This window comes from Dasypus novemcinctus, chromosome 18 (genome assembly GCF_030445035.2).
Source record: "Dasypus novemcinctus isolate mDasNov1 chromosome 18, mDasNov1.1.hap2, whole genome shotgun sequence".
Classification (NCBI taxonomy): Eukaryota; Metazoa; Chordata; class Mammalia; order Cingulata; family Dasypodidae; genus Dasypus; species Dasypus novemcinctus.
The window spans coordinates 71,891,345-71,963,016 of NC_080690.1; the positions used below are offsets into that span (position 1 = coordinate 71,891,345).

A 71,672-nucleotide genomic window follows, 5' to 3' on the forward strand; every position below is an offset into this window, starting at 1 on the left:
TCTGTATCATGGGCCCTTGAATCGAGAGTCCGGACTAGGAGTCTTGAGTCTGGTGTTTGGAATCTGGGACTTGAGATTTGAAATCTGCACACTTCCGTGCCTGGGGCCTGGAGTACGAATGAGAGATTCTGGATTTTGAGTTTTGAGGTCTGGATTCTAGAATCCGGGTCTCAGTCCCGAGGTTTCACAGGTAGATTGTGGAGCATGAACTCTGGAGCTTCAAATCTGCATTGTGCCTTGAGGATACTCGACTAGGAGACTCGGGCATGGCTTCCATGATTCCGGCACTGAGAAGCTTGATTCTAGGGCATGAAGTTAGAGACTGGGAGCCTGATCCTGCTGTCTTGAGTTTGGGATCTGAATTCCGCATTCCAGAGGCTGGAGATCCTCGCTAAGATGATCTAAGTCTTTGGGAATGTGTGTCTCAGAACCACAGAGGGCCCTGAGCAATTGTCTGGAGTCCACCCTGGCTTGGTGAATGAGTGAGGAGGCCCAGTGAGTGGCACGGGCTGACCTCAGGTCAGGGTGAAGGCCAGGGCCTGTTAGAAGTGTGGGCCCTCCCTGTGCCTGGAAAGCTGTTGTCGCCTCTAGGGCAGGGGCTGTTCAGGATATTGGTGGCCAATGCCTCGGGGACTCTGGTTCTCAATTTCCCCACTTCTGAAAGCCCCCAGATGTCATCCGGGCATTCCAGAAGCACAGTTATTCTAGAACTGTGGACTCTCAGTCATTTTAGAACTCTAGGGGCCTCCACTTTTCTAGAATACCAGACCTTCAGATTCTGGAATTCCGGGCCCTGTGACATTCTAGAAGGGGAGGTCCTCTGGTGTCTGAGGACCCGACTTTCAAACCACCAAGAGCCGCAGCTCTTCAGCCATTCTAGAACCGTGCGTGGCTCTTCAGGCCTTCTGGCGCCCCCTAGACCTCCACACCTTCTGGACGCCCAGGCAGGAAGATACTGTAGAGCTCCTTTGGCCCTCGACTCCCCACAAATTCTTGCCCAACGTCTTTGCACATCCCGCCTCTGCCCACTTCCTGACCACAGCTTCGGTGGACCAGCCTGATTACGGGGTGTTGACCACAGGCCACGCCCCTCCTAAGTGCCCTTCTCTTTGCATCACCTCCTCTAGCTTCCTGACGTCTAGCCTCCTGAGGTGGTTATTAGCGCTTCCTCCTTCACATGGGGGACACTGAGGCCCAGAGAGGGAGCATGGCAGGGGAGGGGGACAGGAGCCGGGCCGTTTGCTCCCACCCTGGAGCCAGGTCCGCCTGGTGGCTGGGGGTGGTGAGCTGAGGGAGGGGAGTCCCGCGGCACGAGGCTCCCTCGGCACCCACCGGCCTGTGCCAAGTGCTTCCGGGCATGCGCTCTTCCCACTCACCTCTGAGGCGCGCGCCCTTCGCGCCCCAGGACCCAGATGGGGTTCCCGAGGCAGCCAGCTGCACCCCCACCACGCAGGGGCCTCAGAGCGCCCCCGCCCGGCTCCAGCGCCCGGCTCCCTGAGGGACCCCTCCGTGGGCGCCCCCACGACCACCGCAGCCTTTTGCCCACCCCTCCTCCTCCTGGCACCCCCTTCCCAGCGGGGCTCCACGCTGCCCCGGCCACCCACACTCCCCTGGGAGAGGCTCTCACCAAACCCGGCCTTTCTCTCCTGGACCCCCGAGGGTCAACCCGGCCGGGCATCCTCCTGCCGCCGCCGGCCCAGGCCGCCTCCCCGGGGGTCCCCTGGCCCGTCCCAGAGCGCGGCCCGTCGATTCCTCTCCTTCCCCCAGCCCCCACCGCCGACCGCTCACGTGACCAGACCGGGGCGCCATCCCTCCTGCCCCTGCCCCTCTGCCCTGCGCTCCCTCCGCCACCCCAAGGCTCTGCGCCTGACCCAGGTTTCCTCCTCGGTTGCCTTCACCATTGCTCCGGCCTCTGCCCAAGGCCGGGCCTCTCCCCTCCAACTTACCCCCAAGGCACAGGAGGCGCAGCCCCCGGGGGGGGGGGGGCAGGAGACTTTTAGAGGCCAGGAAATGTTTGCATTTCTTTTAAAATCAGAAGGAAAAAAACAACACCACTTGTAGGGTCAAAGAAAATCTTCTAATGTTTTGCTGGCATCACAAAAACGGCAGCATCCCAATGACATAGAACACAAGGTTCATACACATATTGGAAGTTCATATCTTATTATGAAGGAGGGGGTCACAGAGCAAAAGTGCCTGGGGCCCTGCACTTCTGAACGGGGTTTCCCCAGCCTGTCGCATGGTGGCTCTGGAGGGTTCTCTGCACCCAGAACCGCCCCTGTCCCAGCTCTGCTCCCAGCCCTCCCTGGCTCCCCAGCGCCCCTGGACAAAGCCCCAACCCCTCAGCCTGGCCCTGGAGGCCGCACGTGATCCCCCTACTGGCTCAGGCCTCACCTTGAACCTCTGTCCCCAGGTGCACACTCATCGCTGGCACCTAAAAGGGGGGGGGGGGGTCTCTGAGTCCCGCTGTGCCTTGGCGAGAGGCTGGTTGTCAGGTGCTCGTCCTTGAAGGGGTCTTGGGGTGGCCGGGGGTGGGCATCACTGGGCTTGGACGAAACCATATACCTGGAGCCAGCATGCAAATCGTAAAAGTGGGCTGGGGCTGGAAAGACGAGTTAGCACAGCACATGATTCAGACATGGACCCTGGAGCCAGACAGCCTCTGCCACACACGACTGTGCCTCCTTGGGCAAGTCACCGCGCCTCTCTGTGCCTCTGTTTTCTGGTGAGTAAAATGGGAGTAATCATTGCTTCTGCCTCATAAGAGTGCTTTGAGGTTTCTGTGATGATAAAGCACTTAAATCAGTACCTGCCACATTGTGCTGTGTGACTGTGGGCCACTGTTGTCAGCCCTGTTCCTGGCAAACAGGCTGGGGCTGTGGGCCGAGGGGGCTTTCTCAGGCATGCCGCAGAAAAGCTGGGACCGAAAGAATTCTACCAGCGTCTCTGGACCAATCAGGTAGATCTCCCAGCTTTTCCGGAATCTCTGAAACCCTTTATTATTGTCATTTTAAATCTAGACCACCGTTTTACAGATGGGGAAACAGAGGAGGCTCGGGGAGAGGAAATGGATTATGGGAGGCCGGAGAGTGAGAGTGTGAGGTCAGGCAGGGAGGAGGCCGCACACAGAGCTTGGCTTTTCTCAGAGACTTTATTTCTTGGGCACGGTAGGAGGAGCAAGGAGGAGGGAAGGAGGCTGAAAAACCTGCTTTTTCTCTTTTTGTTGTCCTGGGAGGCTCCTGCCACTAGGTGGCGCGAAGGCGGATTTGCTCCTGAGTCTGAGGGAGGAGGGGCTGGGGGCTCGGCTTCCTGGGTCCAGGGAGGAGGGGCCGGGGGCTCTGTCGGTGGCTCTTCATCTCATATCTCTACTGCTCTCTGTCCCTGGGGGAGGGAGGGCTTTGGGCAGGAACAGTAGGATTTCGGAGCGCCTGGACTGGGCGCCAGAGGCCGGGCCCCGAGGCGGGAAGCACCTGTTGGGGCTCCTTCGTCCGCTTGTACCCATTTGGAGAACAGGTGGGTGTAGCCGTTGGGGAGCTGGAATCCTCCAAAGCCTGTGAGGTCCTTCAGGGCCCCTACACGCCGTCGGTCGTCCGGGGTCACCCTCGTAGACAGAGTGAGAGAGACAAGCAGAGGGAGGAAAACAGCTGCGAGCTTGACTCTCCCATCTCCTCCCGTCTTATTCTCATTTCCCTAACCGGTCTTCACAGAATCCTTTCTCCACTTCTTCACCCTGTCTTCTCGGCTGAGGAAGAGGAAACCAAGGCTCCTTTGGCTTTCCCGGGTTTTTGGCTATTCTGGGGGTTGAACGACTAAGGCTGGGCTCTTGGTTTGTGTCAAGGCCATGGACCTCAGAGGATGGCGACTGCTATGGCAACCACATCCCATCTCCAATCCTCATCCAACCCCATCTCCTACTCCATCCCACCCACCGCCCCATCTCTTCCTCACCCTTATCCTCATTCCCCAAGCCAGTCTCCACAGCCAGCCCTTCTCACAGTCCTGTCTCCCTGACTTCACAGCTAAGGAAAGGGAGATTCTGAGAAGAAAAGCCATTCGCCCTGGGTCAGCCGCTGTTCCAGGCGTCAGGCTGGGATCTGGGCGGTCGCCTCTTCTATCTTCTTTGCCGTCCCCTTGTCCAGGCTCAGGCCATCCCCTGAACGTGAGCCTCTATGGTGGTCTGCCAGGCCTGAACCAGGAGCAGAGCCTCGGGGATCCCAGAGGGAGGGCTGGGCAGAGAGAGGCAGGGGCAGGCTGGGATCCGTGGGCCACAGGGGATGGGGAGATGAGGATGGCACCTGGGAGTCTGGTCACATGACACGGTGGACAGCACGGCTGTCCCTGCATTGGGGAACTTGAGAGAAGGAGAAGGGCAGGGGAAGAGAGGAATCTGCTAAGCCACAGGGACTGAGAGGGACCAGGGGATTCGGGGAAGGTGTCCAAAGCAGGAGGGTGTGGGAATTGCATGCAGCTCAGGGCCAGATGAGAACACGGAGCAAAGGTAATGTTTGAGCCAACTAGAGAACTACTGGTTTTGGAGAGAAGCACCCTCAAGCCTGAGCAGATCCAACCTCACCAATTGAAGCAGCTGTCCCGGCTGAACCCTAGCCAACCAGCCCTCCAAATCACGAGCAAGTGAAATGGTTATTGTTTTAAGCCACGTTTCGGGGTGGCTTGTTACACAGAAATGATAACTGAAAGCTTCATTGCTAAGAATTTCCACACATTCCTTCATTAACCAGTAACACTTAGTAATGTATTTTAATTGACGAGACATAAGAGATTTTCAAAAAGCTCTTCTTATAGACACAACCCCAGGTATCGGTTCTTTTGAGGGCTAAAGAGACCCACGGGTTCTATGGTCATGGCAGATGGGGTTCACTGCCATGTCAGCTGGCCCTTCTTTGGAGCTGGTGTTTCTGCGTGATGGAGCTGGACTCAGATGGGATCTCTTCACAAGCCTTTCACGCTACTTTACTGGAATTGTAGTTGGTGCTGGGGTTTAAGATATATCTAGGGCATTTGAATCTCTGGACTGACAATATGATAGCCAGGCCCTGAGCCTCAACAGACTTCAGCTCCTACTCTCTGATTTATTGGACTCACCTCACTCAGCTAACATGGAGTTGAAGAATGTCAACCACCACACCATGGAGCCTAGAGTGCCTACAACTGAAAGCAGGAGGATTGCATCCAGTATCCACGTGGAATCTAAGCCCCCTCTTGACATAGATGTGGAATGGACACAACCAAGCCAAGGTCCACAGGAAGGAGGAATACAGTAAGGATTAGAGTGGACTTAATGATATTCTATTCATGAAGTGTTGTGGTTAATAATTGAGAAAATGTGGTATTGGTGTGGAAAAAGTGGCCATGGTGGCTGCTGGGTGTGGGGAATGGGAGGAAGAGATGAGATGTGGAGGCATTTTCGGGACTTGGAGTTGTCCTGGGTGGTGCTCCAGGGACAATTGCCGGACATTGTATGTCCTCCCATGGCCCACTGGATGGAACGTGGGAGAGTGTGGGCTATGGTGTGGACCACTGACCATGGGGTGCAGCGATGCCCAGAGATGTACTCACCAGATGCAATGGATGTGTCATGATGATGGGGGAGAGTGTTACTGTGGGGGGAGTGGTGGGGTGGGGGCAGTGGGGGTGAATGGGGGCCTCATATTTTTTGAATGTAATACTTTAAAAAAAATGAATAAATTGAGTAGAATTTGGAAAAAAATAAAAAATAAAAAGAATAAAGAAAATATTTGTATTCTGATGTAGAAAAGATACCCAAAATAAAGTGTTTTAAAGAAGGTAGAACAGAGAAAATGTGGCATTGGTGTGGGATAAGTGGCCATGGTGGCTGCTGGGTGCGGGGAATGGGAGGAAGAGATGAGATGTGGAGGCATTTTTGGGACTTGGAGTTGTCCTGGGTGGTGCTGCAGGGACAATTACCGAACATTGTAGATCCTCCCAAGGCCCACTGGATGGAACGTGGGAGAGTGTGGGCTATGGTGTGGACCACAGGCGATGGGGTGCAGCGATGCCCAGAGATGTACTCACCAAATGCAGTGGATGTGTCATGATGATGGGGGAGAGTGTTACTGTGGGGGGAGTGGTGGGGTGGGGGCGGTGGGGGTGAATGGGGACCTCATATTTTTTGAATGTAATATTAAAAAAAATGAATAAATAAAATAAAATTAAAAAAAAAACTCCTCTTTTGTTACTGATGTTTAGTTTTATGGCATTTTGGTGAAAGAACACAGTTTATACAGTGTTGGTTCTTGGGAATTTATTGAGGTTTTCTTTGTAGACTAGTGTATCATTTATTTTTGAGCCCATATTATTAGGTGCATGTATCTTCATTATATATATAATATTTTGTTTTACCAGGAAGAGTCCTTGGTACTTGAGATATAACAGGGAATAATATGTAATGTCATACTTTGACCATTAGTTTGGTTTTCACTGTGAAATCTTTTATCTACTGTTAGAACAAATAAGCCAAATTCTTTCTATTTCACATTTGCCTGTTGCCTTTTCCTTTCAATGTATTTTATTTTGGACCTTAGATGCACAGATGTGGATAAATCAAATCTTTGTTCATGACATATTCTCATCACTTTTCAATTATGATCAGCTCTTATTTATTTTTTAGATTTTTAGTGTAAATTTTTGCAGAGTAACATCTATGCAGTAAGGGGCACAAAGCAGAAGTATAAATTGATAACATTTCACAAAGTAAACACATTTGTGTAAGTAGCACCCAGATAAAAACACAGAGTATTATAAGAACCCCAGAAGTCCCCAATCCTTCCCCAAGAATAACTATTATTCTGACTTCTAACTTCTAACGCTATAAATTAGTTTTGCCTTTAAAAAATTTATACAATTGTTGTCATAGAGTATGTGCTCATTTATGACCGGTGGTTTCTTTCAGACATTGAATTTGTGAGGTGCGTCCAGTTTGTGGCATGGCGTTGAATGTTTCGTTGTCAAATAGTATGTCACTATATGGACATACCACTATTTTACAAAGCTCCTTCTGCAGATGCACATTTAGGTGGTTTCCAGTTTTTGGCTATTATGAATATGCTGCTCTGGGCTTTGTTGAACAGGCACTCAGTGAACATACACATTTCTGCTGTATGTTGTTTTACCTTCAGGACTCCCACGGCAAATGCCTCACAATGCGTTGGCTTAATAACAGCCATTTAGGGTCTTGCAGATCTGAGGCTAGAGAAGTCCAGAAGTGAGGTGCCGGCAAGGCGATGCTTTCGCCCTGGAGTCGGTGGCCTTCCGGGGTGGCCGCCGGCCATCCTGGGGCCCCCTGGCTTTTCCACTCGCGGCGAGGTCCCCTCGTGTCTCTTCTGCACCCCGCGGACCTCCGGCTTCTAGCTTCCCCTCTCTCGGACCCTCACTCGGCTCCTGTAGGGCTGCAGTGAGCCCCGAGCCCAGGCATTTGGGCCACACCTTCCCTGAAGCAGCACCTTGAAGAGATCCTACTTCCGGGGTGCGGACCACGTGCGGCTGGGCTCCACCCAGCACCCCCTCCCGCCCGTGTCCCCCTTGGCGTGGAGTTGAAGGGTTTGGCCTTAACATGCCCTGCGCTTCAAGGTCCCCGATTTCCTGGGGCGCAGGGGGCACGGGCGTTCGGGCCGGGAGCGTGCGGGGAGCGGACGCGCCGCGGCGCACACTTTCCCGCGCTTATTCTGAGGCTGAGGTGGGCGGAGGAGGGGCAGGGGGCGGGCCGCCGCCTTCTCGGTGCCTGCCGCCCGCACGGCCGCGGCCGCCAGGGGGCGCTGGGCGACCGTCCGTTGGAGAAGCGGCTCCCCGGGGCGCGGACTCCCGGCGCCAGAGCGGGAAGGGCGTGGGCGGGCGCGCGGGTGCAGGGCTGGGACTCCTCGGTTAGGCCGTAACGGGAGTTGGCCCCACGGCCTTTGGCGTGTGAGCAGTGAGCTGGCGGCCTGCGGCCCGGAACGGCCGCCCGCTGGGACTCCCGAGGACCCGAGGTCCTGCAGGGACCCTCCGCAGACGAGCGGGCCCCTGGGGTCCCTGTGGGAGAGAAAAACGCCGAGGGCGAGAGGGTGGGAAAGGCTCGCAGAGAAAAACACGCAGAAAGCCGGGGGGGGGGGGGGGGGGAGGAAGATAAAGCGAGGGAGGGGCAGCTCTCCCCCCAGACGCCAGCTTCCCCTCCCCGTGACTGCCTCCCCCCACGCCTCAGGGCTCTCATGTCCTGAGCCTGGAACACCGCGGCCCAGCCAGTCCATCTCCTCACGGTCGTGACCGAGGGTGTCCGCCCGTCCCCTCGTCCCTGGCTTCCTTGGGGGTTGAGTTTCTGTGGCTCTGTGTGTCCCCAAGTGTCAGTTTCTCTGTTTGGGTCTCTGTATTTTGCTTGCCAGTTGTCTCTACTTTTCTGCCTCCCTCCAGCTCCCCTTGTCGATCTGGCATCTCCTCAGGCCTCCCTCTGAATTGGGGCCCGCGCCCCCGCCCACCCACCAAGCCGAGACCGAGCCGGCGTGAGAGCCGCTCGAGGAGCCAGAGCCACGCCCACGGAGGACCGCCCACGGGGCTGAGGCCACGCCCAAACGAACGAGGCCCCGCCCAGGGCCGGCCCCGCCCACAGAGGCCCCGCCCATGGAGCTGAGGCCACGCCCAAACGAACGAGGCCCCGCCCAGGGCCAGCCCCGCCCACCGACTCGAGGCCCCGCCCAGGGCCAGCCCCGCCCACCGAGCTGAGGCCCCGCCTCGCCCACTGAGCTGGGACCACGCCCAGGCCCCAGCCCCGCCCACCGAGGCCCCGCCCACCGAGCCGAGGCCACGCCCCTGCAGGGCCAGCGCTCCCCGGGCGGTGATCCGTCTTGAGCACGCACTGCGGGTGCTCCAGAGTGTCCCCGCAACGAGGTCGCCTTGGAAGCTCGCTGCCTGGCAGGGCTGGGTGCGGGCCGCACTCGTCCCCGTTTAAGAAGAGGCCACTGCTGGGTTTGGCCAGCGCTCCTGGCCGGGTGGTGGAGCAGGCCCCGGGACTCAGGGGCAGACGGACGCGTGGGCGCGCGTGTGCGGGTGCGCGGGCAGCTGGGTCCAGGCTGGGCCCAGGAACGCGCTCTGGATAGAGGAACCAGCTTTTGTGGCCGCGGTAGGGGTTTGAGGGCCGGTCGCACGGCTGAGCCCGGGGCTCTCCAGGGGACCTGCTCCCCGCTGCACTTCTGTCCCCAACCCACCCAGGGGCAGGGACAGACGCCCGCAGAGGTGTCAGCAGAGGCAGTGACACCCCCTGCACATGCACCTGCACACACAGAACCGTGACACAACGACAGGCCTCGGGAGCCAGGCCCAGGGCGCCCAGCTGTGGGCTCCACGGTGGCCCCGGGGCCTGGAGGGGGTTCGGGGGCCTTTCCTTCTCCGGTAAGTCCCCTACCCTGGGGCCTGGGATCACAGCCCCCATGCTCAGCGGTGAGACGGCGAGAGGCAGCCGGGAGGAGGGGAAGGCAAGGGACAGACAGTGCCGGTGTCCTGGGACAGCGGAGAAAGGGGCGGAGGCACGGAGACGAGGGTCGGAGAGACCGAGCGAGGTGGAGGAAGTGTTCGGAGACTCGAACCGAGAAAGAAGCCGAGGCGCCAGGAGGCGCAGAGGCAGGTGGGGATGTGGCAGGCTCGGGGCGATGGAGATCCAGGGCCAGATGGGGGCCCTCTGGACTCCACCTGGCCTGAGCCCCTGTCTGCTTCACCCTCGAGGGACCCCGCGGGGATTTAGGCATCACCACCCGAGCTGCCCTAACCCCGAGGCCAGGGGACACGTCCCGGGGTGAAGTGCTGCGACCTCCAGCCAGATGCGCTCGGGTCCCCATCGGGGCACCTGGAGAGGGCTCAGGGCAGGGGCCTGGGAAGAGGCCGTGCCCAGACCCTCAGCGCCCGCCCCTGCGCTGGTAGCCTCTTCTGCCTCTCTGGAGGTGCCTCTGAGTTTCTCCTCTGTCTACTCTGTTGAGACCTTTGGTATTGCTGTGGAAATTTAATTAGAAACAAAATCTCTTGCCAACCCAGAGAGCCACACCCCAAAACTCGAAGAGAAGGAAAACCGTTTGATTACTGAAGACGCGTTAAACCAAGATGCGATGCTTATCACAGGTAATCTGCTAGAGAGATGACAAAGAAAAGAAGCGTGACCTGCCCTTTCACATAGCCGGGCAGGTACAAGCCATTACACACCTGCAGTTAAGATAAGCGATAACTGGTCTGCAAGGAAGAAGACTCGGCAGCCCCATTTCTCACATGTAGTTCGTCCTCAGTTCACCTGGTTACTGGGATCTCCACCTATATTTGCTAAATTGCCTTTCTTTAAAGGAAAAATCAATTTCTTATGTCTCTATGTTAGGAGGTATGGCTATAACAAAGTGAGTTTCCTTCAAAGATATGGGCACTATCTTTGATGATTACGTTTCAAGGAAATGCCTCCCAGGTCCTTAAGGAAAACATTCCTGGGTTGTAAAAACTGGCAAGAAGCATTTTAGCCTTTAAAAGATTTACACACATCTCCAAGGGGGCAGGGAATGAATTCACAACGGCAAGTTTTCTAAAGGAAATCTAAGACGAGGGAGGGGCGTCTCTTCCTTTTTGCACCAGGGAAAATTAATTTTTTCTTATTTTTGATTTTTGTTTGCCCTTGCAGTCCCTGGGTTGCTCTTCCTAACTTCGGTTTCCTCCTGCTCTCTCTTTGTTCTTGCATCTTGTCTTTCTTTGTTTCTGTATCTTATGATTGTAGTCTCCTCTCTCTCTCTCTCTCTCTCTCATCTCTTTCATCATCTGTCTCTTGTTTGTCTCCATTACTTTAATTTTTTGGACCTGAGATGCAGTCCATTGGGTTAATCCTTGTCTTAGTTTGCCAGGGCTGCTGTGACAAATACCACACAATGGGTTTGCTTTAACAACAGAAATTTATCGTCCACGATTGGGGGGCTAGAGGCCGAACGTCAAGCTCTCGGTAGCCGTGCTGTAGAGTGCTGGTGCTGGCTCGCCACAGTCCCTCGGGTTCCATGGCGCACATCTCTGCCTCCGTCGCCTGGCAGTCTGCCTCATTATCTGGCTTCTACTGACCTCTGGCTTCTTCTCCCTGAATTTCCTTTGCTGATAATGCCACCAGTCGTCTGGAGGAAGGGCCACCCTGATTCAATCTGGACTCATCTTAAAAGGACTTCGAAGACCCTATTCACAAATGAGTCCATACCTGAACTAATAACAGCCTCTTCACAGGTCCTGTTTGCAAATGAGCTCACACCCGCAGGACTGGGGCTTAGGGAATCCCCACAAGCCTCCTTCTCGGTTCACACCACATTATCTTCAGTGGTCCACTCAAAGTCTTCTCTTTTCTCTTTCATTCCTTCCTTCATTCATTCATTCACTTGTTCCCTTTTATCTCATTTCTTCACTCCCATTTCCCTCCCCTTCCCACAGATAACCCTTTTAATCAATTAACGCACTTAAAAAAACCTTGAATATGTTTTTTCAAGATTGTGTGTATATGTATTTTAATATATATTTATTAGAGAAGTTGTGAGCTTAGAAAACAATTGTGCATAATGTGCAGAATTCCCATACACCACCCTTCCACCAACACTTTACATTGTTGTGGAATATTTGTTACGGATTATAAAAGAAAGTCATCGGACTATTGCCACCAACTATAGTCCATAGGTACAACTGGTATAGTATTTCCATATTATATATATATTTTGAGGTACCGGGGTAGGGGATTAAACCCGGGGCCTCACACTTGGGAAGCAGGTCCTCAACCAGTGGAGATATATCCACTCCCACGCTCCCTATTTTTAACATCATGTATTAGTATTGTATATTTATTATAGTTCATGAGAAAACACTCTCTTATTTGTGCTGGTAACCACAGTCCATCTTCCACCACATGGTTTACTGTGTTATGCAATCCCATGCCTTGTACAATCTATCCAGTGCGTACACTCAGTGGCTCTCACTTTCATCACAATTGTGCAGTCATTGCCCCAGTAAGACATGTAGTAAACCTTTGAATGATTTCCTTAGTCAAAAAGAAAAAATCTTCAACCCCCATCATTGACCCTTAGCGTTGGCATTTTACCTTCTCTGACAGTGATGCAAGAATATTACAATATTCCTGTTAACTATAGGCCTGTAGCAGTTTGATAAAGTTAGGAATTCCAAAAATAGATATTGGATTATGTTTGTAATCTGGTCTGTACCTGGGTGTGATTAAGTTATGATTAGGGCTTTGATTGGGCCACGTCATTAGGGCGTTGAGTCCCTACATCTTGCTAAAAGGCACGGCAAAGGACAGAGTTGGGGTTTTTTGGTGTTGGAGTTTTGATGTTGGAATTTGATGCTGGAGCCCTGGGAAGTCAGCTCAAGAGAAGCAAGTGCCAGGAAGAGAGGAACCTGAGCCCAGGAAGAAGCAAGCCCTGGAAAGGGAGGAACCCAGGAAGCCTGAGCCCTCGCAGACGTCGGCAGCCATCTTGCTCCAACACGTGGAAATAGACTTTGTTGAGGGAAGTTACATGCTTTATGGCCTGGCATCTATAGGCTCCTATCCCAAATAAATGCCCTTTATAATAGCCAGCAGATTTCTGGTATTTTGTATCAGCACCCCTTTGGCTGACTAATACAAGGCCATAAGTATTTTTCCCATGCATAACCGATTTCTTACCACCTTGTAATAGGGACATACATTTGTTCTAGCTTATAGAAGGACATTCTTGTGTTTGTTCTTTAACCACAATCCTCATCCACCTCCAGGTTTGCTCTGTTATCAGCCCCTAGATTATTCTCTAGCTTCTTTCAAATGACATTTACATCCCCAGACCACCCCTTTCAGCCACACTCCCATTTATAAACCAGCTGTGTTAGTTATATTCATTATAACGTGTTACTGTGAACTCCATCCATTTCCACACTTTTACAGTCAAGCTAATTGAAGATTCTACATACATTGAGCATCGTACTCCTTCTCAGCCCTCCTTCTAGCTCCTAATAACCTACGCTCTAGGTTTTAACTCCATGTGTTTATTCTTCATATTTAGTTCCTATCAGTGAGACCACACAATATTTGTTCTTTTGTGTCTGGCTTATTTCACCCAGCATAATGTCCTCAAGGTTTATCCATGTTATCGTATGTGTCCCAATTTAATTTCTTCATACAGCAGCATAGTACTCCATCCTACGTATACAACACATTTTGTTTATCCATTCATCAGTTGATGGACACTTGGGTTATTTCCATCTTCTGGCAACTGTGAATAATGTCACTACGAACATTGGTGTGCAGATGTCCGTTCATGCTTTAGTTTTCAGTTCTTCTGGATATATTCCTAGAAGAGGAATTGCTAGATCATATGGCAGTTCTATAGTTAGCTTCCTAATGAACCCCAAAGTGTCCACAGAGGTGCACCATTCTACATTCCCACCAACAGTGAAAGAGTGTTCATATTTCTCTACATCCTCTCCAGCCCTTGTTTTTATTATTATTTTTAAGTAACGGCCATTCTATGAGGTGTGAGATGATATCTCATTGTAGTTTTCATTTGCATTTCCCTAGTAGCTTGTGATAGTAAATGTTTTCTCATGTGCTTTTTTGCCCATCTGTATTTCGTCTCTGGAGAAGTGTCTACCCAAATCTTTTGCCCATTTTGTGTGCATATTTTTTTAAGTTCCATACAGGGTGTGCACTACATGTTTTATTCTTATTTTTTTTCTCAGCAGCTTGTTTTTAAGAAGTCTACTTGTTGGTATGTGTATACCAGCTGATCTTTGCCATGCAGCTACCACTTTTTAAAAAAAGATTTATTTTATTTATTTATTTCTCCCCACCCCCGTGTTGTTTTTCACTTGTTGTGTCTGTTCATCTTCCTTGTTTCTTTAGGAGGCACTGGGAGTTGAATGTGGAACCTCTGATGTGGGAGGGAGATGCCTAATCACTTGAGCTACCTCCACTCCCTGTTTTTTTGTTGTCTCTCATGTTTTTTGTTCCCCTCCTTGTGTTTCTTGTTGCATCTTCTTGTTGCGTCAGCTTGCCATGCCTGCCCATCGCATCAGCTGCTGTCTTCCTTAGGAGGCACTGGGGTCCGAACCAGCAACCTCCCATGTGGTAGGTGGGAGCTCAGTCGCCTGAGCCACATCTGTTTCCCAGCCCCCACTTTTCAATGTCCAGTGCCCTGTGAGGGTTTTCCATCATGATTCAAACTTCCTCATGCCACAAATAATATGGCTGTGGATGTCCACAGGCACATTCCTCAGGAATTTGTGTGGGAATAGCCCTGGAATGTTTACCCAGGAGCAAATTTTCTGAGGCATTAGGCATTCGTAAGTTTAGTCCGACCACTTCTTCAGAATGCCTGTGCTAGTCTTTGTTCCCATCATTAGATCACGTGCAGAATCAACGCGTTCATAGTTCCTACATACCCACAGATCCACGCCACTTAGCATAATCCAGCTTTGTAACTTTTCCCAGTCTGATGGGCATATATCATCTCCAATTGTGGTTTTAATTTGCATTATTCTGACTAGAAATGATTTCATGCATCATCTCTTACCCATGTTAGCTTTTTGACTTTTTAAAAAAGATTTATTTTATTTATTTCGCCCCCCCCCCCCATTTCCCCCATTGTCTGTTCTCTGTGTATTCTTCTGTGTCTGCTTATATTCTCATTAGGTGGCTCCGGGAACTGATCCTGGGACCTTCTGGAGTGGGAGGGAAGCGATTACTCTCTTGTGCTACCTCATCTCCCTGTTCTGCTCTGTCTTCTTATTTTCTCTCCTCTGTCTCTCTCTCTCTTTTTATTTTTAACACATTTTTTTAATATTAAAGTTAAAGATCACACAGAACATTACATTAAAAAACATAAGAGGTTCCCATATAACCCACTCCTCACCTCCTGGCCCCCATCGTTTTTGTAAATTGTTTTTTTTGAAGATGCATACATCACAAAAAAAGTTACATTAAAAAAACATAAGAGGTTTCTGTATACCCCTCACCCCCCACCCCACTCCTCCCACACCAACAACCTCCCCCATCATTGTGGCACACTCATTGCACTCAGTGAACATATTTTGGAGCACTGCTGTACCACATGGATTATAGTTTACATTGTAGTTCACACTCTCCCCCAGTTCATTCAGTGGGTTATGGCAGGATACATAATGTCCAGCATCTGACCTTGCAATATCATTTAGGACAACTCCAAGTCCCAAAAATGCCCCCACATCACATCTCTTCTTCCCTCTCCCTGCCCTCAGCAACTACTGTGGCCATTTTCTCCAGATCAATGTTACAATTTCTTCTATTACTAGTCACAATAGTTTTATAGTAGAATATCAGTAAGTCCACCCTAATCCATATTTTATTCCTCCATCCTGTGTACCCTGGGATGATGACATCCACTCCACCTCTATATCAAGAGGAAGCTGAGATTCTACATGAATAATGAATGCAATTCTTCTACTTGCAGTTGTAGGCACTCTTGGTTCCCTGGTGTGGTGGTTGTTAGCTGAGTAAGTCCAACTGGGTAAGTCCAACTCCTCTGTGTCTCTTGTCGCATCATCTTGCTGCACCAGCTCTCTGTGTCAGCTGGCACTCCTGCGCAGGGCAGCTTTCCTGCGTGGGGAGCATTCCCACATGGGGCCACGTTCCTGCATGGGCTGAAACTCCATGTGGGCCAGCTCGCCCTCACCAGGAGGCCCTGGGCATCGGACCCTGAACCTCCTACATGGTAGATGGAAGCCCAATTAGTTGAGCCACATCCATTTCCCCACCCGTGTTGGTTTATTTCATTTGTTTGCTTGTTTGTTTTTTTGTTTTGTTTTTAGGAGGCACCAGGACAGAACCCGTGACCTCCCATTGGGAAGCAGGTGCTCTACTGCTTGAGCCACTCCCCCAAAATTCTAACTTTTGATAGTGATAGGACCTTGTTTTATATAACAATGTGTTCCAAGACTCTTTGTGTAAGTTGAAAATCATGCATATTAGTGGACCCGATTATTTAATTATTTCTTATACGAATATACCAGTCATACATTTTAAATAAATAAGACAAATAATCTAGTAGCAATAAGTAACCAAAATTAATCACAGAAATAATTAAAATTTTAAAAATTCTTTCTCTCCCCCCAGCATCCTGCCCTGCCCTAAGGTCTCTCTGCCCCCTCCCCTAGAGGAAAAAAGTGTGAAGGCCAGTGGGAGGCTGGAAAGGCACCTGACTTGGGCAACCTAACGGGCAGCCTGGAGACCCTGGGTCAGCGTTCTGCTCCGTTCCCCCACCCAGCCCCTGCTCCTCACCCAGCCACTGTCATGCTGACCTGCTCTGAATAGGGATTGCATAATAATGAGCCTCATTCCTTAATAAGTATTTCTTATAGGAACAACCTATCCCACATTTTAAATCAATAAGCACTCTAGTAACAACAGGCAAACAAAACTAGTCATAGAAATACTTTAAATTTTTAAAATCCTCCCTATGCCTTTATTTTTTTCGACGGGTAATCGTGTATACCTGAATTTGCACATGCTGAGTTTGCATAAAACAAGGTCTTGCTGTAATGGACTACATCATAATTTTGCTGTATGATCTGTGATTTCGGAGGTGTGTTAGGAAGGCTTGCCTTTGTCCCAGATTACACGGATAGTTGCCCACATGCTCTTTCCTGCCTCTGTAGTCCTCTCTGTTTGTCTCTTTGTTCCTGTCTGCCATCTCATCTAATAAGTTCTATTAATTTCTTGCTAATTTGACAAAAAGAGTGGCATAAATTCATAATATACCTCCTAACAAGGACAGAAGCAATAAATTAGTGTCACCAGATCATCAGCTATGTCTGAGAATGAGCAGAATTTCAGGGTCTGGCCTTTCCTCACCCTTGTCAGGGTCCCCAAGGCCACCCTCAGCTCAAGGTCAATGACTTGCTAGAAGGACTCACAGAAGTCAGAAGAGCTGTTAGTCATGGTTATGGTTAGTTGCAATGAGAGGACGCAGTTTAAAATCTGCAAAGCAAAGGCATGTAGGGAAGGGTCCAGGAGAGACCAGACCCAGGGCTCCAGTTGTCCTCTCCCAGTGGAACTTGACGGCCAGTGATTAATCCTTTAAAGTGTGACAGATATGCAGAGTATTGCCAACCAGGGAAGTTCACCTGAACCTTGGAGTCCAGGTCTCTATTGGTCAGCCCATGTGGCTGACCTCACCCACTCAGGCTCAGGCCCCACCAGAGGCCATGCTGACACCAGGTGGTCCAAGACCCCCATAAATCCCCTTGTTCACATGACCATGTGGAGGGACCCTAAGCCCAGTTATACATGGACCCTCTAACCAAGCAGCCTGGTCCAAGGCCTTAGAGCTGACCCCCAGGAACAGGCCCAGGCCCAAACCTCTTCCTGGGACATTCAAGATTTGACCTGCTGAGTCAACCCTTTCCTGCAGACCACAAACCCTGGGGTCCTTCATCAGCCTTCCCTGCTAGTGCCAGCACATGGGGAAGTGGGGAAGAGAAGGAGGGCTGTCAATCTGCAGAGAGGTGGAGATGGGGGTGGAAAATCAGCGCTAGAGATGGTTGGTGGAAGAGCTAGAGGCAGGGAGCCAGAGGTGGAAATACAGAGAAAAGAGACAGAGTGGAGACAGGGGAGGAGATAACAGTGGGAGACCTCACGGGTCACCTTTATTGGACACATCTTTGTGCCAGGCAGGGGAGGGGATCAGGCTTACTGGGCCCTGCATCTTCTTTGGTAAGAAAAGTCTTACTATCCTACTTAGGTATGATTCTGATTATACTAATGAGAAAAGAAATGACAACAAATTACAAGTCTAAATCAGGAATATCACAATCCTCACAAAATTCTCAAAATGCAGAGAATTCGTTGTGGGTGGGTCAGAGCACCAAAGTCTAGATTCAGAGTCTGTGCCTGGGGATTGGAATGTGAGCTCTGGAGTCCGGGATCTGTTGTTTGGAGTTTGAAGTCTGGAGTCTGAAATCAGGACACAGAGCTGTTAGAGTGGTCTTGCTTCTCTGGAGGGTTGGGGTCAAGTCCTGGTCCTGGAGCCCAGAGCTTGGGCCTGGAAGCTATTCTAGAGTGGTGGTTCTCAAAGTATGGCTTGTCGAGGCCTGGAGGGGTTCCTGCAACCCTGTCAGAGGGTCTTTGAGGTCAACATTAGTCTTATAATAGTACTGAGACAAGTACCTTTTGCTTCCATTCTCTCATAAATGTACAGTGAAATTTTTCCAGTGGTTACAAGGTGTGTGACATCACAGCAGATTAAATACAGAGGCAGATATGGGAATCCAGCTGATTCTCTCAATTCGGACATCTAAGAAGACTTGTGAAAATATAAAACACTGTCATTCTTCTCTCTAGATTGTTTGTCTTAGAAAGGATGAGAGTTGTTTTTCATTAAAATATGTTATTTATGTTACATATGTTTACTAGTGCTATTTCTAAATGAATTAACAAATAAATATATTTCTCAGTTTCAAGTACTAAGGTGGTAAATGTTGATAGATATAACCTACATAAAATGTCTTCGAGGTCCTCAAACTTTTTTAAGAGGGTAGAGGGGTCATGAGACTAAAATGTTTGAGAACCTTTGTTCTAGAGGTTTGCTTGAAGGGTAGATCGTGAACCTAGACTTTGGATTCTGCAGTCCGGAATCTGGAATTTTGAGCTGGAACCTGAGGCTTGGCTTTTGCAGTTTGGGGCTGGGTTCTACAATCCAGGTATGACATGCCAGGGCTGTGGTTGGGAGCTTGAGGTCGATCCTGCATTCTGGCAATCGGCCTTGAGAGGTTTGGAATCTGCAGTCTGTGGCCTGGACTCTATAATCTCCAGCTGAACATCTCCAGCCTGGGTCCAGCTTTCTACAGCTGAGTGTCCATGATCAGAGGCTGACATCTGCAATCTAAGGTAGACATTGGGGTCTAGGAGCTTGGATCTAGGTCTGGAACTGTGGGCTCTGGAATTTGGGACCCGAAGCCTGAAGTCTAGATTATGGAACACAGATGATGGAGATTGGGTCTGTATTTTGGAATTCACATACTGAATTCAGGAATTTGGTTAGCTAAAGTCTGTTTAATATTTTTCATCTACATACAAATTGAAATTGGCCTGTAGTTTTCTTATACTGCCATTATGCAGCATCAAGTCTTCAAAAATAAGTTGGGCATCTTGCCTTTTTGCTAAAAGAACTTGATGAGAGTGACCTGTTTCTTGAGAGTTTAATAACAAGGAAGGAGGCTTTTAAAATTATTATTTAAATATATTTAATGGTTGTTGTCCATTTAAATTACAGTTTTTCTTTTCTTTTCTTTTTCAGAGAAGTTGTGAATTTATCAAATAACCCTGCATAAAATGCAGGATTCCAGTGCTCCACTCGGCATCAGCACCTGGCTGTGGTGAGGAACATCCGTTACCCTTGATGACAGCACTTTTTTATCATTGTGTTTTTAAACTGTGTCTGTCTTTGTTACAATTGATGAAAGACTATTAAAGTAATTCCTTCTATTGTCCGTTATTTACATCAGATGCATTTCCCCCATATACCACCCTATTATTACCACCTTGTATTAGTATCATGCATTTGTAATAATTCATGAAAGACCTTTCTCGTACACTATTAACTGCAGACCTTCTACATTAGGTTCTCCGTGTTGTACAGTCCTATGTTTCATCCTTCAGTTTTTATCAGTAACAGGTACATCCTAAAGCTGCCCTTTTAACCACCTTCACCTCTGCAGTTCAGGGCTGTTGATTACACTCTCACTTATATGCTTCCATCACCCCCAGCCATTTCCAAACCTCTCCCATCAGCCTATACGAAAAATCTGTACAAGCGTCAACTCCCCATTCCCCAGACCTCAGATTACAGTCTCTTAGGGTATTTGTGGCATTTTACATTTCTCCAGAAGTTTAATCACTTTATATGTTTTCAAATTTATCAGATATATTTATTTAATTATCCTTTATGATGAAATAGACTGTTTTATGTTTAGATTAACTTACCTTCTTATATTCTGCATTTTTAATTAGTTTCCATTATTATCCCTTAGGAGAAGTAACGTTTGGTTAAGGAAATTACCTCTACCTTTTTTTTTTTTTAAAAAGGTTTATTTATTTATTTATCCCCCCCTCCCCCCAGTTGTCTGCTCTCTTGAGTCCACTTGCTGTGTGTTCTTCTGTGTCCGCTTGCATTCTCGGTGGCACCGGGAATCTGTGTCTCTTTTTGTTTCGTCATCTTGCTGTGTCAGCTCTCTGTGTGTGAGGGGCCTCTCCTGGGTGGGCTGTGCTTTTTTCGTGCAGGGCAGCTCTCCTTCCAGGGCGCACTCCTTTCACATGTGGCACCCCTACACGGGGGACATCCCTGCGTGGCACGGCACTCCTTGTGCGCATCAGCACTGTGCGTGGGCCAGCTCCACATGGGTCAGGAGGCCCTGGGTTCGAACCCTGGACCTTCCTCCCATATGGTAGGCGGACACCCTATCAGTTGAGCCACATCTGCTTCCCCCTCTACCTTTTTTTGTTGTTGTGTTCCTTTGTGCTTTGCACCCCATTCTCAACTAGTTACTAACCTAAGAGTACTTTCAGTTTATTCTGTTGCTTTCTCTTGGCTTCTCGCACGCTCAGCTCATTTCTTTCTTCTAAGTGGTACTTCTGCTGCTTCCCACAGTTTTCACATATGACATTTTTATTGTCATTGAGTTCTAAGAATTTAAAATTTTTCTGTTGACTTGTGCTTTAACTGAGAACTTAATAGTCTGTTTGAACATTTCCAGTATATGAGATTTTAGAAAGCAGTTATTTTAGGAATTGATGTTTAATTTCAGTTTATTTTGGTGACCCCAAATTTTCTGTTACTATTAACCCACTCAGCATATATTTATTTAATGTCTAGCACATGTCACACATTTTTAATAATACTTGGGGTATAACATTGAACAACATGCAGTGCCTCTATACAGCCCATAATTTCCTTTCACATTAAATAATATTTGACATTAAAGTTCCTCACATACCTTTCTTTTGTTTCACATTTCTATGTTACCTCTTTTCTCTATCCATTTATCTTCTTTTCTTTTCCTTTTCCATTGGGGATAAGGCGCATAATGTTGGATAAGTCATAGCTCTTGGTTTATAACATGTCATAATTGGTTTATGCATGGTTCACTTCATTCCTTCATTTATAATACTGGAATGGACACCTATGAACCACTACCAAAACAATACCTAAGTCCTTAATCACAACCTCCTCTAATTCTATGGCTCATCCTTTCCCATCCCATTCTCCTGCTCCACCTCTCCGGAGGTAGCAATTATAGCGATTCCTTTGTTTTATTGTTCACGTCTATGTTTGTGTGCATGTGTATACATTCCTAAAATATCATATATATTTTTTTATATGTCATACAATTCACCTATTTAATGTACACAATTCAATACCTTTTAGTATATTCACAGAGCTGTACAGCCATCCTCAATCGATTTTAGAACATTTCATCATTCCCCAAAGAAGCCCCATATCCATTAGCAATCACAGCTTGTTTTCCCCTAACATCCTTCCCCCTACCCCTAAGCATCTTCTCTTCTACTTTCTACCTCTACAGATTTGCCTACTTTAGATATTTCATATAAATGGTCTCATACAATATGTGGTCTCCTGTAATTGGACTCTTTCACTTAGTATAATAATAGGTTTCAAGGTATATCCATGTTGTAGCTATGGGAGTACTTTGTTTCTTTTTTATTTCTGAATAAGAGTCCATTGTAAGGCTATACCACATTTTATTTATCCATTCATCACATGTTGCGTCTTTGGGTTGTTTTCAGCCTCTGGCAGTTATTATTATTATTATTATTATTTTAAAAAGAGCATTATGCTGTATGGTTGCATGTAATCTTTTGGGGCTTACTTTTCAGTTGATAATTTACTGTTAATAGTCAGCAAATATCATTTGTATCTTACAATTAGAGATCGTTTGCCAATATAAAGGGATTGATACCTTTGACCATATTAAGAACTTTCTTCATTAAAAATGCCTTAAAATAAGTGAAAAGACAAGGTGCACACTGGATACACAGCTAACCAAGACTAGCTCCAAGCTATAAAGAACTTCTTCCTATCAGTAAAAAGAGCACATATAAATCAACAGAAAAATTGTGAGCAGCATGATTAGGACCGTCACACAAGTTTAATAAACGTACAATTTGGAGATCACCATCATAATTGGAGAAATGAAAATGAAGACCCTAATTAGGTGCCATTTTATGTCCATTCAATTGTCAAGAACTTTAAAATTTAGTCTGTTGATCTCAAGAAGAGAACGTGATTCACAGATCTTTTACACCAGTGGTGGGGTCGTAAATCAGGGCAAACTCTCTGAAAGCAGCTGGACCACATCCCCTACAGCTGAAAGGCCCCACTAGTCCACCTCACATTTTCACCCTAGAGAAACTCACCACAAGCTGCTGGAGACACCTTCCAGAATATACATGCAGCAGCTCCGTTCACAAAACCAACACCTGAAAATCACTCGAACATCATCCTTAGGTGAGTGGATGAATGACTCTTTTTTTTGTTTGTTTTTTGAAATTTTAAAATTTAATTCCCTTTTTAAAAAAGATACATAGATCACAAAAAATTTATTACATTAAAAAATATGAGGTTCCCATATATCCCACACCCCACCCTACTCACTCCTCTCACATCAACAACCTCTTTCATCATTGTGGCACATTCATTGCATTGGTGAATCCTTTTTGGAGCACTGCTGCACTGCATGGATAATTGTTTACATTGCAGTTTACATTCTCCCCTAGTACACTCAGTGGGTTATGGCAGCATATATAATGTCCATTATCTGTCCCTGCAATATCATTTAGGACAACTCAAAGTCCCCAAAATGCCCCCGCATCACATCTCTCGATGAATAAATCTTGAGTGAATAAACACAATGGAATTTCAAACAGAATTCAAAAAAGAATAAAGTAAAATGACACTCGGCCATATGGGCGAAGCTTTGTGATATAATATTAAGTGAGAATATGGAGTTCCCAAATTTTACCTTCAGCATGATTCATCTTTAGTAGATTTGAAAATAGTTAACCCTAAATTATACTTTGTAGAAAGACACATAGATGCCAAAAGAATCAGAAAAATTCTAGGGGATTCTGAGAGAAAAATTCGTATGTCATATATATACCACATATTGTTTATCCATTCATCTGTTGATGGATACTTGGGCTGTTTCCCTATTTTAGCAATTGTGAATAATGCTGCTATGAACTTCAGTGTGCAAATGTCACTTCATGTTCTTGCTTTCAGTTCTTCTGAATATATTCCAAGTAGTGGGATTGCCGGATCATGTGGCAGTTCTATCTTTAATTTCCTGGGGACCTGCCAAGTTGTTTTCCAAAGAGGCTGTACCATTTTACATTCCCACAAACAGTGAAGGAGTGTTCCTATTTCTCCACATTCTTTCCAGCATTTGTAGTATTCTGATTTTTAAAATAATGGCCATTCTATGGAGTGTGAGATGATATCTCATTGTACTTTTGATCTGTATTTCCCTAATACCAAATAATGTTGAACATTTTTTCATGTGCTTTTTGGCCATTTGTAATTACTCTTTGGAGAAATGTCTATTCAATCTTCTATCCATTTTTAAATTGGGTTGCTTGTCTTTTTATTGTGGAGTTGTATGATCTCTTTATATAAGATGGATATCAAACAGTTATTAGATATGTGGCTTCCAAATATCTTCTCCAATTGAAAAACTGCCTTTTTACTTTCTTGACAAAGTCTTTTGAAGAACTTAAGTGTTTAATTTTGTGAAGGTCCCATTTATCTATTTTTTTCTTTTGTTACTCATGCTTTGTGTGTAAGGTTAAAGAAACTACTACCTACCACAAGTCCTTGAAGATGTTTCTCTACCTACATTTTCTTCTAGTAATTTTCCAGTTGTAGCTTTTATCTTTAGGTCTTTGATCCATTTTGAGTTAATTTTTGTAAAAGATGTTAGATAAGGGTCCTCTTTCTTTCTTTCAGATATGGAAATCCATTTATTCCAATACCATTTGTTGAATAGACTGTTCTGGCCCAGCTGGGTGGGCTTGAAACCTCATAAAAAATCAATTTATCATAAATGTGACGGTCTATTTCTGAGTCTCGATTTGGTTCCATTGGTCAATATGTCTATCTTTATGCTAGCACCATGCTTTTTTTTTTTTTTTTTTTTTTTTTTACCATTGTAGCTAAGTCATATGATTTAAAGTCAGGAAGTGAGAGTCCTCCAACTTTGTTCTTTGTAAAGACATTTTTGGCTATCTTGAACCCCTTACCCTTCCAAATAAAATTTTTTCCTTTTTTTTCTCTTTATTTTTTTAATGTTATGTTAAAAAAATATGAGGTCCCCATATACCCTCCAACCCCCTCACGCCACTCCTCCCCCCATAACAACAACCTCCTCCATCATCATGAGACATTTGTTGCACTTGGTGAATACATCTCTGAGCACCGCTGCACCTCATGGTCAATGGTCCACACCATAGCCCACACTCTCCCACAGTCCACCCAGTGGGCCATGGGAGGACATACAATGTCTGGTAACTGTCCCTGCAGCACCACCCAGGACAACTCCAACCCCCGAGAATGCCCCCACATCACATCTCTTCTTCCCACTCCCTATCCCCAGCAGCCACCATGGCCACTTTCTCCACACCAATGCCACATTTTCTTCGATTACGAATCAGTATAGTTCATGAATAGAATATCAATAAATCCACTCTAATCCATTCTCTATTCCTCCATCCTGTGGACCCTAGAATGGCCATGTCCACTCCACATCTATAATGATATGAAATAAGTAAACCAAGCTGCCTCAGAGAGTTAGAGACTGGATGATAGGCTTAAAGGAAATTGGGGGGTAGAGGAAGGATGCAAGCTGACACCTACATGGGTGAAATCATGATAAGCTGGAGGTAAGTATTTGTACAAGGAAGGGATAAAATGGGGAAATAGGGTTACCTTTGGGTGGGGCTTTGTGGGCTTGAGGGGGGCTAGGGATGGGAGGAAGGGTAATATTGCCCCAGAAATTGGAGGTAGGGTGGGGGAACATACGATCATAGGAGATTGTCAGGTATTTGGTTGAGAGTATAATGCTGAGAAAACTTTTTCCAAATAAATTTGGTAATTGGATTTTCCATTTCTGCAAAATATACGGTTTGGATTTTGACTGGGATTGCGTTGAATCTGTAAAGCAGTTTGCGTAGAACTGACATCTTATTGATATTTAGTCTTCCAGTCCACGAACATGGAATGTCCTCCCATTTATTTAGGTGTTTTTTGGTTTCTTTTAGCAATGTTTTGTAGTTTTCTGAATACAGGTCCTAAATATCCTTGGTTAAGTTTATTTCCAAATATTTGTTTCTTTTGGTCACTATTATAATTGGAGTTTTTTTTTTGACTGCTTCCTCAAATTGCTCATCAGAGTGTATAGAAATGCTACTGATTTCTGTGTATTAATCTTGTATCCCATCACTTTCCTGAAGTCATCCGTTTGTTCTAGCAGCTTTGTTGGGAACTTTTTGGAATTTTCTAGATATGAGATCATATCATCAGGGAACAGAGAAAGTTTTACTGCTTCCTTTTCTATTTGGGTACCTTTTATTCCTTTTTCTTGCCTTATTGCTCTAGCTAGAACTTCTAGCATGATACTGAATTACAGTGGTGACCGTGGGCATCCTTGTCCTCTTCCTGATCTCAGCAGAAACTTTTCACTCTTTCACTATTGAGTACAATGCTAGCTGTGGGTTTTTCATAGATACACTTTACCATATTGAGAAAGCTTCCTTCTATTCCTCTCTTTTGGAGTGTTTTTATTAAAAAAGAATGCTGTATCCTTTTAAAAATATATTTTCCTCCTCCCTCTCCTCCCATCCAGCTGTTTTTACTGTCTGTGTTCATTCGCTGTGTGATCTTCTGTATCTATTTCTCTTTTTTCTTGGTCTTCTCTTCTAGGATTCATTGTGATTCAATCCTGGGGACCTTTGATGTGGAGAGAGGTTCCCTGTCATTTGCACCTTCCTCAGTTCCTGGTCTCTGCTGCATTTCATCTGGACTCTACCCTTCGTCTCTCTTCTGTTGAGTCATCATCTTGCTGCGTGACTCACTTGCATGGCACTGACTCACCGTGGGCACGCGGCTTCCCTCGTGGGCATGTGTGTGGGCACTGGCTCAGCATGCAGGCACGCTTTCTCTTTTTTTTTTTCACCAGGAGGCCCCAGGGATTGAACCCGGGTCTTTCCATAAGGTAGGCAGAGGCCTTCCCGCTTGAGCCACATCTGCTTCCTGCAGTACACATTTTCTGTGTCAATTAAGATCATGTAATTTTTCTTCCTCAGTTTATTAATTGGTTTATGACACTAATTGATTTTCTTTTGTTGCCCACTCTTGCATACCCGGAATAAAACCCACTTGATTGTGGTGTATAATGCTTTCCAGCGCTTTTGGATTTGGTTAGCAAGTATTTTGTTGAGGATTTTTGCGTCTATATTCATTAGAGGAATTGGTCTGTAATTTTCTTTTTTCATAGTGTCTTTATCTGGTTTTGGTATTAGGGTGATGTTGGCTTCATAGAATGAGTTTGATATCATTCCTTCCTGTTCAATTTTTTGGAAGAGCTTGAGCAAGATTAGTATTAGATCATCTTTAAATGGTTGGCAGAATGCACCTCTGAAGCTGTCTGGTCCAGGGCTTTTCATCGTTGGGAGATTTTTAATGACTCTTTCAATCTCTTTATTCATGATTGTTTTGTTGAGGTCTCTTATTTCTTCTAAGGTCAGGTGTAAGTTGTGGGAAGCAGACTTGGCCCTGTGGTTAGGGCGTCCGTCTTCCACATGGGAGGTCCGTGGTTCAAACCCCAGGCCTCCTTGACCTGTGTGGAGCTGGCCCACGCGCAGTGCTGATGCGCGCAAGGAGTGCCACGCCACGCAGGGGTGTCCCCCGTATAGAAGAGCCCAATGTGCAAGGAGTATGCCCTGTAAGGAGAGCCGCCCAGTGCAAGAGAAAATGCAGCCTGCCCAGCAATGGCGCCGCACACACGGAGAGCTGACACAGCAAGGTGATGCAACAAAAAGAAACACAGCTTCCTGTCCCGCTGACAACAACAGAAATGGACAAAGAAACACACGCAGCAAATAGACACAGAGAACAGACAACTGGGGTGGGGGGGAGAGGGGGGGGAGAGGGGGGGAGAAGGGGGAGAAATAAATAAATAAATCTTAAAAAAAAGTGTAAGGTGTGTATTTTTAGGAATTTGTCCATTTTATTTATGTTGTCTAGTTTTTGTACAGTTTTTCATAGTATCCTCTTATAATTTCTCTATTTTTTGTGGGGTCAGTGGTAATGTTCTGCCTCTCATTTCTGGTTTTATTTTTTTTTGCAACTTCTCTCCTTTTTTCTTTGTCAATCTAGTTAAGGGTTTGTCAATTTTTTTCATCTTGAAGAAACAACTTTTGTTTTTGTTGATTTTCTCTATTTTTTTTTTGTTCTCAATTTCATTTATTTGTGCTCTGATCTTTATTATTTCTTTCTTTTGGCTTGGTTTGGGATTCATTTGCTGTTCTTTTTCTAGTTCCTCCAGATGTGCAGTTAGGCCTTCAGTTTCAGCTTACTGCTTTTTAAATGTAAGCATTGAGGGCGATGAATTTCTCTCTCAGCACTGCCTTTGCTGTATCCCATAAGTTTTGTTATGTTATGTTCTTGTTTTCATTGGTATCAAGGTATTTACTGATTTCTTTTGCAATTTCTTCTTTGACCCATTGATTATGTCATTTAATTTGTGAATTTTCCCTTTTTCCATCAGTTTTTGATTTCCAGCTTCAGCATTATGATCAAAGAAAGTGCTTTGTATAATTTTGATCTTTTAAAATTTTTTGAGACCTGTCTTGTGACCCAACATATGGTCTATCCTGGAGAAGGATCCATGAGCACTTGAAAAGAATGCATATCCTGCTGTTTTGGGGTGTAATGTTCTATAATGTCTGTTAGGTCTAGTTCATTTATCATATTTTTCAAGCCCTCTGTTTCCTTATTTATCCTCTGTCCAGATGTTCTATCCAATGCTGAGAGTGGTGTATTTAGATTACAACTATTGTAAAGATGTCTATTTCTCCCTTCAGTTTTGCTACTGTGTGCCTTGTATATCTTGGGACATCCAGGTTAGATGCATAAATATTTATTATAGCTATTTCTTCTTGGTGAATTGTCCATTTTAAAAATATGTAATGACTTTCTTTATCTCTTAGAACAGTTTTGCAGTTAAAATCTATTTTGTCTGATATTAGTATCACTATTCCAGATCTTTCTCAGTCACTATATGTTTGGAATACCTTTTTCCAACCTTTCACTTTCAACTTGATTGTCCTATCTATCTATCTATCTATCTATCTATCTATCTATCTATCTATCTATCTATCTATCTATCTCTACTGCTCTCCCCCCCCCCCCAGTTGTCTGCTCTCTGTGTTCATTCGCTGTGCGTTCTTCTATGACTGCTTCTATCCTTATCAGCGGCACTGGGAATCTATGTTTCTTTTTGTTGCATCATCTTATTGTGTCAGCTTTCCGTGTGTGCGGTGCCATTCTTGGGCAGGCTGCACTTTCTTTCACGCTGGGAAGCTCTCCTTACAGGGCACACTCCTTGCGCATGGGGCTCTCCTACACGGGGACACCCCTGCATGGCCGGGCACTCCTTGCGCGCATCAGCACTGCACATGGACCAGTTCCACATGGGTCAAGGAGGCCCGGGGTTTGAACAGCGGACCTCCCATGTGGTAGGCGGATGCCTTATCCATTGGACCAAGTCTGCTTCCCTTGATTGTCTTCTTAAGTCTGAGGTGAATCTCTTTTACACAGCACATGGATGGCTCATATTTTTAAAATTCCATTCTGTTAGCCTATGTAACTTGATTGAGGAATTAACATTCAATTTATTATAGTAAAGGCATTATTTACTTCCTCCCTTTCAGCCTTTGTCTTTCTGTTGTCATAGCTTACTATTGTCTGTCTTTTTACCCTTTTAGTTACTGTAGCAGTTTGATATAATTGATGAATTCCTAAAAGAAATATTGGATTATGTTTGTAACCTGATCTGTACCTGGGCATGATTGAGTTATGATTAGGGCGTGCTTGGTGGGTGGGGACTCACATATAAAAGGCATGGCAAAGAACAGAGTTGGGCTTTTAATGTTGGAGTTTTGATTTTGGAGTTTGATGCTGAAGACTTAAACTGAAGCCCTGGGAAGTCAGCACTCAGAGGAAAGAGAAGCCAGCCCCAGGAAGGAAGGAACCTTGAAGCCAGAGTAAAGCAAAACCCTGGAACGTAGGAGCCCAGCAAGCCTGAGCCCTCACAGATGTCGGCAGCCATCTTGCTCCACATAGACTTTGGTGAGGGAAGGAACTTACGCTTTATAGCCTGGTATCTGTAAACTCCTATCCTAAATAAATACCCTTTATAAAAACCAACCAATTTCTGGTGTTTTGCATCAGCACCCCCTTTAGCTGTCTAATACAGTTACACTTATGAATGATCTTCGTTTCTACATTCTTCTCTAACTCTCTTGCCCTTGTTTTTTCCTTTCAAGCTATAGCATTCCTTTTAGTAGCTCTTGTAAATTTGGTCTTTCGGAAACTTACTCTTTCAATTTTTGTTTGTCTGTGAAGACTTTCAACTCACTCTCATTTTTGAAGGACAGTTTTGCCAGATAAAGAATTCTTGGCTGGCAGTTTTTCTCTTTCATTACCTCAAATACATCAAACCACTCCCTGCTTGCTTCTGTAGTTCCTGATGAGAGATTGACACTATCTTATTGAGGTTCCCTTGTATGTGATGCATTGCTTTTCTCTTGTTGCTTTCAGAATCCTCTGTTTATCTCTGGTATTTGTGATTCTGATTAGTAGATGTCTCAGAGTGAGTGTATTTGAATTTATGCTATTTGGGGTGCACTATTCTTCATATTGATATTTATGTCTTTCATAAGGGTTGAGACATTTTCATTCATTATTTCCTCAAACACTCTGTGTGTCCCTTTTCTGTTCTCTTCTTCTGGGATACCAATAATTCATGTGTTTGTGTATTTCGTGTTGTCATTCATTCTCCTGAGACCCTGTTCCATTATTTCCAGTCTTTCTCTTTCTGATCTCCTGTCTTTTCAAGTTCAGTTGCTTGCTCCTCCAATTCACGAATTCTGTCTTCTGTCAATTCAAACCTGATGTTATTTGCCTCCAATGTAGTTTTAATCTCATCCATTGGGTCTTTAATTCCTACAAGCACTGTTACATTTCTTTGCAGGCTTTCAAATTATTCTTTGTGCTCACTCAGTGTCTTCTTAATTATCAGTTATCTCTTTAGTCATATTTCCTTCAACTCCTTGAGTTGAATATCATTGATTCCTTGTCATAAATCCTGTGTCTTGTCTGGATTTTTAGTTTGTTCCTTTGGCTGGGCCATCTTTTCCTATTTCCTAGCATGGCTTATAATTTTTTGCTGATGTCTAGGCATCTGAATTTGTTGGTGAATTTGCTCTAATGGTTAATTTCCCTGTATTGCCTAGTGGTTTTGTTTCAAGCTCTTCTCTAATTTTCGGTTCAACTTCTAAGTCTTTAAAATTTCACAGCTTAAAAGTTATTAAAATAGGACCTGGGTTTCAGTAATGGGGCACAGACTGGCTCTGAGTGTCCTGGGATGGGAGACTCCTAAAAGCAGTTTTATCCTTGCAGTTTCTGACCAGCCAGCAGATGGCACCAGTCAGCAAATCTATCCATGGAGTTGTCTCTTACTACCTCCACGTGCTGTGATTCTGGTCTGTCCAGAGCCTAGATTCAACTGGGGCATTGCTGGCCAAATTCACTGAAGAGAAACCACTGTCTGTCCTCTGGCCTTCACCACACCCTCCCTCATTCCAGTGAGGAAGATGCCTGGTCCCCTCCCAGCTGGCTGCAGTGAGCCACAGGTTTCATTCAGGTTGTTTGCCTTGAGGGTGGGGGGTGGGTGTTGTTCCTGGCCTCAGGGATTAGTAACTTACAGTTTTTGTTTTGTTTTCTTTGTCTCTCTGTCCCTCATCCTCCTGCAGGATGTGCAGCACTCTCCTGATCTGAGAAATTCTCAAAGCAGCTCCCTCAGACAGCTTTTTGCCCTTCCTCCATTGTTTTTGTGAGAGCTGAGCCTTACCTGCCTACTCCATTACCATCTTCCAGGAAGCAAAATTCAAATATTCACATAAAATATATTCACCCAGGAAGTGGATGAATTTGGGTACTTGCCTACCATATTGGAGGTCCTGGGTTCAGGTCCCAGTGCCTCCCACATAAGACAAGCAGATACCTGCACCGCCCGCAATGTGAGCCAGATGCCTGCACCCGCCACAATGAGAGCCAGGCCCCCACACCCTACAGCAATGAGCAGACACCTAAACGAGCAGATGCCACAAGCCAATAAATGCCACAGCCCATGGGGAGCAGATGTGGCTCAGGCCACTGGGCACTCGCCTCCCATATGGGAGGTCCCGGGCTCAGTTCCCAGTGTCTCTTGGAGAAGGTGAGCAAACAATGAGCAGACAGAGAAGAGAGCCATCTGGGGGAGGTGGGGGGTTAAATTGAAATAAATAAATAAGGTAAGAATAAAATAAATCTTAAAAAAAATATACATATGTATACATATATATTCTCCTCTGCATTAGATTTCCTTGGCTGCTGTAACCAAAACCCACAAACGTGGTGACTTAAAACAACATATATTCTTCCTCTTGCTGTTCTGGAAGCAAGAAGCCCAAAACCAGCATCTCTGGGCTGGAGTCCAGGTGTCAGCAGGGCTGTGCTCCCCTGGTTGCTCCAGGGAGAATGGCTTCCTCCTCCGGCTGGGGGGGCCCTCGCACCTTGGCTGATGCATCGCTGCAGGCTCCAAGGCCTAGGTCTTCATGTCCCTCTGCTCTGCCTTCACATCGCCTTCCCCCCTCCCTGAGGAGAAACCTCCTCTGCCTGCTGTGCTCCCTTCCAGCCAGCCTGTGGTTTAACGAGGTAACCTGCGCACCAAGCAGCAGGGGATGGCCAGGCATGCCACGCAAGCCCTGGACACAGGTAACTGACACAAGTTTATTGGGCACATGTCTCTACAACCTGGGTAGGACGCTGCCTGCTGTGCTTGGGGTTTCCCTTGGAAGAAGAGTAAAAAGGGGACATGGCAGTCCTCGGGTCCCAGGGGAGGGTGAGGTGGGCTCCTTTGACATTGTGGCCTGGCAGGGAGGTGAAAGCCCTTAAGTGGAGCCTTTTAGGAGGCAGCAGCTGGTACCACTGACGTGGAAACAAGCCAGCGGGGAGCCTATCCCACAGGCGGGAGACAGATCTTACCAGGATGGGGAATCCCAAGCTTAGGGCCTAAGGGCCTGTGAAAATTTAGGTCTAATAATACACATCCAAGGACATGCTGGATTGCATCAGGCCTCTGAGATATTCCTGGACAATCTTTAATATCACAAACTTCAATTTCATTTCATCTGCAAAGACCTTAGATTTCCAGCCCATCTGCAAAGACCTTAGATTTCCAGCCCTACGAGATAACTTGCATAGGATTGAGCAATTAGGATGTACATGTCTTTTGGGTGCCATTCCACAGCCATCCACATCACTTGTTTATAAAATATAATGTATACACAAAATCCATATTCACACCAAGTATATTTTTATTGCACACATTGTGGAGAAGCTCCCCTTGAAGGCTGGCCTCTATCAAGATCATCAACTAGTGTTAAAAACAGGCTCTGTGCCTGAGACCCTGTGGCACCACAGCCATGCCTGCTGGGAGCCCATTTCAAAGGCGAGGACACTGACCAGCAGACGGCAGTCCCTTATTAAAGTCCACTAGCCAGGAAGAGACAGAGCAGATGTCAACCCAGGATGGCCTGGTTCGTGTTCTCCAGCCTCCACCAAGCCTCACCTGTCCCCGTGACTGGCTCGGTGATGGTCAAGGCACATCTGCTCAAGGCCTTGGTTTCCTCTTCTTCAAAACAGATGGCAGGTGACCCATCTCACAGGGTATTCCAGGGCCAATTAACAAGATAAACTGATGTATTTAGCATATGGAGAGAATGGAGGCAGACATCCTGGGCTTCACTTCCTGCTACTGTCCCCTCAGAGGCATATCTTGGTACTTCTGGACAAGCTTCTTTCTATCTTGGTACTTCCTGGCAAGCTTCTGAACTTCCCTGTGCCTCAGTTTTCTGAGTTATAAAATGGCGAGAAATGACCCAAGAAGGTGGTTGCTGGTTGAGTTGACACCAGAAAGGACAGGGCTCTTTGGGGAGAAGGGAACAGGGTGATAAGGAAGGGGTCTGCAGAGGTGGTCTGGGGGCAGGATGAGGGGATCCTCAGGGTAAGACCAGGGCATCCAGGGGCAGTGAGTGGGCAGATTCTTTTCTCCACAAGAACGATGGCCTAGGTGTGTGTCCTCAGTGATCTGTAGCTATCTTCTGGTTTGTGCCTTATTTTCTGACTGCATGAGAAGTCCATTAAAAAAACCTTGGGGGCCAGGCTGGGGTGGACAGAACAATGCCTGATAAGAAAAGCCTCAAAGAATTGCATCCATCATCCATGTGGAATCTAAACCCCCTCTTGATGTAGAGGGGGACTGGACATAGCCATCCCAGGTCCACAAGATGGCGGGAATAGAGTATGGATTAGAGTGGACTTACTGGTGTTCTGCTAGGGAACTATTGTGATTAGTAAGGGGAGAAATTGTAGTGATGTGGAGAGGGTGGCCACGGTGGCTGCTGATGGTCGGGAGAGGGAAGAAGAGATATGGTGTGGGGGCATTTTCAGGATTTGGAGTTGTCCTAGGTGGTGCTGCAGGGACGGATGCTGGATGTTGTGTGTCCTTTCGTGGCCCACTGGGTGGACTGGGGGAGAGTGTGGACGACATTGTGGCCCACTGTCCATGTGCTGGAGCAGTTCTCCAGAACGTATTCGCTGGGTGCAGTGGACGTGCCACAATGATGGAAGAGTTTGTTGATGGGGGAGGGGTGGGGTGGGTGGGGTGGGAGGTATATGGGGACTTCATATTTTTTGAATGTAACATTTAAAAGAAAATAAAGAAAAAAGTGAAAAAAAAAAGGAAAAAAGAAAAGAAAAGCCTCAAGGAGTGTTATCTAGGTACGTCTGAAACATCATAAATTTCCTAGCGTTGATCAAGCTAGGGGCGTTGCTAGCACCCAATACATGGGGAGTCGGCCATTGCAGGGAGAAACTGGAGGGAGGGGGCTTAGAAAGGCAGGGGCTGTGATGTGGTTCTGAAGCTGAGTGCGCCCATAGGCAGGTGGGGCACCTGGAGGACAGCAGCCTGGGGGTCACGCAGGCGATCGCCATCTCAGGCTCTTCCCACAGGTGGTGAGAGCAGGGAGGAAGCTCCCAGAGGGTCCCACAGGGACCTGGACTGCTCACCCACACCTCAGCCTCAGAGAACAGCTTTCTGGGTAGCTCTGACTCTGGTTTTTGTTTTCCTCTCTAAATCCTCTGACAACGACCTCTTCCATTCGTCTCCATCTGTCTTTCCTCCGGGTCAGCCATTTTGTTTGTCTACCTGTGTGTCTGCCCTTTCCACTGTTCCTACAGTTGGCTGCTTGTCTCTTTCTCAGTTGATTCTCTGCCTTGCCTCTCTGGAATGTTTATTCTCTCTTTCCCTGCCGCAAATCTTTTTTTTTTTTCCCCAAGACTTTCTGGTTCTTTCTCTTTGTTTCTGCAGGTCCCTCTCTGCTGTGGTGTTTTTCTAGGTTTGGTTCATTTCTCTCTGGTCTGTCTCATTCTGTGTTTTGCTTCTGTCTTTGAGTTCTTCCCATTCTCTCTTCTGTACCTCATGGGTAGAAGGTTCAATGAGTTGTCCTCATTAGTTCACACAACATCAAATAGGCAGCCCATGAAGGACCCCCTAATATTTTTTTATTCATTGATGCACACCTTTAACTAATAACTAATTTTTCTTTTATCCTCAGAACCCACTCCATCTGCCACTCCGCAGAAGCAACCATTCTAAAGTATTTAATGGGCATCTTTTCCTTGATCATGCTTTTGTACAAGGAATATTTCAAGGTATTAATTTTAATTTACATAATGGGATTATGCTGAGTTTGCTTCTTTTCAACCAGGCATAGATTTCAAGGTCTCCTGTGTGTGCGTGTCTGGTGCATGGACCTTCCAGGTCTCCTTAGTGCTCCATGGAGCTCGTCACTACTTGTCACATCCCCTCTCCCAAGGGGGACGCCATCTGCCTCCATCTTTCATTCCACAAACATGGCCGTCACCTCTGTATTGTGTCATAGATGAACCCATGAAAGGAAAGGTCTCCAGACATTGCTAAATGTTCCTAGGTGGGGAGGGGGAGACAAAATTGCCCCATTTCCAGGACCACAGGCATGGGCCTGCCTACTGTGTCCTTTTCTTTTTTGTTCTTGACTCAGTGTCTCAGGATGGGAATGTGGGAGGTCTGGGCATGATCTATCCTTCCCTGGGATGTTCCAAGCTTCTAAGTACCCAGAGGATAGAAAAGCCAGAGATGCCAGAACTCGAGGCATGTTCAGTTTTGCTGGGGATTAGGGGGTGGCAGGACGGGGGGGGTCATGGGTTGCGCCACATGGTGGTTGTGATCCAGGTCATGTGTGGCCACACTCTGGTGTACACAGATGGAGTTACGGCAGTGTCACACTGGGCATCACTTTCTGACAAAATTCCCTGAAGCACGCCGTCACAGATCAGCGGGCTCCCCGTGTCGCCCTAGGAGCACAGCAGGAGAGAAAGGCAGGGAAAGGTCAGCTGGGTGTGGGCTCTGCTCACACAGCCCTGGCTCTTAGACCTGTGCTTCCAGGTCCCAGATGGCAAAGTCCCAGCGTTGGGAGAGAGAGACTGGTCTGCAGAGTCCATGAGAGACGGAGCTTCCAATCAGGGGACAGTAGCTACAGAGCTGGCTGATGGCAATGGTGGCACCTGAGCACAGGGGCAGGGTCTGGAGGGCAGGACTGTGGGGTGGAGGAGCAGGTCCTATCCAGGACCCTCCTCAACCTTGGGGCTCATCTCAGAAGCCTCCTCTCCAAGAATGTTTCTCTAGATGGACACCCCTCCACCCCTGGGCATTGGGGGCCAAGGAATGGCTGTGCGCAGGGGAGGGATGGGCTAGTTCTGTGAGTTGAATGAGTGATTGGGGTCGGCTGGGGGGTGGGCTGGAGGTGGGGGACTGAAAGGTGTGCACTGCTGTCCGCCCAGGGCGCAGGGAGCTTCTAGGTATGTAGTAGAGTCTCAGGATACATGTGTGGAAGGGTGGAAAGGATGAATTAAGCATGACATGGTGGAGGGAGGTGCACATGGTCCCTGGAGGGGGTGGTGCAGGGAGGCAGAAAGGGGAGGGAGCTGAGAGGCTGGGGTGGGAAGGGGCCTCCAGCTGGGTGTGGTGGGGGCCGAGGCCCGTGTAGCTCTAGGACGCCAGCCCAGAATCTGGGTCCCCATGCCTATCCCGTAGCACCAGGAGGGGCTGGCGGAAGGCTGCTCACCATGCAGATGTCTGCTGAGTTGAACTTGTGCCCAGCACACACTGAGTACTCCGTCACACGCCACGACTTCGCACACTTGTCGTAGGGTCGAATCACGACGCCCATACAATGGAGAACTTTGGGGTATGGTTTTTCAAAGGACATGGCTGTGGGAGAAAACACCTGGCTCTCAGCCTTCTCCTCGCTCAGGACACCTGGCCGCCTCCTCCCTCAGACCCAGCTGTCCAGGACCCCTCCCCGCCCCTCTTCCAGACCCAGAATGTGGGCTCCCCGGTGCAGTCTGGCCTGGGCGTACGTTCAAATTCTGTCATGCCCCAGCCCAGGACTTGGCAGTAGGTCCCCCTCGTGGCATCCTCGGTGGGCAGGGGGATGACTTTCACGGCACGTGTCATCTTGACGGGCTTCTCCAGGAGGAGCAGCATGAGGTTGTAGCTAACGTCCCCGTCTCGAATCCAGGCCCGGAAGAGCGGGTGGACAAAGCTTCGTCTGACGCGGGCGGCCTGGAAGGAGTCTTCATGGTGTGAGATGTTGTGGATACCCAACCAGACCTCATTATCTCTGAGGATCCTGGGGTGCGTGGGAAAGAGGAGAAGAGAGGAGGGGCAGTGGGAGGGCAGTCAGCACGGGGGAGGGTCCCAAAAGAGAGAGAGAGAGAGAGTGGGAAGGCCCTAGAGTCATGGAGAAATGGAGACAGTGAGTGAGGAAACAGAAAGGTGGAGACTGGCAGGGAATGAAAGCCGGAGAGAAGAGTGGAGTAGAAAAGAGCGTAACAGGAGATGGGAGTGGGGAAGGCAGGGATGAGGAGAGGTGGAGGGAGCCAAGGGACAGCGGGAGAGGGAGAAAGGTGGACAGTGAAGGAGAAAGGGAAGGAGACGGAGTGAAAGACAGAACAGACAGGAACAGAAATGACAAAATGACAAAGGGCAGAGGAAGGACCAGAGAGCATGAGAAATGGAGTGGAGGGAGGGAGGGGGGTGGTGGGCGTGGGGGGCCTGAGACCAGGCTCAGCTGCCCCTGGGCTGTGGAGCTGCTTCCCTGCAGGCAGCAGCCTGGCCCACAGCCCAAGGTCGGTGTCCCCTTCCCTCCCCAGCACCCTCCCTCCCCTCTCTCATCCCTCTGCTCCTTCCTCCTTCCTGCACCTGTCCCTGCTCATCTCCCCCTGATCCAGCCCATTCTCCTCTCCTTCAAGTGGATTTAATTGTGCCTGAGGCTGTGGCTGGGACAAGAGAGACATTAGAATCTGCTCCCACCCCACACCCTGGGACAATTCTCTCCATTCTGTCTGGGGTCCCCCTGAGGCCCATCCTGGGCTGTGGGTTCAATAATGAAGGGGGGCAGGGGTGAGGCAGAGCCCCAGAGAGAGAAGGAGGGTGACAACTACAAGACAGAGATGGGCAGAGATGGGGCAGAGATGGGGAGACAGAGAGACATGGAGATAGAGAAGAGAGAGGGAGATAGAGCCCAAAATGTGCTCACACAGAGAGACGCACAACCAGAGCCAGATACTGAGAGACACAGAGACAGACAGTGACAAAGACAGAGATACTGAAAGGGGCCTCGGGTAGCCATGGAGACGCTGCTCTGGGCTCCCCCAGGCCCAGCTCTGCCTCCCTCCCTGCGACCAGGACCAGTCCCCTCCTCCCAGCTCCCTTCAGTGCCCTGGGCGCCACGTGTTCTCCGAGAAGACCCACCTTCTGTGTGGGAGCACAGGCACCGCTCCCACCCTTACTTACATGGTTAAGCAGTCAGCAGAGGTGAGCACCCACTTGCGGTCCACCAGGACACCCCCACACCTGATGTAGAGATCGTCTCCCACAAATACCATCCAGGGGTGGGAATACTTCCCACACTCGTAGCCCCCCGCAATCCGTGGCTGGATGGGGGGTGCGGCGTCTGTGGAGGGCATGTGGAATCAGGAGGAGCTGGTGTGTCAGGAGGGGCAGGGGGCCTAGGCCAGGAGAGGGAGCCGTGTGGTGGGTTTGGAGGGCAGGGGTCCAAGGACCAAGGCTGGGGGTCCAGGCAGAAGGGCAAAGGGTGTGAAGACACGGAATTCTGGAGCTGTTCCTTGGGTTGTAGCTTGTGGAGTTGACCTGGGAGGGGAGACTTCATGCTCTGAGAGCAAAGCAGCCCCCAGGGGTCAGGGATGGAGAGGTCAAGACAGCATCTAGCAGGCTTTGGAGCTAGAGGGTCCGAATATGCGGCCTTATTAGGGTTCTTTCCTGGGGGACAGGAGGCTGTGATGTAGCCTGTGGGGTCTATCGGGAAAGGGTTTCCAAAATCAGGGGTGAAGGCCCCAAGGAGTAGGTCACATGCAGTGAGAGGAAGGATAGGACAGGATGTAGAGGTCCCGGGCTGAGGAAAGGATTAAGGCCTGGCTGGGCCTTTGGGATTCTGAAAGGGTGGAGATTTAGGGAATCAGCTGTAAGGTCAGGAAAGAGCATCTGGCTGAGGTTGAAGGTATTTGAGATTTCCTGGATTGGGCCTGGAGTGGTCATTTGGGCTGACAGAGTTTGGAGAATTGCAGGATTTCAGGTGAAATGGTGCAGGGAAAGTTTAGGCTTAAGAGCCAGGGGAGGGATCCTGTGACACTCTGAGGTCCTCTGTTACTAGGAATGACACGATGGGGTGGAGGCCTAGGGTGCAGGTTTGGGGCCAGATCTCAGAGAGGGCTGGGGAGAGAGGAGTGTGTGTCATTCTGGGCTGGGCTGGGGGACCGCCTCTGTCACTGAAGGGGATGGGGTCATAGCCTAGAGGGAGTGGAGAGATTCGGGGTTCTCGGGTATGTTCCACAACAGGCAGGGAGGTGGGTTAGAAATGTGGGCCAACAATTCCCTAGGAAGAGGCAGAGGATGTGTTTGATACAGTGTCACAGAATCACACATTGTGATTCTTGGGGAAGGTCAAGGCAGGAAGCTGGCTGGGAAGGAATCAGGGGTCTTAGAGATCCCCCAAAACCAGAGCTGACAGCAGGATGGGAAAATTCAGCAGTGGAATCAGGGGCACAGCAGTCAGACTGTTGGGCCCTGGAAGACTGGGAGTGAGGAGGGTTGTTCAGAGCTCCAGGGACTGGAAGGATCGGCGAGTTCCCAGAGAGACACACAGACAAGGACAGACTTTGCTATTTTGTAAAAATAGCTAGTGGCTGAGAGTTGGCTGGGGAAGAATAGAACATTCTGGGCAGTGTGGGGAAGAAGCAGGGAATGAGTGTGGGAATGGAGACTGTGGCAGTGGAGCGGCTGGGAGTAGGTATTGGGGTAGGGCTGGGAAAGAGAAGAATGAAGCTGGTACTCTGGTCTTGGGTGGACTGTGCCTAGGGGGACACAGGCTGGGTGCAGGAGGGAAAGGAATGAGTTTAGGGAGGTGAGGGCTCGTGAGAGTCAGGATCCGCTCCACCTCCCACATCCCTCCCTACTGTCTCACCTGTTCCCCCCAGGGAGAGAACAAGGCACAGAACCAGGAAGCGCATGGTGTCAGAGGTGTCCAGGGGCAGGCAGCCTGTGATTTGAGGAGCTGGGGAGGGAGGCTTTTGAAAGCCCTCATGAACCCAGGGTCCCTCCCCTGCTGAGCTGGCACCCAGATGCTGGCCAAGACACTTCCTTTTATGCTGGGACTGGACAGCCCTCTCTCCCTCCCAGAGCTGTGGAAGGACAGGGAAAGACAGCAATTGGTGTCCTGAAGTCTCTACGTTACGTTGGATGCATTCCAAGGAGATGTCACCAAATGGGCAGGTCCAGTGACATGTGGAGTCTTGCTCTTGGGGTAGAGCCAGTGAGGACAGCACAAAGGGACAGAAATAGGAGAAAAGCAGAATCACTGATTTTCCAATATGAAGCTTCCCATGCTTACACCATAATGGAGTTCTTAGCACCTCAAGACTCAGTGTATTCTCAAGTACATGCAGATGCTTACATGTGAGGTGAGTTCTTTCTCATTTGAATGAGGACCTCCTGTATCCACTGCTTCCAACCTCAGTCTAATTTAACCCCCAAAACTTGGTCAAAATCCACTATTAGTGGTCTAGGGTTACGTACCCTAGTAATATATGTTCTTTTTTTTTTTTTTATTTATTTTTTATTTTTTATTTTTTTTTATTAATTTTTTTATTTTTTATTGACTTTGTAATAATATTACATTAAAAATATATATGTGAGGTCCCATTCAACCCCACCCCCCCACCCCCCCTCTCCGCCCCCCCAACAACACTCGTTCCCATCATCATGACACATCCATTGGATTTGGTAAGTACATCTTTGGGCACCTCTGCACCTCATATACATTGGTTCTTAAATTTAATCCATGCCTGTGGGTTTGAACCCATTGTTAGTAAGACCATTTGATGAAGACCTCAATCAGGATGGGTCTTAATCTTACTGGAGTTCCTTTTTTTTTTTAACATCTTTTAAAAAATTAAAAAAAAAATTTGTCTTCTTTTTTAAAGATACATAGATCACCAAAAAAAAACTTACATTAAAAAATATAAGAGGTTCCCCTATTTCCCCCTACTCCTCCCACATCAACCCCCTCATCATTGTGGCACATTCACTGCACTTGGTGAACACATCCCAGAGCACTGCCACACTGCATGTACCACAGTCCACACTGCAGTTTACTCTCCCCCAGCAGGTCACGGTAGGATAGACAATGTCCTGCATCTGTCCCTGCAACATCATCCAGGACAGCTCCAAGGACGGAAAATGCCCCCGCATCATACCTCCTCCTCTCCCTCCCCGCTCCCAGCAACCCCCATGGCCACTGTATCCACATCAATGACACAACTTCTTCCATTGCTAGAGTCACAATAGTTCTATAATAGAATACCAATAAGTCCACTCTAATCCATATTTTATTCCTCCATCCTGTAGACCAGGATGGCGACGTCCACTCCACCTCCAAATCGAGAGGGGGCTTGGATCCCACGTGGCTAATGGATGTGATTCTCCTGCTTGCAGTTGCAGACACTCTCAGTTCTCTGGTGTGGTGGCTGACCATCTTCACCTCCCTGTTAGCTGACCTGGGTAACTCCAATGAACTGGAGAGTACATGTTGCAACTCTGCTGAGGCTCAGGGCCCAGTTGGCACATGGCCAGTTCAAAGACTCAAGTCTCCTGTGTATACACCAACCCCAGCACCAACCACAGGTTCAGTAAAAGTGACAGAAGAGGCATATGTAGAAAGGTCACATCTGAGTCCAACTCCATCACACTCAGGAGCACAAATTCCAAAGTAGGGCAAGGCACTGAACTCCAGAGCCATCTGCCATGACCATACATGTGCCTCTGTAGCCCTCAGGAGCACCTATACCTGGGGTTGTATCTACTTTGGCTGTCTCTGGGATCCTAGGGAGATGCTGAGATATGTGTAAGTACAACTCCTCTGATGACCTCCTGACTCATTCTGAAGTCTCTTAGCCATATAAAGTCATTTGTCTTTACCATTCCCCCCTTTTATTCAAGGTCTTTTTCTAGTTGCATCACCAGCTGGTGCTTGGTGATGGTCTGGTTATTATATTCAGAGAGACAGAAAGACAGCATGGTGTTAGAAGTGTCCAGGGGCAGGCAGGTTAGGAGTTAAGTAGCTGGGGAGGGGACCTTTTTTTTTTTTATCCCACCCCACTTGTGACTTTTTGCATGCTGTCTGCTCTCTGTGTCCATTTGCTGTGGGCTCTTCTGTGTTCTCGCTTGTCTCCTTTCTTCCTGCTGTGGCACCTTGCTGAGTTAGCGCTCTGCGGAGTCTGCGGGCGAGCCTACCTTCACAAGGAGGCCCTGGGACACAAACTGAGGGCCTTCTATATGGTAGACGGGAGCTCATCTGAGTCACAGCTGCTTCCCGGGAGGGAGCCTTTCAAAAGCCTTCATGAACCCAGGGTCCTTCCCCCGCTGAGCTGGCACCCAGATGCTGGCCAAGACACTTCCCATTATGCTGGGGCTGGACAGTCCTCTCTCCCTCTCAGAGCTGTGGAGGGCCAGGGAAAGACAGCAATTAGTGTCCTGAAGTTTCTACATCACATTGGATGCATTTCATGGGGATGTCACCAACTGGGCAGGGCCAGTGCACTTGGAGTCTTATTCTTCGGATGGAGCCAGTGAGGACAGCACAAAGGGACAGAAATAGAAGAAGAGCAAAATCACTGATTCTCCATTATGAAGCCTCCCATGCTTACATCATAACGGAGTCTTTGGCACGTCAAGACTCAGTGTATTCTCAAGTACTTGCCGATGTATATCTGTGAGGAGAGTTATTTCTCATCTTGAGTGAGGACCTCCCTTTTCCACTGCTTCCAACCTCATTCTAATTCAAACTCCAAATCTTGATTGAACCCAATGGTGGTGGTTTGGAGTCATGTACCCTAGTAACATGTGTTCCTAAATTTAATCCATGCCTGTGGATTTGAACCTATTGTAAGTAAGACCTTTTGATGAAGACCTCAGTCAGGATGAGTCTCAATCTTACTGGAGTTCTTTGAAAGGAGAATGACAATCAGACAGACAGACAGCAAACCATGACAAGCAACAGTTGAAGGACACCAAAACCTGGAAGAGAAACAAAAGGTCAGAAGAGGCTCCCAGTGAGGAGTTCTGGACCAAGGACCTACTGCTGCCAGCCCCAGAATGCCAGTTTTCACGAAGAAAGCATTGCCTTCATGACACCTTGATTTGGACCTTTCCTAGCCACAAAACCATGAGCCAATAAATTCCCTGTCTTTAAGCGAACATATTGCATGGTACTTTCTTGAGCAGCCTAAGAAACTAATCAACAATCCAAGCCAACCCATTCCAATCCAACTCAGCCCTACCCAATCCAATGTAACCCCATGCAACTCCAACACAATCCAATTCAAATAAACTCAAATTAACACAACCTCATTCAATCCCACCTCACAAACTCCAAACCGACTTATTCTGTACAATCCTCCCCAATTAACCTAACTGAATATGAATTGCATCCTACCCACAAAATCAACCATCCTCACTTCCATCACAACCCAATCCTAAAGTCTGGGTGTCCTCCAGCCCCAAATAAACCTACTCCCATCCCAAATTCAACCCTGGCATACTTCCCATCCAGAGGCAAACCAAACCCCTTCACATTCCCAATCCCAAGGCATGCCAACCCAAGCCCAACTGTAATGCAGCCCCATGCTATCCTATCCCCACTTTTCATCACAACCACCACCCACGTCCTAAGTGTCCTTCCTAATACACCTGGAACTCTGTTGCCTGCATTCCCTAAGGCTGGAAGCAAACCCGATGGAACCGCACCTCAAATCCCCAAATTTCCCCAATCTTCTGACCCTCGTCTTGGATCTGACTTCCTGGTAGTCTGTGCCTGTGCCCTGCAAGCCTGCTCACCCTAGAGTGTTCTTCAGGTGCCCTGAGGAGTCCTGTTACAAGACGATATCCACAATACCCGGGTGGAACAATGTAACTTTTCTAGGAAACTCCTGGATCAGGAGAGAACCCACCCATTCTGAGCCAGGTTCGGGAGTTCCCAGAGGTCTGGTATTCAGCCCCTGACACAGAACTTGTGGTCAGCAGATGCCCCTCCTCCTGCCCGACACCAGCCAGGCACCAAGCAGGCTGCTCCACGAGGGGGCAAGCGGGGCTCGCCTTGGGCGCGGGTGGCTGCAGGGAATACGGGCCTGGCTGGTCCCGCGAAATGAGTCCAGGCCGCGGGCTTGCTCCAGCGCGCCGCGGGACCACGGGAGAAGCAGTCCACCCTAGGACTGGCTATCGCGCCTGCGCAGACCGCGGCTTGCCTAGGTCTCTTGCAGGAAGGTGAGGTGGCGATCGCTTCCCGAGGAGCTGAGTGAGGACAAACCAGAGTGGTCAACCTGGGGTTCCACAGCCTTGTACGAATCTGAAGTTCCCAATACCCGTGCGGAGACCGGTCAATCCAATGATCCTTGCCTCTGCCTCTCTGATACCTAGGAATCAAAGTGACATTTATTGGTTCCAGCTTCCAACTCCAGTGATTCCCACTGAAAGATACAGGAATCTGGTTCCTATTTTCCTACCCCGTCCAACTTCCGAGTACAGATACCCGACTCCTACTCCTTCAAGATCCAGGGGTTCAGGCTCACAATTTCCTCTTCCAGGACCCAGTGTTTTCCAACCCCAAACATCCCCGCTCTGTACTGGGGTTTGGCAGCTGACTGCCGACGACTCCCAGTGTGGGGAGAAGAGGGAAGCTCAGCAGTTAAAGCGTCCTTGCTCAGAGAGGGACACTTGCCACAGCTGGGAGACGGGCTCACAGCCCTCAGCCCTCGGGGCCTTGTCACCGCCCTCTGCTGCTGGCAGATGGCGTAGAAAATCCTATGGGACAGGAGCCTTTTGTGAACTGCTGACCTCTTCACTGTTCTCTGCTCTTCCTACGTATTCTTCACTGATGACTTCCCCACAATTTTTCCTGTGTCCCTGATTTTATTTAGCGCTTTCCTTTCCCCAATTTAAAAAAGCGAACTTTGGGGAAACGGACTTGGCCCAGAGGTTAGGGCGTCCGTCTACCACATGGGAGGTCTGCGGTTCAAACCCCGGGCCTCCTTGACCCGTGTGGAGCTGGCCCATGCGCAGTGCTGATGCGCGCAAGGAGTGCCCTGCCACGCAGGGGTGTCCCCCGTGTAGGGGAGCCCCACGCGCAAGGAGTGCACCCCGTAAGGAGAGCCGCCCAGTGCAAAAGAAAGTGCAGCCTGCCCAGGAATGGCACCGCACACACACAGAGCTGACACACCAAGATGATGCACCAAAAAAAGAAACACAGATTCCCATCCGCTGACCACAACAGAAGTGGACAAAGAACACACAGCAAATAGACACAGAGAAAAGACAACTGGGACAAGGGGAGGGGAGAGAAATAAATAAATATAAATAAATCTTTAAAAAAAATAAAAAAAGCAAACTTTTACGAACATACATTGTTTTGTGAATTTACAAAACATACATGCATATTATCATGTAAAGCTCCCATATATCTCCCCCCCACCACCTTGCATTGTCTTGAAACATTTGTTACAAACTACGCAAGAGCATAGAGCATTGCCAAAGTATTATTACTAACTAGAGCCCATATCTTACATGTGGTGTGTATTTTCCCCAACCCACCAAATTTTTAACACCTTAACTTAGTATTATATATTTGTTATCATTCAGGAGAAAACGTTTTCATATTTTTCTTGGTAACCACAGTCCATCGTCCAATACTGACTCCCTGTATTTTACAGTTCCATGCTTTGTACAATCCATGCAAAGTGTATATTCATTGGCTCTCATTTTCATTACAGAGTTATCCTGTCATCACCTTAGTCAATTTTAGAATGTTTTTGTGACTCCAAAACTTTCCCAAGCTTTTATTCCTGCTGCCTGTTTTCCCCAGAACTTTCCCTCAGTCCCTCATCCCATTTGCCGTAAGTCTGTGGGGGACAGAGGAAGAGGACAGGATGAAGAACAAGTCCCCTGTCCTTGGAAGGGCAGACAGGGATGCTGGGTGCAGGGTCAGCCAGGCGGTCCGTTGGAAATCGTTGGTCAGGTCGTGATCAGTCACAGACAGCCATGGATCTGACCACTCAATATGTGTGAAGCATACATTTGGCTCCAGAGTCTGGATGGTGCAACGAAACTCAGTGTGTTTTTCCAAGACCTGCAAAATCAGATTTGAAAAACGTGGTTACAGATATAGCACCTAAAGCCGAAATGCACTTGCATGTACATGGGTCACAGCTTCAAGAACCACAGCACAGTTATTCAGATGGCAGTATGAATTTAAAAAACAAAGGCATAGGGAAACACACACACATGGACACAGTCATATTGCAGACCTAGATTTGGATATATGAGTTGTATGTAAATTCACAGTCCTGACTGTGGTGTGGATATCGAAAGGCACAGACACACATGCTTGCTTTTAATCAGGGTGCACATGGGAGAGACACCAACACGTGTTCAGATCCCTAAGCCTTGTTCCCACACATGTCTACTGGAGATTGGTTCAATCCAGAATCAGGCCTCCTGGGTTCAAAACCTCTAGGTGTGAACCTTCGGGAAAGTTATAGACCTCTCTGTGCCTGTTTCATGCTCTGCAAATGGGGGTGTTTTCAGGGTTGAACAGGAGAGCATGTGTGTGTGTGTGTGTGGTTGTGAGTGTGTGCACTGCCTAGTACATATTAACTGCTTAAAAATGTGGCTTATTTTTACCCTAGGACACATAGTCTCGGGTGTTCAGGTCATGGACATAATACGGCTCCAGGAAGTTGGACCTCTTCGTAGACCCAGATGAGGAAGGTCAAGGGCACACAGTGATGCCTCCCCAGGGCCACTTTGCTACCACTGAATGTTGCAGACACACACCCAGAGGCCTGACACTCAGATGTGGACCCACTAGGAGACCCCAGGGCAATGCGTGGCTGAGTGTTCAAGGCCAAAGACATCACTGAAAAGAGTGCCAGCTAGGATTGGGTGAACTTCCCCAACACTAGATCAGGTCCCAAGTGAGACCCTTGGTTTTCAAGGTCACTCACCAGGCTTCACATGTGGCACACAGTTCACATCAAGGGCAGGATGTGCACATGAGGTTTTTGCCCACCACATACACACCTACAGAACTGCACAATCACAAGGTCACAAAGAGGGCAGTCCAAGGTCAGAGGACGAGGACCCTCCCTGGGCTGTGTGGACATAGCTCCTCAAGGGAGCAGCAGGCTCACACAGGCACCCACCCTGTGGCAAGGTTTGCACCTCCAGGCTAGATGCCCACACTCTGCTGCTGTGGCCAGAATCTGGACCTGGTACATTGGTGAGGCCAGCAGAAAGCAGATCTGGTGGACAAGAAGTTTTATGTAAGAAGTGAGAGGGTGACATGGAGAGGAGAGCAGTCAGTGCCAAATGAGCGCTGTTGGAAGACAATTCTCCATGGCTCCCCCAGGGTTCTGTGCCTGAGTAAAAGCACAACTTGATTTGCTCCTGACTCTCTTTTCAAGGAGGTGAGTAGAGCAAGCGGCCTTGCAAGAAAGTATTAGCTCAGAGCAGGTTTATTTACCTCCAGGATAATAAAGATAATGTCACTGTATGACTGGTTTTTATATTGACTTTGAATTGAAGATAACATCTCTCTCTGCAATAGATTTGCTTACTGTCAAAGATAATAAATTTAATATGTCCCTCCCGAGCAGATGTGTTTGTTCTCCAGGATACTGAAGCTACTATCTCCCTCAGATGCAGAAATGGAGCAGGTGTGTCAGCAGCCCGTATCATACTGAGGCTTCCTGAGCTCAGGGTCCTCAGCTACCACACAAACAATTCTGTGCTCAGCGTTTGCAGGGAGCTCTCTGACTCTCTGTGGGACTTGAGTCAGGTGGGCAAGGTGAGCTGATGGAAACATGAACATCATGCTGCCTTCTCTGAGGTGAGCAATAAAATCCTTTGTACAGGGGGCAGATGCAGCTCATGTGGTTAAGCACCAGCTTTCCATATAAAAGGTCCCAGCTTTGATACCTGGTACCTCCTAAAAACAAACAAGGAAATGCAAGAAGAAATCAACTCTGGGGAGCTAGTGTAGCTCAGAGGTTGAGCGTCAGCTTCCCACATGTGAGGACCCAGGTTCAATCCCTGGCCCTGATAACTCAAAAAAAAAAAAAATCCTTGTACCACCTGGGAGTCCTGTGTGTACCTCCAGTGTCCATAAAACTCTGGGAGGCTACCTTATGTGCTTGTAAACAGGTGAAATCTCAGTCTTGTACAAATAATTTTGCACAGAGGCTGCACCTGGCAGCCAGAGCTGGTGGAGGGTGGGGGCCACAGCTGGCGCAGTGGGCAGCCAGGGCGCAGGTTAGAGAGAGACACAGAGAGATCAGAAAGGAGGCGGCAGCATCTGGAGGCCAATGGGATCTTGGCAGCCAAGCTGGGAAAGGGGTAATGAAAGTCGACCCCCACCCTGTCCACTGTTGGGACTTCAGGTCACAATTAATTCTCTGCAGGTGGTGCTACATATGCCTCCTTTGGTCCTCCACACTCAGGGTGACCTTGACCTAGTGACCTCTGCTCTCTGAGCCACAGGCCCATCCTTGGTTAAATGCAGCATGTGATGCCCACAGCAAAGTGACGATGTGACAATCCAAAGCTACATACATAACCTTTCCTCGCCATGAACCTGAGCTGGGCACGTGCTTATGCCTCCCTCACTTGACTAGGTTTAATCCTCACAGCCTCAGAGCAAGGGAGGGGAAAGATGAGGGAGCAGAGGCATGGAAACAGTCTACTCAAGAGTGTTGAACAAGGATCTGAGCCTAGCATCTTTGCTCTTGGCCTCTCATCAATTATTTAATGCCATCTTGACCTTACCTTCACTATGCCTTGACAACATCTGGGTAATCGTCTCATAGATTTTATAATCGTCTTACAGAGATCACAGAGGGCTCCTCCGGCTGGAGCAGCTCGAGGTTGGGCTCTAGTCATTACCTGGGCTTACCTGGGCTGGAGGTGTAGATCTCTGGGAGGCTTGTGTGGAAGGTGGGTGTGGAAGCTGTTGCTGACTTGGACATACTGGCCCATGTCCTCACACTCAACAGTGTGTGTCTGTCCAGCCAGAGCTGCTAAATGCTGGGAGGATGGAGGGAGGGATTGAAGAGGAGAGAGGCAGGGAAAGGAAGAGGGGCAGAGGAGTGTGAGCAGGTCCCCCAAATGGAGAAGGAGACATGAAAAAACATGGAGCAAGATCAAGGGAGTAGGAAAGACAGAGAGTTGGAGAACTGGGGAAAGTGAGCAAGAAATCAAAGGAACCTGGAGGCTGAGGGAGAGCAAGAAAGGCAGAAGGAGGAAGACATGGAGTGAAAAGCAGAGCATAAAAGGACAGAGGGAAGGAGAAAGAGAAAGAATAGAGAGAGATGGAAGGAGCCAAGAGTCAGTGTGAGAAAGAGAAAAGATAGACAGTGAGAGATAGACAAAGAAAGGCAAGGGGTAGGATTGGAAAGAAGAGATCAAGAGGGAGCATGAGAAATGAGCAACCTGAGAAAGGGCAGAGGAATAAAGAGGAGAATGAGAGACGGAGAAAAGATGAAGCCAGGGGTGAGTTAGAGAGAAAAGGGAGCGAGGACAAGGGAAATTGCTGTGGGGCCACAGGGGAGGAGGAGGTTAGAGGCTGGAGACCAGGGTCAGCTGCAGCTGGGGATTTTGTACTGGTTCCTGAGTAGGCGGGGGTCTGCCCCACAGCACAAAGATTGCAACCTATTTCCTTCCCCAGCACCCTTCCCTCCCTTTTCTCCTTCCCTTTTTTATCCTCCCTCCCATGGAAAACCCATGTGGCTATAGCTCAATCTAGACAATTCTTGTGTACTGAGCTGAAACAATTTTAAAACACAAATTTCATCTAGTGAGCTGCAAAACCAGTATCTTGCTTTGTTTCAAAATGTGAGTGAAGTACACTCTTCATTCACAACTTAGTAGTGGCATTGACTTGAAAACAATGTTAAAACACAAGTTTCTTCTAGTGAGCTGAAATATCATTATTTTTTTAGTTTTGAAAACAAGTTAATAGCTCACAGTAGACTACAAGTTGAAAAAAAAACCAACAGTAACCTGTTAACAGCCCACAATGGACTAGAACAGGCCCACACCTAGTCCACTGCCCTCCTTGACTCTCCTAGATTAGCTGCATTCTTTCATGTGATGTGGGCAGCATCTTGTAAGAAGGACTCCTCCAGGTCCCTGAAGAACCCTGTGGGATGAGCAGGCATGGAGGGAAATCAGAAACAGGATAGGGTGGGAAGAGGTTTGAGGAAAGATTTGGGCCTGGAGATTGGTTTTGATCTGTTTTCTTCCTGCCTGAGAGAATGCTGGTGACTGAGATTTACTAGGAAGGGCAATAGAATGGGATTGTGGTGGTCATTAGTAATGGGGACAGTGTACTATTGGGCTGCATTCGAATTGGACTTGGGATGGGATGCATTGGGGTTTGAAATGTATATGGCTTTGGTTTCCTTCTGGATGGTAAACATACACGAGTTGAATTTGGGATGGGAGTAGACATATCTAGGGATGCAGGGGACATAGACTTTAGGATTGAGTTGCGTTGGATGTGAGGGTGGGCTCAGGTATGTTTTAATTTTGTGGGGACGATGTGGTAGGTTAGGTTAATTGGGAAGAGTTGTATAAATTAAGTCGGGTTTCGGTTGTGGGTGATGGGATTGGATTGGGTTGTGCTAATTTGTATTTAATTGAGTTGGTTTATGTTGGGCATGCTTGTGGTTAGGATGGATTGGGCTGTGTTAATTTGGGTTTAGTTGTTTGGATTGGGATGGATTGGTATTTTAGTCTTCTTGGTTGCTCAAGCAAATACAATTGAATAGGTTGTCTTAAACAAAGGGTATTTATTGGCTCATGTTTTTTTGGAAAGGAAACGTCAAAATCAAGATGTTATCAAGGAGATGCTTCCTCCACAGAGACGAATGTTCTGGGGCAGGCTACCAATGACCCATGGTCCTGGGATTCTCACTTGGTGGCTTCTTTTCACCTTTCCCATCTTTTCAAGGTGGAAGGTGTTGACCTTCAACTCTTGCTTCCCGTGGTTTGCTGTCTGTCTGTCTGAATGTCATTCTGCTTATAAAGGACTCCAGTAATAGATGAAGACCCATCTTGATTGAGGTTTTCACCAATAGGTTCTACTTACAGTGTGTTCAAACTCTCAAGAACGGATTAGGCTTAAGAATACCTTTTTCTAGGGTATATATCTCCAATCCACACCAATTAGGTTTGTTCAAATTTTGGAGTTTGTATTAGTATGAGGTTGGAGGCACTGTATGCTGGAGCTCCTCACTCAAGCTGAAGCATACCTCTCCTCACAGATATACATCTGTGTATGTGACAATGCACTGGGTCTTTTTTTAAAAAATATATATGCTTTAACATTTTTTAAAAAGATACTTAGATTACATAAATGTTACATAAAATGTACAGGGGATACCCTCTGCCCTGCTTCCTACACCTCCCACACCCACATTTTCTCACATTAACAACATCCTTTATTTGTTTGTTTGTTTGTTTATTTATTTATTTTCCCTTGCCCCTTGTTGTCTGCTCTCTGTGTCCATTCTCTGTGTGTTCTTCTGTGTCTGCTTGCATTATCTGGTGGCACTGGGAAACTGCATCTCTTTTTTGTTGCGTCATCTTGCTACATCAGCTCTCCGTGTGTGTGGCACCACTCCTCCTGGGTGGGCTGTGCTTTTTTCACGGAGGGCTGCTCTCCTTTGGGGCACACACCTTGCATGTGGAGCACCCCTATGTGGGGGCAGCCATGCATGGCATGGCACTCCTTGCACATGGCAGCATTGCATGTGGGCCAGCTTACCACATGAGTCAGGAGGCCCTGGGGATGGAACGCTGGACCCTCCATATGGTAGATGGACGATCTATCAGTTGAGCCACGTCTGCTTCCCATACCCTTTACTATTGTGATACATTTGTTGCAATTGATGAACACATTTTGGAGCATTGCCACTAAACATGGATTATAGTTTACATTGTAATTTACACTCTCTCATGCCCAATATGTAAGTTATGACAAGATACATAATGGCTTGTATCTGTCATTGCAATGTCATTCAGGACAATCCTAAGTCCTTGAAATGCCCCCATATTACATCTATTTTTCCCTCTCCCTCCCCTCAGAACTTCCAGCGGCTAATGCTTCCACATCCATGATAAAAGTTCTTCCATTGCTAGAATCACAGTAAGTTTATAGTAGAATACCATTAAGTCTACTCTTTTTCTTTGTTCATTCCCCAGTCCTGAGGATTCTGGGATGGTGAGGCCCACTCTGTCTCTAATTGAGAGGGAGCTTAGATTCCATTGGGCAGATGGAGGGATTATCTTGCAGTTGCAGACTCTTTCTCTTCCTTGGGATGATCATTGTCCACCATTTTCTCTTTATTAGTTGTCCTGGGTGAGTCTAATGAACTGGAAAGTAGGTTTTGCAAATTTGTTGAGATTCAGGGCCCAAATGGCACATGGAAGTCCAAAGATTTAAGTCTCTTGGACATACACCTATCAACTCTAGTACTAACTATAGGTTCAAATAGAAGAGGCAAAAGAGTCATGTGTAGGGAAACCACAACTGAGTCCAACCTGCCACACTGCAGAGGGTAAATTCCAAGGTAGAACTTACTGGCAGGGTGCCAAACTCCTGAGCTCTCTGCCCATCCTATAGTGTCTGGATGTCTCCAGAGCCCTCAGGAGCCCCGCTATTTGAGGCAATATTTACTTTGGCAGTCAATGAGATCCTGCTGAGACATGCATAAGTGTAACCTCTGGAATGACTTCCTGACTCACTTTGAAGTCTCTTAGCCATATCAACTCATTTGTCTTTACACTTTCCTCCTTTGGTCAAGGTTTTTTTCCAGTTGGATTGCTAGTTGGTGTTTGGTAGTAATCCAGTGGTGCCAGGGAAGCTCATCCCCAGGAGTCATGTCCCATGCTTGGGTGAAGGTAATGCATTTATATGCTGAGTTTCACTTAGAGAGAGGTCATATTTGAGCAACAAGGACACTCTCAGGAGGTAACACTTAGTCACCCTATAATACTAGGATAAGTTTCAATTTCAAAAGTAAATGTTATTAAGTACAGTCATCAATATTAAGGGCCCATCAATGGTACATCCTCTTTCATTTAGCCACTGCCCCTGTTGCACTGGGTCTGGATGTATGAAAGATTTTATTAGGGTGTGAGCATGTGAGGTTTTGTATTGGAGAATCAATGATTCTACCAATCTCCTGTTTTTGTCCTCCTTGTGCCTGTTCTTGCTGACTGTATCCCAAGAGCAAGATTCTAATTGCCACTGGTCCTGCCAATTGGCATCGTCCCCTTGGAATGCACCCAGTGTGATGTAGAACCTCCAGGACACCAAGTGCTGTCTTTCCCTGTCTCTTGGAATGGGAGAGGGTTGGCCAGCCCCCAGCAAAAAGGGAAGGGCCTTGGCCAGCACCTTGGTGTTAGCTCAGCAGGGGAAGGACCCTGCTGTCAAGAGGGCTTTTAAAAGTCTTTCCTCCCCAGCTCCTCACTCACAGCCTGCCTGTCCTTGGATACCTCTGACAACATGTGGTTCCTGGTTCTGTGCCTCACACTATCTGTGCTGGGGGCTAGTGAGACAGAGGGGGAAGATACGGGAGGTGGAGTGGATTCCCCTAAGCCCTCACATCCCTGAATTAATTCCTTTCCATCCAGCTTCCCAGGCTGCATCTCTCTTCATCCACAGTCCCCTCTGAGACCAGGGTACCAATCTCATTCCTCTCTCTTCCAGCCTTACCCCAAATGCCTATCCCCAGCCCCTCCATTGTCACAGTCTCCATTCCCACACTAGGTCCCTGCTCCCTCCATTAATTCCCAGAATGTTCTACTTTAATCTAGCCAATTCTTGGCCACTGGATACTTTATCAATGTAACAAAGTGTTCCCTTTTCTTTGCCTTTTTCTTGGTGGTTGGTTACTCCAACTCCTCTGAGAATTCCCCAAAACCCACCAGTTTCTGGGACTCTGAGCAGCCTCTCCTATTTCCTAGTTCTCTCATGCCCAATGGTCTGACTCCTGTGCCCCTAAATCCACTGTATTCTGCTGAATTTTTCCATCCTTGTGTCATCTCTGAACTTGGCTCCCAACGTTCACTTCTGGTTCCCCAGTTCTGCTCTCAGAAACCCCACATTCCAGCAGATAATCCTTTTTTTTACCATTTGATGTGGTTGGTGGCCCCTGATTGGTCAAAACATTTTTTATGGGGATCTGCAAATTGCCCTCCTTTTCTCACCCTTTGCCTCAGACTTCCTCAGCTGCACCCCCAGCCATCTCTTCCTGGGAACACATCCAGTCTCCCTACCCCCTTCTCTGCTCTTTTAGAATTTCCTTCCTTCCCTAAAATCCAGCCCTTGAATGACCCCCAAACCCTCCTTGGCATCTCTGGTTTGGGGGATCCTTATGATCCCCACTACCTTCTTAGACAATTTCCTGTCGTGACCTCCTCCAAGTACCCCAATGTGTGATTCTGTGACCCTGTATCAAGCGCAGCTTCTACTTCTTCCTGTTGATTGACCCACTTTTTTCTCCCATCTCTGTACATTTCAGCAAACCCCAAATCTCTCCAGTCCCTCTAGGTGATGACCAAACCCTTTAGGAACAAAGACTGTCTCTCAGCCATCCCAAAATGATGTCCAGGACCTTCTCCCCCTTGTTCTGTTCCAGCCCCGAACCCAAACCTGCACCCTAGGACCCTCCCCAACTGTTTCATTTCCAGTAACACAGCATTTGGAACGTCACAAGATCCCTCCTCCAGCCCATAACTCTAAACTCTTCCTGCACCTCTTTACCTGAAATCCCCCAATTCTCCAACCTCTGTCAACCTGGGGAACCACTCCCAGGCCCAATCCAGCAAATTTCAAATCACTCCAAGCTCAGCTGGAGGCTCCATCCTGGACTTAGTATTGACTCCCTAAATCTCCAATCTTTCAGAACCCAATAGACTCACCAGGCCTGACTTATTTCCTGAGACTGGAGACTTAGGACTTATTTCCTAAGACCCAACCCATCGCTCAGCTCCCAGCCCCCGACCCACTCCCTTGGGGCCCTTATCCCTGGATATCCTTCTTCATTGAACCCATAGGCTTGGGCACCCTGGTATTTCAACCTTTTAGGACCAGTGCCTTCCTGGACGCCTTCTTGGCGGCTTCTCTTCTGATTCCTGGGGGCTGCTTTGCTTCCAGAGCCTAAAGCCTCACCTGCCAGGACACCAGGACTCACAATCCCAGGGACGGCTCCAGAATTCCATGCCCTTTTCACACCCCTGGCCCTTCTTCCAGGATCCCCAGCCTTGGTCTCTGACCCCCGCGCCCCTCCTACCCCACAGTAGGCCCCTCTCCTGGCCCAGCACTCCTGCCCATCCTGACACCCCAGCCCCACCTGATCCCACACGCCCTCCACAGGTGCCCTGCCGCCCATCCAGTCCAGGATCGAGGGAGGCTCAGATTGTTTGAAGTACAAGCACAACTGGATGGTTCTTGTGGCCAATTCTAACTCTGTTAAGTGTGGGGGTGTCCTGCTGCCCCTCCAGTGGGTGCTCACGTCTGCTTACTGTGAACATCTGTAAGTAGGGGGCGGGGGTGGAGAGGGGAAGTCTGTGCTCCCAGAGGACCAAGTTGGTGGGCGTTCCCCTTGGAGATGCACAGGGCCAACTGGTCTTGGCCACAGAGAGGGAGGCAGAGCTGGGCCTGGGGGAGCCCAGAGCAGCGACTCCTTGGCCGTCCAAGGCCCTCTGGGGGTCTCTTTCTTTGTCACCATCTGTCTCTCTGTCCCTCAGTAATTGGCTCTGGTTGTGCGTCTCTCTGTGTGAGCATGTTTTGGGCTCTATCTCCCTCTCTCTTCTCTGTCTCCATGTCTCTCTGTCTCCCCATCTCTGCCCATCTCTGTCTTGTAGGCATCACCCTCCTTTTCTCTCTGGGGCTCTACCTCACCCCTGCCCCCCTTCATTATTGAACCCACAGCCCAGGATGGGCCCCAGGGGGACCCCAGAGAGAATGGAGGGAATTGTCCCAGGGTGTGGGGTGGGAGCAGATTCCGAGGTTTCTCTTCTCCCAGTCACAACCTCGGGGACAATTAAATCCACTAGAAGGAGAGGAGAATGGGCTGGATCAGGGGGAGATGAGCAGGGACAGGTGCAGGAAGGAGGAAGGAGCAGAGGGATGAGAGAGGGGAGGGAGGGTGCTGGGGAGGGAATGGGACACTGACCTTGGGCTGTGGGCCAGGCCGCTGCCTGCTGGGAAGCAGCATCACAGCCCAGGGGCCGCTGAGCCTGGTCTCAGGCCCCCGCGCCCGCCCCCCCCCCCCCCACTCTCGCCATCATGGCCTCCACTCCATTTCTCATGCTCTCTGGTCCTTCCTCTGCCCTTTGTCATTTTGTCATTTCTGTTCCTGTCTGTTCTGTCTTTCACTGTCTCCTTCCCTTTCTCCTTCACTGTCCACCTTTTTCTCTCTCCCGCAGTCCCTTGGCTCCCTCCACCTCTCCTCATCGCTGCCTTCCCCACTCCCATCTCCTCTTATGTTCTTTTCTACCCCACTCTTCTCTTGACGTTCCCTCCCTGCCAGTCTCCACCTTGTTGTTTTCTCACGCTTTCATCTCTCCATGACTCTAGGGCCTTCCCACTCTCTGTCTTTTTTGGGACCCTCCTGTGTTCTCACTGCCGTCCCCCTGCCCCTCCTCCCTCCTCTTCCCACCTGCTCCTGCCTCAGCCTGGGAGATGAGGTCTGGCTGGGCCGACACAACCTCGAAGAGTTTGAACCTGAGGCCCAGGCAGCCCGCATCAGCCACGTCTTCGCACACCCACTCTTCAACTCGTCTAACTTTTTCACAGGGGTTAAGGATGTGAGACACAACCTCATGCTGCTCCGACCGGCGGCGCCCGCCTCCTCCACGTTTGCCGTGTGAATCCTGTCCCTTTCTGCCCAGGGGCCCCGCCTGTGGAGCACCTGCTCCATTTGGGGCTGGGGTCTGATGAATCCTTCACAGCTCATGCCTGGTCCGACTGCACAGGGAGCCCACATGGCTGGCCTGAGGGAGGAGGGGCTGAGATCCAGGCTCTTTCCAGCCCCAGCCCTGTCTCTTCTCTGTCTATAGTCTGGTTCACTCCAATGTTGGGACGTTGAAGTCCTGCCCTTCAACGGTGTTCTGATAATTTGAAGGAAAGGGGGTTCATGCTGTGGGCTGGGAACCTGGATGGGTTCAGTGACACCTGTGTGGTGAGGAGCCCTCCTGCCGACCCCTCCCGGTGCTATGGGCTGGGGCGTGGGGACCCAGGTTCTGGGCAGGTGTCCTAGAGCTACACAGGCCTCAGCCCCCACCGCTCCCAGCTGAGGCCCCTTCTCACCCCAGCATCTCTGCTCCCTCCCCCTTTCGGGCTCCCTACACCACCCCCTCCAGGAACCATGTAGCCTCCCTCCTCCACATCACGCCTAGTCCATCCGTTCCATCCTCAAAACCTATAAACAGGGAATCTACTACGTGCTTGGAACCCCTGCACCCAGGGAAGGCAGCAGTGCACACCTTTCAGTCCAGGCCCCCCAGCTCACTGCCCACCTGACCCCCATCACTCATTCAACTCCCTGAGGTCATCTGCCCCTCCCCTGCCTCCATCTCAGTACCCAAGGGTGTCCAGTCAGAGAAATCCCCTTAGAGAGGAGGCACCTGAGATGAGCGCCGAGGCTGGGGTGGTCGTGGAGGGGACCGTGTGCCCCTCTGAGCAGTCCTGTCCTGCTGGAGCCTGGCCCTGTGCTCACGGGCCTCCATCCCCATCGGCTGGCTCTCCATGCCCTGTCCCCTCGTTGGAAGCCACACCTCCCATGGGCTCTGCAGGCCAGACCCCCCTCCCATTGCTGGGTGTTGCTGCCTGGGCCCTGCAGCCCAGGTCTGAGAATTGGGACTGCTCAGCTGTGCGTGGGGCCAGCTGACCTCTCGTTCTGTCTCCTGCTGTGCTCCTAGGGTAACTCTGGGGCCCCACTGCTCTGCGATGGCATGCTTCAAGGGATCATGGCATCGACCGGTGACTATTGTACCGACAGGGACACACAGTCTATCTATGCCAAAGTGTCTCCACACCTGGGCTGGATCAGGGCCACCATGGATGCCCTGCCATGACTTCCCCGACCTGCCACCCCAACCAGGGAAACAGAACATGCCCCAAGTTCAGTGTCTTCTGGCTTTTCTTTCCTCTGGGTGCCTGGACGTCTGGGACTACTGTCCAAGTCTAAATCATGCCCAGTCCTCCCACTTTCCAATCCTGAAATATGGGATCAGATTGAGGAAGGAAAGGGAAGCAGCTGGCATTTGCCCGTGATTCTGGAAATGAGGGCAGTTTTCCTCCCCTCCCCTCTGGGGATATTTAGCAATATCTGGAGACCTTTTCTCACATGGGTTTGTCTATGAAACAATACAGAGGTGATGCCCGTGCTGTTGGTGGGTGGAAGATGGGGGCAGAATGCGTATGTGGGAGAGGGGATGTGACAAGTGGCAACATGCTCCATGGAGCACTAAGCAGACCTGGAGGGTTCATGTACCAGACACTCAGACACAGGAGACCTTGAAATCTATCCCTGGGTGAAAATAGGCAAACTCAGAACAGACAGATGTCATCCCATTACGTAAATTGAAATTAATATCTGCAAATACTCCTTGTACTATAGCATGATCAATTAAAATGCCCTTTAAATGTATTAGAATGGTTGCCTCCGGGGAGTGGCAGATGGGAGTAGGTTCTGAGGATAAAAGGGAAAAATTAGCTATTAGTTAGAAGTGTGCATCAATGAATAAAAAAATATTAGAGGGTCCTGTCATGGGCTGCTTATTTCATGTTCCATGAACTGAATATAGTCCATTAAATCTTCTGCCCATGAGGTACAGAAGAGAGAACAAGGAAGTTCTCTAGAGAGAAAGATGCAAAACATGCAAATTAAGACATACCATAAAGAGAGAATGACCCAAACTTGGAGAGGCACCACAGCATAGATGTACCTGCCGAAACAGAGAAAGAGCCAGAAAGGGAGAGAAAAAACCTGACAGAGGCTAAGAGATTTGCAGGAGGGAAAGAGAGAACAAGCATTCCAGAGAGACACAGGAAGAAGGGCAGAGAGTCAACTGAGAGAGAGACAAGCAGCCAACAGTAGAAACAGAGGAAGGGGCAGACACATGGTTAGACAGACAAATGGATGACCCAGAGGACAGACAGATGGAGACAAATGGAAGAGGTCATTGTCAGAGGATAGAGAGAGGAAGACAAAAGCCAAGGTCAGAGCTGCCTGGAAAGCTGTTCTCAGAGACTGCGGCGTGGGTGGGCGGTCCAGGTCCCTGTGGGACCCTCTGGGAGCTTCCTCCCTGCTCTCACCACCTGTGGGAAGAGCCTGAGATGGCGATCGCCTGCGTGACCCCCAGGCTGTGTCCTCCAGGTGCCGCACCTGCCTGATGGGCACAGACAGCTTCAGAACCACATCACAGCCCCTGCCCTTTCTAAGCCCCCTCCCCCCAGTTTCTCCCTGCAATGGCCCCCTCCCCATGTGATGGGTGCTAGCAACGCCCCCAGTTTGGGCGACTGAGGAAATTTATGATGTATTAGATGTACCTAGACAACACTCCTTAAGGCTTTTCTTATCAGGCAAATAGAGGTGGACTGAAAGAACAAGAACAGAAAACATATAAATGAAGGAAAGAAAATGTAAGAGATGGGGATCAGTTTAGTTTTCACATAAAGTTAATATATAAAGCAGGGAGGAAAAAATATTAACTAATGTAACCTAGCAGCCTATTGCCTCAGTCTCCCACTCCCGGGTCAAGCAGGAACAAAGGAAACCAGTTTAAGCCAGTCCTGTAGCCGGGAAAAAGGATGCACCAGGAAGAGCTAAGTCGATACCAGTTCAGCACTAAATTCCTCTCCTTCTTTGTCAAAAGGAGCAGGTAAAAGCCAAGATGGTTGGAATGTGATGGGGGGAACTGTTAATCTTAAACTGGGGACTTGCATGGGAAAGTTCGACCTCTCGGGTAGGCTGTAACCTCTGAAGTATCCAATCTATGGGGAAACAGAGGAAGGGCTTGTGTGCTAGGCTTTGAGGTATAAATTGTGTCATTTCCCTTTGTTTAGGGCGCCAGCTACACGTTCTGGTTGTGTGCCCCTTCTTGCAAGATTGAGAATAAATTACTTTCTTCTCCACAATCGGGTGAGCTTTGTTTCCTTCCAGAAAAGATTTCTTTCTTACAGAAAAGATAACGCATAGGTAGAGAAAATTGGTAAACAAACAAACAAACAAAAAACCCCAAAAAAACAAAAAAGAAAAAAAAGAGAAACAAAAAGGGGAAACACAACAAAAAAACAAGACAGCAGAAACCTGTTTTTTTTTTTTTAAAGAGAAGGCAAAAAAATAATCACGAAACAGAGATAAACATGGGAAAAAAAGTCCTCTCTCTCAGACCCTGGGGATCTTCTCCGGCTGCTGCTCTTCACCAATCAGTCACCCTGCAGCCTGTCCTCTGCAGGTTTTAAGCCAGGCTTTTTTTTTTTAAGATTTATTTTTTATTTCTCTCCCCTCCCCTCCATTGTCTGCTCTTTGTGTCCATTCACTGTGTGTTCTTCTGTGTCCACTTGTGTTCTTGTCCTGCGGCACCGGGAATCTGTGTCTCTTTCTGTTATGTCATCTTGCTGTGTGTGCAGCACCATTCCTGGGCAGGCTGGACTTTCTTTCGCACTGGGTGGCTCTCCTTACAGGGTGCACTCCTTGTGTGTGTGGCTCCCTTATGCAGGGGACAGCCCTGCATCGCATGGCACTCCTTGTGGGCATCAGCACTGTGCGTGGGCCAGCTCACCACATGGGCCAGGAGGCCCTGGGTTTGAACCGCGGACCTCCCATGTGGTAGATGGACGCTCTAACCATTGAGCCAAGTCTGCTTCCCTCTATCACTTTTCAGAGAGGAGCAGGGATCAAACGAGGGACCTGGTACAGGCTAGGCAGGAAATCTTCCACTGAGCTCATCTGTCCCCTTAGGTTAGGGAGCCTGTCGGAAGTCTAGCCATGCCTTTCCCTCGGGCAGGTTGGATTCCCTGCAATCCTGCTGCTTAGTCTGTTATCACTACCTCCTCTCTGATGTAATCCCTCTTGACCTGCTGCTGGGTATGGCAGGATGCCTGAGGAGTCCCCCTCCCCTATCGCTGTCTGGGGATCCCTTCTGACCCCCAAGGGTGGCTGGACTGGCTAATAGAACTGCAAAGAAACCACTCCCTACCCTCCTGGCCTCTCCCTCTCCCAGGGAGGTTGTTGTCACTCTCTGTTGGGAGATGGGAGCCTGGGCCTCCACCTGGACTCTTTGTCCTGGGGGTGGGGTATATGTGCCACTTCCAGCCACAGGGGGCAGAAACTCAAGATTTTTCTTGGCTCCTTATCTTTCCAGTACCCTCCTAGATGAGCCAGAGCACCTTCCAGCTCTCTATATATTTAAAGGAGCTGGCAGGGAGTAAGGAATCTGCTTTCCTTTCATTCAGACACAATTCTCCAGGAGTTTTACCGCTGCTCAGTTCCTTGGGGGCGAGGGAGGGGAGCCCTTCCTGGCGGTGGGGAGGATCAATAACGCAGTTTGCTGTTTCAGCCTCTTCCTCTCTGCCCCCGACTCTCCTTGGAGTTGTGAAGAAATGTCCTGGTCTGCTGTACCCCAAAGCAGGTCAACCAGGCAGCCCTTGGCTCCTCTCAGTTTTAGTGAGAACTTTCCGTTATCTGCCGTCCCCATCGGTCATGTCCCCACAATCCCCAAATAGTGTTCATTCTAATAGGTGTGAGTGATATCTCATTGTTGTATTGATTTTTATTTCCCTAATTGTTAGTGATGTTGAACTAGTTTTTTCACCATTTGCATTTCTTCTTTGGACAAATTGTTTTTTCAATTCTTTTGTCCATTTGTGTTGCCTTATCAGATAGTGACTTCCTAATATTTTCTTCTGTTCAGTGGGATGCCTTTTCACCCTGTTGACAAAGTCCTTTGAGATGCAAAGGAGTTTAATTTTGAGGAGGTTCCATTTATCTATTTTTCTTTTTGGTCATGCTCTGGGTGTAAGATTCAAGAGAAAATTACACCTTTAAATAGACATATTAAATTACAGTCAACACTGATTCAGTAAACAAAATTCACTTCTATCAACTCTCTTCTAACTTCTATATCCCTCCAGGTCTTCTCCTATAGATACCTGCCACTCATTCTGTGAAAACCAGTCATTTTATCTTAGGACAAAACCATACTCCTTTAAAGAATCTTGTCAGTAGTAACATACTTATGCTTATTCCTTTTCAAACAACAGGCATGGAAATTTCTTGAGAATCTTATCTTTTATTTGCTATTACTATCTAGAGGTAAGGAAATATGCATCAAGCAAACAGAGAGACATAAATAGTTAATTACAGGAGCACAGAAATATAAAGGTCACTTCATTTGAACCAGAATTTGCACTTTTTCTCTAAATTCTCATTTTACTATAGCAACAGGAAAAATTATTTTGGGAGATGTTCTATGCCAGGAGACTAAGTTGGCATTGTGTCTGCACCCCTTTATTTTGATACAGGACCAAAGTGAATTGGACAAAAGTGAGTTCATCCTGATTTTGGTTCTTTGCTCCCTGGACGATGGTGTTGCACTTTAGGGAGCCATTGATGGCCCAGATTTCCCCATTTTCTAGTTTATATTGGGCCAGGCACTATTAGAGAAAAACTTAGTTGCTTCTTGGTTAAGGAATTATATCCAAATGATTTCCAGTGTCTTAAGATGCATTGCAGCAGGCTTCCCCACCTCCCGAATGGAGGAGGATGGATTGATCCGCATTTTGAAGTGCTTTTCCTGTTAATTAGGGACCAGCTACTAAGCCACACTTTCTGACGGTGTGTGAAGACAGAGATCTCATGCAATTTTTCCCATGTGAGGGTTCTCACTTACCCAGAGGGCAGAGGAACACTGTGCTCTGGGGCACTGGTAGTCAACATGCCACATTCCTGGCCAGCATGAAGTTTACCCTATAGGACAAGTAACCCTGGGAGAGGTTTTGAGGGGGCTCCCAGGGATGGCTCCTAACTTCCCAGAGCCCCTTCCCTTTGTCCTGGGAGTGAGTCTCCTTCCTGTTGTAGGATATCCCCCAAGATAGAGGAGGTGATGGATTCCAAACAAGGGAGTTGCTGACCCTTCCAGAGATGAAGTGGGGAGGGGACAAGACCTTTCTGTAGGTTTTCCCGGGCAAAGGAGGTAAGGCTGTCAGGGCCAATCCCTGGTGATACAGAGTGTAGGAAACGAGGGCCTCCTGGGGGCTACTAATGATCTCCTTTGGCAACGAGATGTTGACCAGAGAGTTCTGAGAGTCCATTGTGCAGGGAGCTCCCCAGAGCTCTTTGAGATGGGCAGTTTGGAAAATATCAAGTCGTGTGGAGACCCTCAAGAGATGGGGTGGGGACCAGCATGGCCAGAGATGTGGAAAGGAGATGAAGAGGAGGTATAGGGGTTTCAAGGCTCCAGGCCAACTTGCAGTTGTACAGAATTACCTTTTCTCCTGTCTTCATCAAGACCAGGTGTGGTGGTTAGGCTAATGTGTCAACTTGGCCAGGTAATCGTGTCTAGCTGTTTGGTCAAGGAAGCACTGGGCTACTAGTAATACAGGGCATTTATGTACTTTAGCCACCATTGACTTTACTGCAGGGTGATTGCCATCAGCAATGAGTGCCACTTTGTCCAATCAATTGAAAGTCTTAAAAGGGGAAATGATTCCAGCATTGAGTGAGAATTTGTGTTTGGACAGCCAGTGTCTCCCAGAACTCATCAAGAACCTTTGCTGGACTTTCATCAGAGCCCTTGATTGCAGCCTGTCTGTGGAACCTGGACTTGTGCATCCCCAGTGTCACATGAGAGACTGATAAAATCACATATGATTGACAGATATTTCTTGTTGATTCTGTTTCCCTAGAGAACGCTGACTAATATGGCTAGGTACCAGGAGTGGTTCTTGAGGAACAGAGTCTTAAACATGGGGTGTCTGAGGTGGTTCTGGGATTTTGCAATTGGCTCTCTACTGTAATTGGACTCAAGGATATTGACGACTCCCTGTCCAACAATGAAGAGATTGCTAACCGTCCATGGTATGAGTTGGCAATTGAGATATGCAAAATATCATCACTGGATTTCCCTATTTCCTTGCTTATAAGAAGCAAGGATCTGGGTGAGAGGGTTTTCAACACCTTAACAGAGTTTTGTGGAGTCAAACAGTATAATGATGTTGGCTGGCTCTTCCTAGATACTCTGGATACTGTTACAAAAGAAAGAAATGAGTCAAAGACTTCAAATTTGAAATTTATATGCTGCATGAATGATGGGAAAATTTCTATGTGTGCTCTGAAAGAAAATCTTGTTACCTATAGCCACAGGCTCAGAATATCTGAGAGCCAAACTCAGACTCTCATTGTACAAGTAGCAGAGTTACAAAGGAAACTAAAATCTCAACCCCGCAGGGTTTCTGCAGTTAAAGTGAAGGCACTGATTGGAAAAGAGTGGAATCCAGAGAATTGGAATGGAGACATATGGGATGATGATAATATTGGTGGAGACATTGGAACCCTGAATTCTGCTGAGACTTTACCAGATAAGCCTGCAATGTCCTGCCCTGTCCAGACCACACCTTGTCAACCTTGTATCATCCACCACCCAGCCTGCCCCAGGGAGTCTGAAAGAACTTCCAGCCCTAAACCAAACTGAAGCTTGTCCTGACCAGCCTCCAGCCTGCCCCAGGGAGTCTGGATCTCCTCCCAGCCCTGATGCACATACCAGTCAAACTCCAGCATGCACTGCCAAGCCTCCAGTCTGCCCTGAGGAAACTGCCTTCCAATCCCTACAGGAAGAAATTAATCCTGTCTCATCAGAAGAAAATGCGAGGGAATGCCCTGAGGTCATTAGCTTACAAGGCATTTCTAATCCTTCTCCTTACCCACCCCCACTACATCTCTTGTCTTCGAGATGTATTACTAGATTAATATCACAACAAGCCCCCAAAGGTGAAATACGAAATGTGACCCATGAGGAAGTAAGGTATGCTCAGAAAGAACTAGATGAGTTTTCCAACTTATATAGACAGAAATCAGGGGAATATGTGTGGGAATGGATACTAAGGGTATGGGATAATAGGGGAAGGAATATGAAGATGGATCAGGCTGAATTTATTGATATGGGTCTACTAAGCAGAAATTCTGGATTCAACACTGTAGCTCAAGGGGTTAGAAAGGGATCTAGGGAAACGGACTTTGGCCCAGTGGTTAGGGCGTCCGTCTACCATATGGGAGGTCCGCGGTTCAAACCCCGGGCCTCCTTGACCCGTGTGGAGCTGACCATGCACAGCGCTGATGCGCGCAAGGAGTGCCGTGCCACGCAAGGGTGTCCCCCGCGTGGGGGAGCCCCACGCGCAAGGAGTGCGCCCGTGAGGAAAGCCGCCCAGCGTGAAAAGAAAGAGCAGCCTGCCCAGGAATGGCGCCGCCCATACTTCCTGTGCCGCTGACGACAACAGAAGCGGACAAAGAAACAAGACGCAGCAAATAGACACCAAGAACAGACAACCAGGGGAGGGGGGGATATTAAATAAATAAATAAATCTTTAAAAAAAAAAAAAAAAAGGGCTCTAACAGTTTGTTGGGATGGCTGATTGAAACATGGGCCAAAAGATGACCTAGCATGTTTGAGGCTGAGATGCTGGATTTGCCCTGGTACACAGTAGAAGAGGGAATTTAAAGACTTAAGGAGATTGGAATGCTAAAATGGATTTACTGTTTGAGAGCTGCTCACCCACCCCAGGAATGTCCAGAGGACACACCTTTAACCAGGACTGTGAGGAATAAATTTGTAAGACTAACTCCATCTTCCCTGAAGAGCTCTGTGGTTGCTCTTCTCTGTAGTCCAGATATTACTGTAGGGAAGGCTGTGATGGAATTAGAATCCTTAAACATTATGGGGATGATTGAATATTGGTCTGGTAAAAGTCAAGTATCAGCAGTTAATCGCCAAAGTCAAGGTAGGCATGGCTACCACAATGAAAGACAGATTTGAAAAAGCACTCAAAATAGTCTGAGTCATGTAGAGTTATGATTTTGGCTAATACATCATGGGGTACCTAGCAGCAAAATAGACAGGCAGTCTGTTAAATTTCTTCAAGATCTGTATAAACAGAAGAGTCCTAGGTCAAGTGAACAAAACCCTAACTCAAATTACAGACACAGAGAATCAAAGCCCCTTATTCAATTCCCAGGCCTGAGACAGTATAAGAAAGAAATCTTCTGGAAGAAAATAAGGCTCACCCAAATGTGGAGAAGAAAAGAATTTATTTTCAATCTTGCAAGAAGGGGCACACAACCAGAAAACATGGTGGCACACTGAACAAAGAAAAATGACACAATGTATACCTCCAAGTCTAGTATGAAAGCCCGTCCTCTGTTTCTCCATAGATTGGATACTTCAGAAGTTATAACCTATCCTAGAAGTTTAACTTTTCCAGGCAAAAGTTTTTGATTAATTGCTTCCTCCTTTACAGTCCAACCATTTTAGTTTTTACCTGCTCCTTTTGCAAAATAAGGAATGGAATTCAGTGCTGGATTGGTATTGATTTAGCTCTTTCTTGTGCATCCTGGACTAGCTTAAGCTGGTTTCCTTTGTTCCTGCTTAACCTGGGAGTGGGAGACTGAGGCAGTAGGCTGCCAGGTTATATTAATTAATATTTTTTTCCTTTAGGTGAAAACTAAACTAATCTCTGTTTTTTACAACAGTTTACAGGCCCAGAGCCCCTTGAATGAGGAGAAGGCCAGGTCTCCTTGGGAAAAGATCCTGTTAAACTGCCCAAAATTAATACTGTTAATCTTCTGCCCACCTTTCCCCAAGGAGATCTTCAGCCTTTCACCAGAGTAACTGTGCACTGGGGAAAGGAAATGATTAAACACTTAGGGGATTATTTGACACTGACTCAGAAGTGACAGTAATTCCAGAAGACCCAAAACGTCACTGTGGTCCACAAGTCAGAGTAGAGGCTTATGGAGGTCACGTGATTAATGGAGTTTTAGCTCAGATCCATCTCACAGTTGGCCCAGTGGGTCCCTGGACCCATTCTGTGGTTATTTCCCCAGTTGCAGAATGCATAATTGGAATAGGCATACTCAGCAACTGGCAGAATCCCCACATTGGATCTCTGACTTGTGGCATGAGGGCTATTATGGTTGGAAAGGCCAAGTGGAAGCCACTAGAACTTCCCCTGCCTAGCAAAATAGTAAACCAAAAGCAATACTGGATTCCTGGGGGGATTGCAGAAATTAGTGCCACCATCAAGGATTTGAAGGATGCAGGGGTGGTGATTCCCACCACATCCCCATTCAAATTTCCTATTTGGCCTGTACAGAAAACAGATGGATCTTGGAGGATGACAGTAGATTATTGTAAACTTAACCAGATGGTGACTCCAATTGCAACTGCTGTCCCAGATGTGATATTATTGCTTGAGTGAATCAACACATCCCCTGGTACCTGGTATGCAGCTATTGATTTGGCAAATGCTTTTTTCTCAATTGCTGTTATTAAGAACCACCAGAAACAGTTTGCCTTGAGCTGGCAAGGCCAGCAGTATACCTTTACTGTTCTGACTCAGGGGTATATCAACACTCCAGCCCTATATCATAATATTGTCCACAGGGATCTTGATTGTCTCTCCCTCCCATAGGATATCACACTGGTCCGTTATATTGATAATATCATGTTGATAGGACTTAGTGAGCAAGAAGTAGCACAAGACTCTAGACTTACTAGTAAGGCATTTACATTGGAGAGAATGGCAGATAAATCCAACTAAAATATAAGGTTCTTCCACCTCAGTGAAATTTCTAGGTGTCCAGTGGAGTGGGGCATGTTGAGATATCTCTTCTAAAGTGAAGGATAAGTTGTTGCACCTGGCTCCTCCTATAACTAAAAAGGAGGCACAATGCTTAGTTGGTCTCTGGATTTTGGAGACAACACATTCCTCATTTGGGTGTGCTACTCCAGCCCATTTACTGGGTGACCAGAAAAGCTGCTGGTTTTGATTGGCAATTGGAATAAGCAGAGGCTCTGTGTCAGGTCCAGGCTGCTGTGCAAGCTGCATTACCACTTGGCCCATATGATCCAGCTAATCCAATGGTGCTGGAAGTTTCAGTGGCAAATAGAAATGTTGTCTGGAGGCTTTGGCAGGCCCCTATATGAGAACCACAATGCAGATCCTTAGGACTTTGGAGTGAAGCCCTACTATCCTTTGCAGATAACTACTCCCCTTTTGAGAAACACCTTTTGGCCTGCTACTGGGCCTTAGTGCAGACTGAATGCTTAACCATGGGCCATCAAGTTACCATGAGACCTGAGTTGCCTATCATGAGCTGGGTATTGTCTAACCCACAAACCATAAAATTGAGTGTGCACAGCAGCACTCCATAATACAGTGGAAGTGGTATACATGAGATAGGGCTCAAGAAGGTCCTGAGGGCACAAGTAAGTTACATGAGGAAGTAGCCCGAATGCCCATGGCCACCACCCCTGCCATGTTACTGTTTTTCTCTTTCCCAGCCCACATCTTTGTCCTCTTGGGGAGTCCCTTACAATCAGTTGACTGAGGAAGAGAAAACTTGGGCCTAATTTACAGATGGTTCTGCATGATATGCAGGTACCACCTGAAAATGGACAGCTGCAGAACTGCAGCCCCCTTTCCGGGACATCCATGAAGGACAGGGGTGAGGGCAAATCCTCCCAGTGGGCAGAACTTTGAGCAGTGCACCTGATTGTTCATTTTACTTTGAAGAAGAAATGGTCAGGGGTGCTTTTGCACACTGACTCATGGGCTGTTGCCAATGGTTTGGCTGGATGGTCAGGGAATTGGAAGGGACGTGATTGTAAAATTGGTGACAAAGAGTTCTCGGGAAAAGTTATGTGGATAGACCTTTTTGAGTGGGCAAAAAACATGAAAATATTTGTGTCCTATGTGAATGCTCATTAGAGGGTGACTTCAGCAGAGGAAGATTTTCATAATCAAGTGGATAAAATGACCCACTCTGTGGCTAATGTTTAGTCTCTTTCCCTGTCCTTGTTGTTGTCATTATCCAAGGGGCTCATGATCAAAGTGACCATGGAGGTAGGGATGGAAGTTATGCATGGGCTCAGCAACATAGACTTCTCCTTACCAAGGCTGACTTGGCTACAGCCACTGCTGAGTACCCAATCTGCCAGCAGCAGAGATGCACACTCAGCTCCCAATGTGGCCCCATTCCTCAAGGGGACCAGCCTGCTACTTGGTGGCAGGTTGACTACATTGGACCACTTCCACCATGGAAGGGGCAGCAATTTGTTTTAACTGGAATAGACACATACTCTGGATATGGGTTTGCATTTCCTTCATGCAATGCTTCTTCCAAAACTACCATCCATGGACTTACTGAATGTCTTATCTACCACCATGGCATTCAATATATTATTGCTTCTAATCAAGGAACCAATTTCACAGCAAATGATATGCAGGAATGGGCACATGCCCATGGAATTCACTGGTCTTACCATGTTCCCCATCACCCTGAAGCAGCTGGATTGATAGAATGGTGGAATGGCCTTTTGAAGACTCAATTACAGTGCCAACTAGGTGGCAATACCTTGCAGGGCTGGGGCAATGTTCTCCAGGAGGCTGTGTATGCTCTAAATCAGCATCCACTCTATGGTACTGTTTCTCCCATAACCAGGATCCATGGGTCCAAGAATAAGGGGTGGAAATGGGAGTGGTATCACTCACTATTACCCCCAGTGATCCACTTGGAAAATTTTTACTTCCTGTCCCTGCAACCTCAAACTCTGCTGGTCTACAGGTCTGCTGGTCCCAAATGGAAGTGTGCCATCACCAGGGAACACAACGATGATTCCATTGAACTGGAAGTTAAAACTGACATCTGGCCACTTTGGGCTCCTCTTATCTCTGAATAAACTGTCAAAGAAGGGAATTATTGTACTTGGCCGGGGTGATTGAGCCTGACTATCAAGGGGAAATAGGACTGCATCTACAAAGTGGGGGTAAAGAAGAGTTTGCCTGGAATACAAAAGATCCTCTACCAAATCATCTCCTAGTACTGCCATTTCCTATGATTAAAGTCAATGGGAGATTGCAACAACCCAAATCAAGCAGGACTGATAATGGCCCAGAATCTTCAGGAATGAAAGTTTGGGTCACCACACCAGGCAAAGAACCATGGCCAGCTAAAGTGCTTGCTGAGGGTAAGGGAAACATGGAATGGGTGGTGGGAGAAGGTAGTGATGAATATGAACTTTGACCACATGACCAGTTACAGAAATGAGGACTGTAATGGTCAGGAATCTTTCTTCCCTGTTTCATTATGATGATGATTGTATTATGTACTCAAAATGAATTTGTCTTCTTCCCCCAAATTCTCCTTTATCATATAACAAGATACATCCATTTCATATCATAATATTTGAGGATGTCAAGTTTAAGAGTGGATATTACCCAAGAACTAGTACCCTATTCTGTATGGAATTACTGTGTTTCCAGTTGTATGCAGGAGAGTTGAACATTGCTAGGAGGAAATATATATATATATCCATGTTTGTTATTGTTTTTACTTAGAGACTAAGTATGGTTTAAGGTAATGTGTATGGTTGCCAAGTTGACAAGGGGTGGACTGTGATGGTTAGGCTAGTGTGTCAATTCAGCCAGGTAATTGTGCCCAGTTGTTTGGTCAAGCAACACTGGGCTAACTGTAATACAAGGGCATTTGTAAACTTTAATCAGCACTGACTTTACTGCAGTGGTAAATCATAGAGAGCTTATTACAATTACATGAATCAGGGAGATTGCCATCAGCAAGGGTGACCCTTACCCCCATTAGTTGAATGCCTTAAAAAGGGAAACGATTCCAGCATTGAGTGAGAATTTCCTAGCTCGTCTTTGGACAGCCATCGTCTCCCAGAACTCGTCAAGAACCTTCACTGGATTTTCCTCGGAGCCCTTGGTTGCAGCCTGCCTGCAGAACCTGGACTTGTGCATCCCCACGGTCACGTGAGAGACTCTGATAAAATTGCATACACTTGACAGATATCTCTTGCTGATTCTGCTTCCCTAGAGGACCCTGAGTAATACACCAGTGTTCCCTTTGAACCTGGGGTATCTGACTGGGCGCCTCTCAACTGAAACCAGATTCGGTAACAGAGCAGAGACTTTATTCTTTGATCAATGAATGGAGAAGCCTGGACCTCTGTCCAAAAGACACCTTTTCCTTGAAAGGAGCGAGTGGGGTCCTTTCATTGAGAGTCAGTGTTAGCCAGGAGTGCTTCCTGGGCACATGCAGATGTCTATTCCTTGTTCCCAGTGCTCCCTGGATGGATTTCTGGACGCTGCTTAGCTTAAAGCTTAGCTGGAAATCCCCAGGAGTCATCATCTGGGTGACACCTCACTGTGGTTACAAGTGGAGAGTGTCCTGGAGTGGTGGGGAAGCCTGATGCAATCCAACACGTCCTTGTCAGAG

The 71,672-nt window shown here is 47.8% G+C and overlaps 1 protein-coding gene across 1 annotated transcript; it reads right to left on the reverse strand.

Annotated features, from left to right (window-relative positions):
• Positions 1–7,899: 7,899 nt before the first annotated feature.
• Positions 7,900–49,112, reverse strand: LOC131274171 (glandular kallikrein-like). The gene is made up of 6 exons (XM_058279148.1): positions 49,040–49,112; positions 38,317–38,476; positions 36,879–37,150; positions 36,584–36,729; positions 35,733–35,813; positions 7,900–8,046 (listed from the first exon to the last, which is right to left on the reverse strand). Exons 1-6 carry the CDS (start codon positions 49,110–49,112, stop codon positions 7,900–7,902), a joined length of 879 nt encoding a protein of 292 aa, XP_058135131.1.
• Between the last annotated feature and the right edge of the window lie 22,560 nt (positions 49,113–71,672).

Coding starts and splice junctions, on each gene's coding strand:
- LOC131274171 (XM_058279148.1), bottom strand. CDS start 49,112: ATGTCCAAGTCAGCAACAGCTTCCACACCCACCTTCCACACAAGCCTC. Junction 36,730..36,878: donor GGGCATGACAGAATTTGAAC/GTACGCCCAGGC, acceptor TTTCTCCCACAG/CCATGTCCTTTGAAAAACCA. Junction 35,814..36,583: donor ACTCAGCAGACATCTGCATG/GTGAGCAGCCTT, acceptor CTGTGCTCCTAG/GGCGACACGGGGAGCCCGCT.